General features: G+C 37.5%; 1 protein-coding gene and 1 pseudogene across 1 annotated transcript; both read left to right on the forward strand.

The window, feature by feature from the left end:
• The first annotated feature begins 7,581 nt into the window (after positions 1 to 7,581).
• On the forward strand, positions 7,582 to 8,880 carry LOC148583059 (uncharacterized). Its single transcript, XM_088511523.1, has 3 exons — positions 7,582 to 7,812; positions 7,876 to 8,238; positions 8,473 to 8,880. The coding sequence occupies exons 1-3, from the start codon at positions 7,582 to 7,584 to the stop codon at positions 8,878 to 8,880; spliced, it is 1,002 nt and encodes a 333-aa protein (XP_088367649.1).
• Positions 8,881 to 9,871: 991 nt separating this feature from the next.
• Positions 9,872 to 39,368, forward strand: LOC148583060 (uncharacterized; annotated as a pseudogene).
• Positions 39,369 to 54,492: the final 15,124 nt, after the last annotated feature.

The raw sequence follows: 54,492 nt of genomic DNA on the forward strand, positions 1-54,492 counted from the left end.
GGAGTTTTAATATATTATCAATGAAAACTTGGGCGATACTCACTGCTGTGTAAGGATGGTTGATGGCTATGAAATGTGCATATTTTGATAGGTGATCCACAACGACAAAAATTATGCCCTTTGAAACCAGCAACCCTTCTATGAAATCCATAGAAATATCCTCCCATATTTTTTCAGGGATCGGGATGGGTTGTAAGAGGCCTCGTGGAGAAAAATGTTGTGCCAAATAGTGCCTAATTTAATATATAATAATTGGTATGTTTTAACTCTCAAGTGCACAAGATCAAAACAATAGTATAGTGTAGCAAGTACGAGATCGTTCCCACGGAGATTGTTGATTTCGCTTAGAATTGATTAAAATATCAACTTTGTCATGAAATTGATATTGATATATTGAAAGGAAATAAAGATAAATAAAAAAGGCAGGGCTTTGATATCCACCAATAATCATGCTCAAATAATATAACAGTATGCCAATGCTCTAATCATTGATGGAAAAGCAGAGAAGCCTTAGTGCCTTACAAACACCAAAAACCTAACTCCCCTTCTTTCTTTCGTTTTTTTTTTTTTTTTTTCATGGTTTTAAACACCAAACTAAATACAAGATTTTTCCATTGAATTAGGCCAAACCTAAACCTAACAACCTGTAAACATTAGAATTGAAAATTTTTGATGAAAAAAAAAAAAAAAAAAAAACTTGTAGCATTTTGAATTAGCTTTCCAACAACACCAATTTTGTCTTCATCAGATTTCGAAAACAAAAGTTATGATCATTTTACTCTTGCTGGGTCAATGTTGGAACTAACAATTTAAACTGTCAAGCTTCAGGCAGCTGCAATTTGAACTTGGAACCCCAAAAATGATTTTCTTTTTCAAAAATAAAATCCTAAGATAAAACTTAATTACATCAAATAATTTTGAGCACCGAATTAGCCAACCTAAAAACCTAACATTATTAACTTTCTAGAGTGTTTAAATAAATAGTTACAAGATAACACTCAAATTGATAAGAACTTCAATAATTATTAAACTCTAACCCTAATTTAAATAAACCTCATCTTTATTAAAATAAAATCTTAATCAACCACACTTCTAATCCTATCCTATTCATGACATTCCACCCTTTAGAGATTAGATGCACCTTGTCCCCAAGTTTCAAGCAAGACATATATGTTTTTACAAATTTCAACATATCCATTTCAACTATGCAAAGGCTTGTAGCTAGCCCACCTGACAGTGTTCCCCTTTTAATCCCACTCATCTCTAAAAAAAAAAAAAAAAAAAAAAAAAAAAAAAAAAAAAAACGCTGAGATTGGAGTTATAAATTTGTTTCCCAAGAATGTACATGTCAATTCCTCGAGGGAAATAGAGGGCCTGGATTTCAAGAACGATGAACAGGGGACGTGGAATAAAACAACGAACCATAGACAAAGAAGGGGGATTTTTTTCTCTTAGGTTTTTCCTCTAGTGAATAGGCTATAGTTTTTATAGGATATCAGGGGAACTAGACGCAGTCCATTCAAGTATAAATGTAACCCCTTTTTTTCTTGTAAGGATATGAGAAAATGATGCAAAAACAGCAGTTGAGTATTTTTTTCATTATTGTGATCCCTCCTTTGTGTCCTACTATTGGTTCGCCTAGAGCACGCCTTTATTTTAAGGGTGTTACGGTTAAGTGGCTGGCAAACTGTCTCAACATGAACCATATTTTGGAGAAAAAATTTGGGAAGTGTAGGATGCAGCATTTATCTTTCAAATATATAAATATTGGAGAAAGAATAAATAAATATTTAAATAAAATAGTGAAAGTAAATTCCTGGTATGCTAACATAAATACTTTGAAAAAGTGAATAACTAAAATAGGAAAATGTAATTTTTCTAGTTAAATTTCTTCTGAGCCAAATCCAAATGATTTAGCTACTTAATTTGTTAGAAAAGATAAAGATAAAAAATAAATAAAGAAAGAAAGAAAAAGGGTGAAGTGTAATTTTCTTTTAGTTTTAATTCAAAGTTCTATACTGTTAATTTTTTTTTTTCCTATGCGTCCAGTCCCTTTAATCAGCAAATTAATAAGTGGCGTAATTTAAGATTGGATAAAAGAGGCGTAAAATCTGTATTTTGGATATCTTAAATGAAGGGGTAATTTTGCTATTCAAAGGGTAACGTAGTTGTTTTGTTGCCCATTAGAGCATTCACAATAGAATAGTCAAATGTTACTTTTATCTACAATGGCTAATCAGATTTGTGAACAAACCCCTACATTGGATTAGCCCAAAAAAAAATGCAAAAGGGTATTTGATTGGAAGAGCCAAAAAAAAAAAAAAAAAAGCGTAGCAGCACTTTTAAAGGGAGCCATTTTATTTTTTATTGTTTCTCTCATTTGTTTTCTCTATTTTCCAAAACTTTTCCCACTTTTTCCCAATGTTCCCCAAAAAAAATTCCCAATAAAGAGTAAAAAACTAATATTTAAATGATATATATAAAAATATAGCTAATCGGATGTAGGGACCTTTAAAAATTCATTAGCTAAACTAGATAAAGTGAGTTTTGAGGAGCCATTTTGCATAAAAATTTGTAATTTGAACATGATTGGGACTCGGGAGTATATGCCGCACATGTGAAGCGTTTTCCGTATAATTTAACAACAAAGGGGTACATTGAAACTCAAATTTCAAATTAGGATCAATTGTTGAAATTGAAAGTTTAGGGAGGAATTGCAAATGGGATGATAGCCTATGCAATAATATGTAATCGCAAATTTTTTTGGACTTTCACTCGTTTTGAAAGTATTTCGAAGTTCAAAAAATCTCAATTAAAAGTATCGAATTTTCAGTTTTTTTCAATTACACAATTTTGTTATAATTTTTCACTAAATCTTGCCAAAATTTCAAAAATAGCCATTTTTGTTAAAAATAAAATAAAATAAAATAAAAAATTATGAAGATTCATGCGATTAAAGAAATGAATCCCGTTAAGACGTGAAGAGTAAAATGTTTTCTCTATATAAGGTTTTTCCTGTCACTGTTCACTTCAGACATTTTGGGAAATTTTTCTCTGAGTTGTCTCAAAAGTTTCTCTTCGAGCTATGTGTCTCAAGAGTTGGTTTTACAAGAGAAGACATGGTGAAAGCTTCGGGCTGTCCTTTTCTCTTGGTTGATTGATGTTTGTTCCACAATACACAATGGTTTCATTTGCTACAAAGTGAAAGAGTCTACCAAAGGGTCGGTAAGGAGATACACTCCATAATGATGGTTAGTTAGGTAACGAGCAAGGAGCTTATTGTTCTTACAGAGTCTAGAGATTCTCAAGGATTGTGAGTATCTTCTATTGTCTGTAATCTGAATCTTCATATAGTGATTTCCCGGGTTTGGCTACTCCAGAGTGGTTTTTACCTTTGATTGGTTCAAAGGGTTTTCCACTTCGTCAGCAACTCTTGGTGTTGTGTTTGTGATGTTTTTATTATTCCGTTGTGCATGTTTAAATTACTTGATTGCTTAAATCTGAATTGATAATTTGGTGATTAGAGGTAGAACACGATCTTCGTATTCTTTCAACTCCCTTAATCTTCTTGTAAGAATGTCTATACATCCACTTTTCCCATACAATATTTTTAGTCACTCATTAAACACATGAAGTTATTTACTTTGTTTGTTTAGATAGATAATAGGTTAAAATATCCTTGATGAACGTTTATATATAACAAAGTACTTTTCCAGCATCACTGTGTAACCAACATTTTGTTTGGCTTTTTAGAAAAGGGATGAACAGAAAGAAAACAAAACAAAGAGTCTGACATTTTTTCTGGTTCGAATCCCACTAGAGGAACTCAACTCCTAAAAATCCATATATTGCATAAGGCGAGTTCCTTTATGTTCTAAATAATTTATATGTCTTAGTAACCGACGTTTGATGAGATAACTATAACAATGATTCCTTAAGAAACATTGGTGATCTATGGAAACTATTATGCCCATCTATCTTCTGTCTATACAAGGAAAAAAACAAGTGATACTTATATAATTGGCATTGTTAAACTAAACTAAAGAGTGAGAAAACTTGAAAGGAATTCTGTATTTCTGTATGCTTAAACTATGTGCAATACGAGCCTATTTATAGTTGAATAAGCTCAATTACAAAAGTTAAGATTGGAAGGGTTAGCGGTCTAGGAATATCAATTTTTAGCTATTGACTCAGTATTCCTTGGTGGAGTTTTTGCACAAATCTGCAGTTTCTCCAGCACAAGTAATTGTTGATTTCTATTATACTATATTTGCTTTTTCATTGGTGAACTATTCGGCATTTTGCACAATGAATTTTTGTTTTTTTGTCAAATAACATCCACCATTGTCTAATTCTTTTATATTGTGAATCAATGAAAAGGGAAATGGGAGATAGGTTCATGCCTTCCATGTCACAAAATCAGAGATGATAAGCGCCGAATGTTGCACATTCAAGCCCCTTAATTTACATATGTTAATTCCTTAGCATTGTTATTTGTTTGATTTTGTTTTGTTTTTGAGTTTCAAGTTTCATTTGACAAACCTTTGGAAATTGGGCTTAAAAAGACAAAAAGCTGAGCATTCTAGAACTAGGATCGAGCGCAGCACTCCTGGGATTGAGCGCACCTGCGCTCGAGCGTCTGCGACCAAGGATCGAGCGCATACCTGCGCTCGCGCGCACACCAGCTAGGCCTGAGCGCACTGTGCTCGAGCACACCAAATCTTGGATCGAGCGCACACGAGTGTACAGTGCACGGCAAGAATTCCTCTCCAGCATGGACTTGGATTTCAATCTCACAATTGGACTGGGAGACTGACCTCCGATTTTATGAGGATTTCTAGGGTTTTAGGGTTTTTCAATTCCCTATAAATAGGGCTCTAAACATTGAAAACAAACACACCGCCTCTTAGAGCAAAATTCAGTAAAATAGTCTGTGAAGCTTTGGAGATCATGAACAACTAAACCCAATTGTGGGGTATTGATGTAGCCCTTTGCAAGCACAATGGTTTGATTGTATTTAATTTTTAATCTTTCAATTTATGCATGTGATTGTATAACTCTGAGGATTGCTACAATTGATTTATGTTCTTCATATTAAATGTAATTGTTCTTTAAATTCCAATTCAATATTAGTAAAATTCTTATCTTGTCTTAGAAATTATTTTACTATTATTGAACTCAAATCATTCTTATTTTATGTGATTATAAGAATGATGGTTATACAATGGTTCTTAATTGGCATGCATCAATAGGGTTAGATAGGCCATGCCTAGGGAAGACGGATCGTACTACACCCTAGTTTAGTGTAATTTAGGTAGACGGTCCGTGCCAACCGAAGATGGGTTATGCTATGCCTTTGATTGTATGAAATTATTTTTATATGCTTTATTGTTGAAATTATAACATGCATAGAATGAAGTGCTAGAATTAAATATGGTTAACCATTGATGTGCGGATTGTGGTGAAGTCAATACCCTACTCTCTCTCTCTCATACATTTACTTCCTTTATTTCCGTTTATTTTATGCACTTCAATTTCACACAAACAAATCATTCCCTTTTAATTAAGTTGATTTTAATCTTTTGAATTTTGATAATAAAACCCCTGTAGTCCTCGAGGTTCGACACCCTCTCTATAGCCGTATCCTACAAAGATTCGTTCTATTGCGAGTGGTTATTTTTATAATTGATATTTTTGGTCACAAAAATACCACATCAATTTTTGGCGCTGTTACCGGGGACTGCTTAACGGTTTTATTGTCAAAATTTAAGGATTACATTTAGCTTAATAATTTATTTTTCTGTTTTAAGTTGCTAATTTTAATTCTGTTGTGTGTTTGGTTTTTGTTTTTTAGAATTTGCAAATAGGTCCGTAGGCTACCTTCTCTGGACTGCGATCGAGCGCAGGCCGTGTGCGATCGAGCGCACGGACGCACTCCAGCAGGCATCAAGCCAGCAGCGCTCGAGCCCTCGCCTCTTGCGCTCTCACCCATCTGCGACAGTACGCTCGAGCGCACCTTGCTGTGCGATCGAGCGCACTTGCGACAACCTGCATCCAGACCCTGAGTGCATCTAAGGCCGTTTGTGAGCTTTGTTTATTTTCTGTTTTAGCTTAGTTTCTTTCTATTCTTTTTAAATTTCTATTTACTTTATGCTAGGTCGTCGTTCTTTGTCTTTTCCATTAATTTCTTGCGACCTTGAAATTGAACGCACCCTTCGACAAATTAGATCCCAAAAGAACTCTAATTTGCTACAAGAGCGTTCCACTGAGACCATAGGGGATGGTAACCATTTAGCATTGCAAGATAACTATCTCCCTACCACTTACACTACTCCCACATGTCTCCGGTTGCCGGAAATTACGGCAACCCATTATGAAATTAAGCCTAGCACTATACGAAGTTTACCTTCCTTCTTAGGGCTTAGCACTGAAAATCCTTATGAATTCCTCGGTGATTTCGAAGCAATATGTGAGACCACTAAAATGAATGGATTCACTGAGGATGCCCTAAGCATGCGTCTTTTTCCTTTCTCCCTCAAGGAAAAAGCCAAACATTGGTTCCAGTCCTTAACACCCAATTCTATCACTTTTTGGGCTCAATTGCAACAAGAATTTCTTAAGAAGTACTTTCCCATAGGCATGACCAATGATACTAGGAGAGCCATTACTACCTTCTCCCAGTATGTGGGAGAGGATTTCCATGAGACTTGGGATAGGTTGCAGAGCTTGCTTAGATCATGTCCATACCACGCTGTCCCGAAATGGCAGCTAGTGCCATGTTTTTATGATGGCCTGACCAAGTCCAATAGAAAAATGGTAGATGCATCATGTGGGGGGACATTCATGTTGAAAAGCGAAGATGAAGCATGGTCTATGTTTGAAAACTTGAGTAACAATTCTCTTCAGCAGGTTTCCGCCAGACGAAGGGCACCAGCACCTAAAGCACCCAAGACGGAGAGTTTGTATGAAGCCGGCCATTCCCCAAACATGGCCAACCAAGTAGTTGAGGCTATCACCAAGAAGTTAGATCAAGTTCTGTTGACTGCTGGCTTTGCTCCTAATACTGCTCACACACACACTGAAGCATGCTCATTCTGTTCCAGTCCTATGCATCATGTAAATAACTGCCCTGTTACTAGAAATTATACTGACATTTCTAATGAGCAGGTTAATGCAGCTTTCTCCAGATCGGGTAATGATCCGTACTCCAATACGTACAACCCCGGGTGGTGAAATCATCCAAATTTCTCATGGAAGAATTCAAGCAACTCATCCCCAGGGCCACATAATCAGTCTCAATCCAACAGGCAGCCCTACCAACCTCAGTCCACTTACCGGCCTCCACAGCAGCACTACCAAGCTCCTTCAGAGTCTAATTTTGAGGATCAGATAGTAAAAGCAGTGATTGAGCTGACCAGCGAGATCAAGCAGTCAATCAAATCTCAAGAGGAAATAGTCAACTCACATTCCCAATCCATTGCCAAGCTAGAAGCTCAAGTTGGACAACTTGCCAACACCATCAACAAAAGAGACGAAGGAAAGCTTCCAAGTCAGCCAGTGGTAAACCCTAAGGGGCACTACATGGTCGATGAGGGGACTTCATACCATCAGCAAGTTCAAGCCATCACCACCTTGAGAAGCAGCAAAATAGTTGACAATCATGTGGAGGAGAAGAAGGATGAACACACGGAGGTTGCACAGAATTTGCAGAATGATAAAAGCAAGCAAGTAAGCAATGAGGCTTCATCATCAGCAGCATCCACTCCAGAGATCCCATATGAGCCACCAGCCTCCTTCCCAGAACGTCTCAAGGCACCTTCCCACTTTGGGAAACAAGGAGAGAAAATACAAGGAATGATGGAGATGTTCAAACAGGTAAAGATCAATCTTCCCCTTCTTGATGCCATTGCACAAGTGCCTGCCTATGCCAAGTTCCTTAAAGACCTGTGTCCTCAAAAGCGGAAGACCAGAAACCACATCCCCAAGAAAGTTCTTCTGACTGAGCAAGTAAATTCCCAGATTAAGCACAACACTCCTCCGAAGTTCAAGGACCCTGGGGCTCCTACAATTTCATGCATCATCGGAAAAAGAGAGATTGATAAGGCACTCTTAGATCTAGGAGCTGGAGTGAATTTACTTCCCTATTCAGTATATCAGCAGCTGGGCCTAGGGGAGCTAAAGCCCACCACAGTAATTCTACAACTAGCTGATCAGTCAATTAAGAAGCCTAGAGGGATTGTAGAGGATGTGATCATCCAGGTGGATAAATTTTTCTTCCCAGTTGACTTTATAGTGCTCGATACCGAGCCTGTGCTCAATCCTGAGAAGCTGGTTCCTGTCATCCTTGGGCGTCCATTCTTAGCCACAGCAAATGCATGCATCAACTGTCAAACTGGAGTCATGGAGATCTCATTTGGCAATATGAAGGTTCGGTTGAATATCTTTACTGCATTTCAGCATGCTCTTGATCAGAATGAGTGTTTCTTTTTGGACAGCATTGAAGAATATATAGAAGACTCACTACCCAGTCTCCTGACAAAGGATCCAATGGAAGCTTGCCTGAATTATTTCGACTTTGAAGAATTCAACACCGACCAGTATATTCAAGAGGTCCATGAATTGCTAGAAACAGCCGCTAGTGCAGATTTCCATCCATGGAGAGTAGTAAAGGAGCCCCTATTGGTGACATCAAGCACTCCTCCTGTTCCATCCCTACTGTCTCCACCGAAGCTTGAGTTGAAGCCCCTGCCAGCAAAGCTCAAATCTGCATTTCTGGGGTCTAACAACACCCTGCCGGTCATCATTGCTTCCGACTTACAAAAAGACCAAGAAGATAGTCTGCTCGCAGTGTTAAAGGAGTATAAAGAGGCTATTAGTTAGACAGTGGCAGATTTGAAAGGCATTGACCCCTCTATCTGTATGCACCGGATCCATTTGGAAGAAGATACTCGACCCTCCCGAGAAGCATAGCGCCGGTTGAATCCCAACATGAAGGAGGGAGTAATGAAAGAGGTAGTCAAGTTACTTGATGCAGGCATCATCTACCCCATCTCAGATAGCAAATGGGTGAGCCCCACTCAAGTGGTTCCAAAGAAATCAGGTATCACCGTTTGTTGAGAATTCTACTGGCGAATTGGTTCCACAGCGCACAACCACGGGATGGCGTGTCTGCATTGACTACCGGAAGCTCAATTCTCATACCCGAAAGGATCACTTCCCGCTCCCATTCATTGATCAAATTTTGGAGCGTCTTGTTGGCCATAGCTACTATTGCTTCTTAGATGGCTATTTCGGGTATAATCTGGTGGCAGTTGATCCCCAAGACCAAGAGAAGACGACGTTCACATGTCCATTCCGCACCTTTGCTTACCGACGCATGCCATTCGGCTTATGCAATGCACTTGCCACATTCCAGAGATGTATGATGTCTATCTTCTCCAACATAGTGAAAAAAAATTTGGAGGTATTTATGGATGACTTTTCTGTTTTTGGATCTTCTTTTGATAAATGTCTCTATAATCTGTCACTTGTGCTTCAATGTTGCAAAGAAACTAACCTGATTTTGAGCTTGGAGAATAGCCACTTCATGGTCCAGGAAGGTATAGTTTTGGGCCATATAGTGTCCAAACGAGGTATTGAGGTCGACCGGGCCAAAGTTGAGCTGATTGAAAATTTACCACCACCCACTTCAGTGAAGCAGATCCGTTCTTTCCTAGGGCACGCTGGCTTCTATCGTCGTTTCATCAAAGATTTCAGCAAAATCTCAAGGCCTTTATGAAACTTGCTTGCTAAGGACGCCCCTTTTCACTTTGATGAAGCATGTCACCAGGCATTCCAACAACTCCGGTCCCTATTATCCTCTGCTCCCATCATGCAGCCGCCTGACTGTTCATTGCCCTTTGAGATCATGTGTGATGCATCTGACTATGTTGTGGGTGCAGTTTTGGGACAACGGGTAGGCAAGCTTCCTCATGTCATTTATTATGCTAGCAAGACGTTGATAGATGCTCAAGTCAATTACACAACCACTGAGAAAGAACTGCTAGCTGTGGTATGTGCTTTGGATAAATTCCGCTCATATCTTCTAGGATCAAAGGTAATAATTTTTTCTGATCATGCTGCTCTACGACATCTGCTGGCCAAGAAGGAAACAAAGCCGCGGTTAATCCGCTGGATACTACTTTTGTAAGAATTTGACATCGAGATTCAGGACAAGAAGGGCACTAAAAATGTTGTTGCTGACCATTTGTCATGGATTTTATTTGAGACACCCCAGCCGGTTCCCATTCATGATTCTTTCCCAGATGAGCAACTACTGGAAATTACTCCGAGAAATCCGCCGTGGTATGCCGACATTGTCAATTATCTAGCTACAGGTCAGATTCCTTCTCATTGGTCTAAGCAAGATAAGGACCGCTTCTTCAAGCAAGTTCGATTCTATTATTGGGAAGATCCAGAGTTGTTCAAGTATTGTGCTGATCAGATCATCCGACGTTGTGTCCTTGAGAGTGAATTTTCCAGCATTTTTACCTTTTGTCATTCTCTAGCTTGTGGGGGACACTTCAGTGCCAAGAAGACAGCAGCCAAGGTTCTGCAATGCGGATTCACATGGCCCACCATGTTCAAAGATGCCTATAACTTCTGCCGAGCTTGTGAGAGATGTCAGCGCCTAGGAGCTATGTCTCGGAGGGAAATGATGCCATTCAGCCACATCCTTATTGTCGAGATTTTTGATGTCTGGAGTATCGACTTCATGGGACCCTTCCCACCATCTTGTGGATATGAGTATATTTGGTAGGAGTGGATTATGTCTCTAAGTCGGTCAAAGCTATTGCCACAAAGACCAATGATCACAAGTTTGTAGTGAAGTTCCTCCAAGCCAACATTTTTAGCAGATTTGGTACTCCTCGAGCTATCATCAGTGATGGAAGTAGACACTTTTGCAACCGTTTTTTCAAGGCATTGCTTCTCAAGTACTCTGTCACACATAAGGTAGCCACTCCCTACCATCCTCAAACAAGTGCCCAAGTGGAAGTGTCTAACCGGGAAATTAAGCATATTCTAGAGAAGACGGTTAGGCCAGACCGAAAGGATTGGTCCTTGCGCCTCAATGATGCATTATGGGCCTACCGCACAGCGTACAAAACTCCCATTGGAATGTCTGCTTATAGGCTAGTTTATGGCAAGGCGTGTCACCTCCCTGTGGAATTAGAATACAAGGCTATGTGGGCCATCAAGCAGTTCAATTTCGACATACAAGCTGCCGGTCCCCACCGGAAACTTCAGTTGACAAAGTTGGAGGAGCTGTGGCGAGATGCCTATGATAGTGCATGCCTTTATAAGGAGCGGACTAAGGCTTTTCATGACAAACATATCTTGCCCAAGACGTTTATTCGAGACCAGAAAGTATGGCACTTCAATTCCAGACTCCGGCTTTTCCTTGGCAAGCTTCGCTCCCGATGGGACGGCCCCTTCATAATCACCGTGGTGTCGCCCCATGGCGCTGTCGAGTTGTGGGACCCAAAGAATGGCACTTTGTTCAAGGTCAACGGTCAAAGATTGAAGCCCTGCATCTAGCATTTCGAGCCAGGTATAGTCGTGGAATCCGTCGATTTGACGGATCCCGTCTATTTTTTGGATTAGGGCACTGACACCCTGGGCTCGAGCTTTCCCACCATGCGCTCGATCCCAGAACACGGGCCTGCGCTTGAGCCCACCCTGCGTGGGATCGAGCGCAGATGCTCTGCACTCAACACACACGTGCACGAATGCGCTCGAGCGTACCTTCAGGAGCGCTCGAGCGTACCCCCGCCTTTCCACCCTATCCTCTGCGCAGGTGCGATCGAGCGCACGCTAGTGCTGCTCGAGCGCACTCGTTCAGAGTTTGCACGTGACCCTTTAGGTCACGACCCCCTCTTTCTCCCCCATTTTTCCCCACTCCCCAGCGCCGCACCCCTTCTTTCCCCCACACCACCGAATCCAACCAAGCACCCACCTCACCACCATCAGCCACCACCTCACCACGGCCGTACTCTCTACGGCCGCCGCACAACCACACGCCACCACCCCACAGGCCTTTCCCCGCATTTTTTCCCCCTCCCCAGCCACTTTTCTCCCTCACCGTTCCCACTCTCCCCAAACCCCACCGTCCCCATTTTTCGTTCAATTTTTTGTAGAAATCCGCAGTCCGTGGGTCCACGGACTGCTCTATGTTGGTTTTTCTTTGTTTTGCAGGGGGTTGGGCAGCCCAGTAAGGTGGTTCTCCATCTCCTCCCTTTTGGAGTGCCCACAAAGTGCTCGACGAATTGCCTCAACCAAGCATCATCATGATTCGGGCCACTGCTTCCATATCCCGCTCTTCCCCTGCTCAGGAGACCACCCTCGAAGCCCCCTCCCAGCCATTACCACGCCGTGGGAAGCAACGGAAGCTGATCTTGGAGACTTCTTTTGCCGTCGACACCGTCTTCCACTGTCTCCAAGCAACCAAGTGGGCGGTCAAAGAATGCCGACGACGCGGTCTCACCGCCTTATTCCAGCCCGTCAGCCCCGTTGCTTATGAAGGGCTGGTTCGAGAATTTTACGGCAACGTTACTTTTTATTGTACTCGGCCGGGCGTCCTCTCTTCATCAGTGGCGGGCATAGACGTGAAGCTGACCGCCGAAGACATTGCTTCTGCCTTGCAGTGTTCTCATGAGTGCCTGTCCGACATTTTGGCTCGGGATGGCTCACCTTGGTACTCAGACCTGTCGGCCGACCTCACACTGCAGTACATTGTGGACGATATGTGCCGCGGCCGCTACACTGATGACCTCCGCAACTCTACAAGCAAGGTCCTGCTACCTTCACGCCTGTGGTTCATGGACTTCATCCTACAGCGGAATGTGTGCCCCTTTGGACACAAGACTCAGAGGTCGGCTTCATGTGGACTTCCATTCCCTTCTCTCCTCACCCAGATCTTTCAGACTCAAGGCATAGAGGGTACCCCCACTGATGGACCTATTTCCACACATCCTCAGAGTGGCCTGATCCAGTGGAATCAGAGTTATTCCCACATGCCGAGACGACGTCAGGTGCCTACAGCAGCTGAGGTCGTTAGGGATGCTGATGGGCCTGTACACAATGAGCCACCTCCAGCTGAGCCGGTCGACAACACAGGAGCAGCGGCGACCGTTACTATGACCATCTCCCAATATGAGTCCCTACATAAAGAATTGCAAGACCTCCGCTCTGAGCTTACGACCCAGAGAGGGGAGGACAGGCGCCAGGCAGATGAACGATTTGAAGCCCAGCAAGAACTGCTGCGCGCCATTGTAGCCCGGTTGCTACCTGCTCTAGGGGCATCTTCTCCTGCGCCACAGTGACAGGTTTGGTGTTTCTTTTTCCCCTTGCACTGTTTTACTATTATTTTTCACACACTGAGGACATTGTGCATTTTAAGTTGGGGGGTGTGGGCATATACATGATAGTTCTGAGCATGCAATTGATTTTCCTGTTGTGGTTTGAAATTCATTGATGGGCTTAATATGACGAACACATGATCACTTGATTAAGGAATTAAAACTGGGTTACTCTCCTTGGTAGCATGAAATATTACTTGTTTCAATCTGATTTTCACAAGCACACTAGCATATAGTCTGTGGGATATAAAATCTGGAATCAAGAATGTTTGGTTTTAATATTCGGAATGTAATTGGGCAACTTATTGGGAAAACGACTTTGGCATAAAATTCAATTAAAAAAAATGACCATTTTAAACTTTCCACCAAGTAACTGGACCTCTTGCCTCATTAAGCAGTGAGTGTTCGCGTCAAAAAGTGAGAAGTTTGGATTGGTTGATAAAAAAATAAATAATAGCTTAGCTTTGTAGCCTTTTTGGCTCGAGTTAGTAAGTCCTTAGGGGTGTCTTTACACCTAATGCCCTAAAACCAACTGGTTTGGGAGTCATTGGCTTAATGCTCGATACATGGGTCAATTAGAAAGCTTAAGGGAGCTAAGTGATAAAGTGATAAAAAAAAAAAAAAAAAAAAAAAAGAGAAATTTTTGCCTTGGTTGCTTATCCAATAGGAAGTCTAAGGAATTGTGAGTATTAATCCATGCATGATTGAGATTAGTTTTAAAATCCCTTGACTATTTGTTGAGTTCACATACACTAGTTGAATCTTGTGATATCTCAAAACTGGCATGATTGAAGTTAAGTTGTGATTGCCTGAAATTGTGAAGATAGTGTTTGTTTTATTAAGCCTGTTTATGACTGAGAACCATGATGGTCATGATATTGCATTTTTTGAAGAACTACATGGGTATAAAATGTTTGTGGGTATCATTCCTTGAAAACCCTCATGAGACTTCACTCGTCCTCTAGGGAACTCCCAGGGGTTTAAAAGGCTTGTTGGATATGCTAAATGCAACCGTACATCCCACGAAAGCTGGATTTATCTTTTTGTTTTTCAATTTATTTTCTGTTTTATATTGCTAAGGGACTAGCAATATGTAAGTTGGGGGGTGTGATAAGCGCCAAATGTTACACATTCAAGCCCCTTAATTTACATATGTTAATTCCTTAGCATTGTTATTTGTTTGATTTTGTTTTGTTTTTGAGTTTCAGGTTTCATTTGACAAACCTTTGGAAATTGGGCTTAAAAGGACAAAAAGCTAAGCATTCTGGAACTAGGATCGAGCGCAGCACTCCTGGGATCGAGCGCCTGCGACCAAGGATCGAGCGCATACCTGCGCTCGCGCGCACACCAGCTAGGCTCGAGCGCACCAAATCTTGGATCGAGCGCACACGAGCGTACAGTGCACGGCAAGAATTCCTCTCCAGCATGGACTTGGATTTCAATCTCCCACTTGGACTGGGAGACTGACCTCCGATTTTATGAGGATTTATAGGGTTTTAGGGTTTTCCAATTCCCTATAAATAGGGCTCTAAACATTGTAAACAGACATACCGCCTCTTAGAGCAAAATTCAGTAAAATAGTCCGTGAAGCTTAGGAGATCATGAGCAGCTAAACCCAATTGTGGGGGATTGATGTAGCCCTTTCCAAGCACAATGGTTTGATTGTATTTAATTTTTTGTCTTTCAATTTATGCATGTGATTGTATAACTCTGAGGATTACTACAATTGATTTCTGTTCTTCATATTAAATGCAATTGTTCTTTAAATTCCAATTCAATATTAGTAAAATTCTTATCTTGTCTTAGAAATTATTTTACTATTATTGAACTCAAATCATTCTTATTTTCTGTGATTATAAGGATGATAGTTATACAATGGTTTTTAATTGGCATGCAATCAATAGGGTTAGATAGGTCATGCCTAAGGAAGACGGATCGTACTACACCCTAGTTTAGTCTAATTTATGTAGATGGTCTGTGCCAACCGAAGATGGGTTATGCTATTCCGTTGATTGTATGAAATTATTTTTATATGCTTTGTTGTTGAAATTATAACATGCATAGAATGAAGTGCTAGAATGAAATATGGTTAACCATTGATGTGCGGATTGTGGTGAAGTCAATACCCTACTCTCTCTCTCATACATTTACTTCCTTTATTTCTGTTTATTTTATGCACTTCAATTTCACACAAACAAATCATTCTCTTTTAATTAAGTTGATTTTAATCTTTTGAATTTTGATAATAAAACCCCTGCAGTCCTTGAGGTTCGACACCCTCTCTATAGCGGTATCCTACAAAGATTTGTTCTATTGCGAGTGGTTATTTTTATAATTGATATTTTTGGTCACAAAAATACCACATCAAGAAACAAGATACCTCAATGAACAAAAGAATTACTGGATAGGAAAATTCAATTTTTAGGCATGTCAAATACTTTCCAACTATACACATTAGTAAATATGAATTACTATTTGATAAGTGCTGAATGTTGCATATTCAAGCCCCTTAACTTGCATATGTTAATTCCTTAACATTGTTATTTATTTAATTTTATGTTGTTTTAGTGTTTTCAGGTGTTTCATAAAGATACAATAAATACTATTGATTTTGGGCTTAAAGCACACTTTGAGAAGACCTAGAAGATGTGGTTAAGCTTAACCAGTCATAATAGAGGACCCATATTGTGTGGTTAAGTTTATCAAATCAAGGAAATGATTAAATCCAAATTTCTGTAATTGGAGTTAAAATCAAATTGGATTAAATTTTAGATTCTGCACATGTGTTAGTGTTTTGACCATAACTTTCAGTTCAAGTATCAGATTAAGTTGAAACTAGTGGCATTCAAAATCTAACTCAAAATAATACAATTCATTGTGAAATGCCATTTTCCTAATTCGGACGTTTTCTATGCCAAAATTGTCTCGTAATATAAGAACGCAAATCTAGACGAATCCTATTCCGATTTGTACAAAGATTGCTTCCTAATTTGACTAGGAGATTGAAGTACGATTTTCCTGGGATTCCTAAGGCTTCTAGGGGTTGTTTTACACCCTACAAATAAGCCTCTAAAAGAGAGGTGTGCTTAGTTTTAGACAGAAAATATCTTCTTGGAGGCTTGAAGAGTTGAAAAGAAGAAGTACATGGCAGGAGGCCATCCCAACACTACCATGAGCGGCTAAATTCGTAATAGGGCGTTGATGTAGCCCTTTCCAAGTAAAAATGGTTTAATTGTATTTTAATTTGGGATTTTATATATGCATGATGGTTGTATAACTGTAAGAATTGATCTTAATGTTTATATTCAATCATTATGAAATTCTTCTCTTGTCTTAGAGAAAGTCTTTTATATTGATTGAACTCAATCCTTTATATTTTCTGTGATTATGTGAATGATTGTTATACAATGGTTTTAACTGACACATGATCAAGAGGGTTAGATAGGCCATGCCTGGGGAAGACGGATTGTACTACATCCTAGCTTAGTGTAATTTAGGTAGACAATCCATACTAGCCGAAGATGGGTTATACTATTCCCTTGACTGTGTGTAACTTATCAAGGAATTAAATAATCCATATCTAGGGAAGACCGATCGTACCGCATCTTAGTGGTTAAGTGGACAGTCCGTGCCAACCAAAAATTGATTATACTTATTCCTTAATGATGGTAATTTCTTGACGGCTCGAGTAAGACAAGCCCTATTTCATGCATTATATGAATTTCCCTTATTAATTTGTGATTGACCATTGTTATGCAGTTAATGGTGAAATCAACCTTATATTCTATCTCTCATTACTTTTTCTCTTTACTTTTATGTATTTAGTTATAACCAAAACAAAACCAAACAATCTTCTTTTACATTGAGTTATATTTAATCTTGAAAAGCTCGATAACAACACACCGCAGTCCTTGAGGTTCGACACCCTCTATATAGTCGTATCCCACAAGGATTCATTCTATTGCGAGTGGTTCTTTCTATTATTGATTATTTTTGGACACAAAAAGACTGCATCACTATTAGACAAAAAATTATGTACATTTAACTTAGGGAGGAATGATTTGTAAAGTTTCCTCATTAAAAGCAGGCTTCACCATCTCCAACCAAGTCCATTTAGCATATCTAATAAGATTTTGGAGCTCCTTCACATGGCTAGTTATATTCTTGAGTATTCTCAAGAATAAGTTAAAAAATTTTGTGAGTGCAAGTTGAGAGCCCGCACCCTCGATTATTCTTAGTCATTGGTGAGAAGCCTTGAAGGTGTCATAATCCATGAAGCTACACACGATTTTCTTGAGGAGCAAGAAGAAGCCAAGGAGTGATCGTACAACTAAGTAGGTGCTCTTACTTTTGTTGTTTAAATTAAAATAGCATTGTTCTTTTTTAAATTCGATCTTAGCTTGGGATTTTTTTATTTTTCGTTGTGCATTTGTCATTTATGCAATACTCCCAACACTGCCAACTGATTATGTCGTATATGGTTTCTAGTTGAGAGAGATTGTGCATTGCATTGCATGCTTGATGGATGTTGATGTTCGCATTACCGTTCTTATCCTCATTCTCATCCTCATCATCATCTTTACTATTGTCCTGATAAGCGCCGAATATTGCACATTCAAGCCCTTTAAACTCGCATATGTTAAATCTTTAGCATTGTTATTTGTTTGATTCTTTTTTCTAGGGTTTTAAATGCAAGATGCAATAAACTCCATCAAAAATTGGGCTTAAAGGACAATTTGGATGCATTCTGAAGACTTAGGATCGAGTGCAGCAGCACTTGCGCTTGAGTGCACCTGCGCTTGAGCGCCAAAGCACTTGGGCTCGAGCTTACATGCGCTCGACCACACATTCCCCTGGGCTCGAGCGCACACAGCAGAAGTCCTTTTCCACCTTGGATTGGGTTTTTTGTCTCCTACTTGGGCTAGAAGACTGACCTACGATTTTCCTAGGGTTTCTAGGGATTTTAGAGTTCTCCTACTCCTTATAAATAGACCTCTAACCATTGAAGAAAAAGATACTGATACATAGAGCAAAAATTCAGTAAATTCTTCAAGGAGGATTGAAGAGTTGAAGAGAAATATATCATGGCAGGTGGCCAACTTAGCAGAGTCATGAGTGGCTAAACCCCTCACGGGGTATTGATGTAACCCTATCCAAGCACAATGGTTTGATTGCATCTTAATTTAGAGATTTTCAGTTTATACACGTTGGTTGTATAATCTAGAGGATTGCTATTATTTTGTATTGTTCTTCATGTTTAAATGCAATTGTTGTTAATTTCAAAATCAACATTGGTAAAATTCTTATCTTGTCTTAGAAAGTCTTTTACTTTTATTGAACTCAAATCATTCTTATTTTCTATGATTATAGGGATGATGATTATACAACGGTTTTAATTGACATATGATCAAGAGGGTTAGATAGGCCATGCTTAGGAAAGATGGATCGTACTACACCCTAGTTTAGTGTAATTTAGGTAGATGGTCCGTGCCAACCAAAGATGGGTTATACTAATCACTTGATTGTATGTATCCTATTAAGGAATTAGATAAAGGGAAGACGAGTTGTACCGCATCTTAGTGATTAGGTGAACGGTCCATGTCAACCGAAGATGGATTATACTTGTTCCTTAATATGGTAGTTTCTTGTTTATTTTATCATGCATAGAATGAATTTCTTTTATTAAATATGGCTAACCATTGATGAGCGGATAGCGGTGAAGTCAATACCCTACACTCTCTCTCTCTCTCTCTCTCTCTCTCTCTCTCTCTTATATTTCAATTCTCTTTTGCGTTTATTTTGCACTTTAGTCAAAAACCCAAATCAACAAATCTTTTCTTAAGTTATTTTCAATCTTGCAAAACTTGATAACAATTCCTACGCAGTCCTTGAGGTTTGACACCCTCAATATAGCCCTATCTTACAAGAATTCGTACTATTGCGAGTGGTATTTTATTATTGATATTATTTTGCATTAAAAAGACCACATCACTCGGCACATTAGTTGTATTTATCATTGTAAAGATTATCAATGTTTAATGTAACAAAGTAACAAAGTATTGGTAATTCATCAACCACATAAACCATCAAATGATGTAGGAAATGAAGAACAACACAATCATAACCAAGAGACAAATATTTTATGTAGTTTGATGTTAAAGTTTACATGCATAGGCAATCAAGTAAGGGAGTAATTGACCAGTCATAATAGAATTTACAATAAGATCGCGTGGTTTAACTACTTACCTCTCTAAAAAAATGATCTATTTGGATATGGCTATCCTATTTGGGCTAGCTAGTAACCTAAATATCCGACCCCTTTAGCATATAACACATGCTTAAAGCCCATTTAATATAAGAGACCCACTACATGGCCATAATTATATGGCTCTTAACTTGCCACATCGAAAGCATCAAAGGTCATCATAAAAAGGGACACTCCCTCCAAACATAAAGGTTCAAGTATTTTACGCCTCGCACTCTCTCATTCCCTTCAATTCTCTCTTTGCGACTCTCCTCTCTCCCTCTCTCTCCATTATAGTTCTCTCTCTCTCTCTCTCTCTCTCTCTCTCTCTCTCATAGATGACTAACTTAATCATTAGAGTGTTCTTCATCCCTGATATGATCTTAATTATTTGATATTGTCCAATGTCATGTTAGAGTCCAATAATGAGTATATCTTTGTAGATTTTATAGTCTAATAAATATTTAGATTCTTTCCTTGTTAGAGCCGTCCAAGTCTTATCAATAGTATATTGTTTCTCTATTTAATGGGGAACTATCAATAACAAAGGAAGAGTTGAATATTATTTGAGAATACAGTTTACTGTGTTTTGGAGGTTAAGGCTCTCTCGAAGTAGCAATTGAAGGTCACGGCTCTCTCAAAGTAGCTAATTTATCATTTCTTATGTTTTGTTACTAGTTGGTTCGCATCAAGTGGTATCAAAGCCAAGTTTGATTGTTTTCTATAGTAATCATCAATCCATGACTATGCTACAACAATGTGATGATAGGTCATTAAGCTTCAGCAACAGCTGTGCACTACCTGTGAGAAGACAAGTGATATCTATCACCAATTTTTCCTAAAAACCCTACCATCGTCGATACTTAAAACTTCATCACCACAACCAGTCACATTCCCACAACCATCTCCACCATGAAAATACTCAAATCCGTAAGAAAACTCATCCGAAAATACCAAACAAACCTCAATGGCCAAGCAACAAAAAAAAAAGAACCATGTCTTTGTTCATCCAAGCCCCTAGTCACGACACCCAAATTGCAAGACAACAAACAATGCCATAGACAAAAACCATAGCTTCAGCCGATAAGCAACAAAATTCCACCCATGTTGCTAGTCCACCACCCCGAGAACACTACGCTGGCAATCCAAGAATTTCTCTCTGCACCACATCCCAGAAGTTCTAGACTCTATGTTTCTTCTTTACTACGGTGCAAGTGAGATAAAGCAACAATGAGCCTTTGTGTTGCTTAGAAAGAGGAAAAAAATTGTGGCTGCAAACCCAAAGAAAGTGCTGCAAGTTTCGGTCGACACCTTCTTGCATGGTTGTGAAAAGAGGAAAAAAATTGTTGCAAGATCATGTAATCCCAACAACGCAACAACTACAAGAAATAGTGTTTGACATGCAACAAGAAAAGGTTGAGACCTTCGTTATTGTGTTATTTTCTTTAGTATTTATTTTTGTTAATTGGTTTTCATCATCCAGAAGTTTAGTTTTGAATTTTTTATTGGGGACAAGAAAATTGTTAGGGGAGGGGAATGATATGGTCATAATTATTTGATATTATTTGATATTGTTTAGTGTCGTGTTAGAGCCCAATAAAGAGTATATCTTTGTAGATTTTATAGTCCAATAAATGGTTAGATTATCTTCTTATTAGAGTCATCCAAGTCAAGACCAATTTGGTCTATTATGTAATCAATAGTGTATTGTTTCTCTACTTAAAGGATAACTATCAATAACAAGTGAAGAGTTGAATATGTTTGAGAATACAGTTTACTGTGTTTTGGAGGTCAAGGCTCACTCGAAGTAGCCATTGGAGATCACGACTATCTCAAAATAGCTAATTTATCCTTTCCTATGTTTTGTTACTAGTTGGTTTGCATCAATCCCTTGAAAAACCGTTGGATTTTGGTGATTACTTTCTCTATTTTGCAAGAACTCCATCCTTGGTCAGAGGAGCTCGACCCCAAATCCAATCGTCCAAAAATTGTTCTACTAGTGTACAACCAACCTCCCCAACTCTTACAATTAGACACCCTCATAATGTATTTACACACAAACACACAAAGAAGGAACTTCAAGTACCTTTGATCAAAACCTTGTGTGAGGTAGTGTAAAAAGAAAAACCATTGTAAAGAAAACCATTCCCTCTATATTTTCTCTTCTGTCTCTTTCGAGTATATAAAACCATATGAAACATGATTTATTTTCTTTGCTTCTCGTTCTTTCTTTGGGTATTATTCCAAAGATAATTTGAAATGAGCCACTAGTGGCGTTTTCATTGGCTTGGACTTATTCGTGCCAAATCCAAGAACCTTCTTAATGAACCATTTTTGTAATTGTGATAAAGCTCCATTTTCCTATCCCTTTGAATTTTCATCCCAAGGATATATGTTCTTGACTCGAGATCTTTCATCTTAAACGACTTGCTTGATTATGGCTTAAGCTCTTGAATTTTGGTCTTACTTTACCTACAAGCAACATGTCATCAAGATACAACACCAACATCAAATAAGTGCTATAATCAAAGAACTTCATGTAAACAAGATGATTAAATTGGCTTAACCACTTACCATTATCTATTATGAATGAATCCAATTTTCTATATCATTGCCTTGATGCAAACTTCAACTTCAATTGAATTTACACACTTGGTTCTCCTTGCTTTGTCCAATGACCCTTGAGTTTGCTTCATATACACCTCTGCCTCTTGGCGCATCACAATAAGAATTTTCCCACAAAACAAAAAATTAAGGGTGGGCAAAAACCCGCCCAACCCGCAAACCCGCCCCGATCCACTCCGCCCGCATAGATTTTAGGTGTTTTTTTGCTGGTACAGGTTGGATTTCTTCCAGCCCGTGTGGGGCGGGGCGGGTTACGGGTATAGAAATTTTTTTACTGTGGGTACCCGCCCTGCCTTGCTGGAGTATAAATAAAAAACATCCTAACCCTAATAATTTCTTCCCCTCTCTCTCTCATTTGCTCTCTCCCTCTCTTTTCGTCTCTTTCTCTCGTCTCCATACAGAATCAGAGCTCTCTTTGGTGTGTTGGGTGAAGCTGCGAAGGTACTTGTTTTCGTCTCTCTTTGTTCTACTCTCTCTCTCTCTCGTCGGCTCTCTCTCTCTCTGAGACTACAAGATCATGCCTTTGTGTCGCTACGATCGTTTGAAGAAGACAATTGCCATCGCCGCTGACATCACCCCCAAGCAAATTTTGTGGCACCGGTATGCCCTCTTGAGAGGAAAAGACTAAAGAGGGTAATTTATTTGAGATTTTTTGTTTATGTTTTTTCTCTTTTGCCGCGTGCTTTATTTGGTAGTGGAGGAAGTAAAGTTTTGAGTTAGGAAAGTGGGTGGTGTTTCACAGTTTCAGAGGAGAGTGAAGAAAGTTCTCGTAGTTGGGGAAGAGTAGGGAGGAGGCCTACAAACAAGCCTGCAAATAGGCCTACAAACAAACCCGCATAATCTGCCTCGCCCCGCAATACCCAAACCTGGGCGGATAGGTTTCACTTTTCCTGGGTAGCGAGTTGGATTTTCCAAACCCGTAGGGTGCGGGGGGGTAGGGGAAAGGCGGATATCCACCCGCCCTGACCTGCGCCCACCCCTACATAAAATAAAGATAAAGTTCATGTTTGGTAGTCTCACCACCCAAAGAAAGAGGATTCACACTTGAAAGAGAGAAATTTCATTTCAAATAAGAGCATCTCACTTAGGGTCATAGCTAGAAAAATATATGGGATAACTTCACTTTACCCCCCCCCCCCCTGAAATGACGCATATTTTGCAAACACTCCTCTAATGTTTAAAAACTCTCACTTTGGTGTATCAAACTTTCGTTTCGTTCCAAATACACCTTTCCGTTAGGATTTTCCGTTAAATCCTAATGGAGGGGTGTGAAATTCCTAAAATGCCCGCACTTTTTATTAAAAAATAATTTTTTTTTTTAAAAAAAAATCATAACCCGTGGGTTCATTGGTGGATCTAACCCACCTGCCTTGTGACCCACGGGTCATATATATTATTATTATATATATTAAAAATAAAGTGACCATCGGGGTGACCCATCGTTGTGGGTCACCAAGTGACCCATCGTTGTTGGGTCAATTTTTAATTTTTAATTTTATATAAAAACGATAATAATAATTTTTTTTTTATTTATAAATAAGGGTAAACTTGGAAGTTTTAAAAATGTTAGGGGTATAAAGGTCTTTTTACTCATTCTACCGTTTGATTTAACTCCAATATCTAATGGAGGGGGGTATTTGAAACGAGAAAAAATTTTGATACACCAAAGTGAAAGTTTTTAAACATTAGAGGGGTGTTTGAAAAAGACGCATTATTTCAGGGGGTAAAGTGAAGTTACACCAAAATATATATATGAACAGTTTTGGCATGTTCAACTAGTTTAATAAACAAACCTATTTGTCCCGATGGATAGTTCAATTGGCTGGAGACCACACACCTCATGAAGCAGAGGTCAAGATCGAATATCATTTTCTCTTTTTCTTCCTCTTATGTGAACACACACACACACACACAGATATATATATATATATATATATATATATATATATATATATATATATATATATATATATATATAAAGCCAATCTATGTATATGCGTAAACAATCAAACTAATCCGAATTCAACTCGAACATGTTCATGAGTAACTGTCCTAGCTTACACCCCCTATTGATCACACTCATGGGCCATCGGCCATGGGCCACCTACTACACCATAACCCTACTGAACAAATTTCCAAATTTCTCACCTTGTCCAAACTCCTGCTCAAAACCTTAAACCCAGTCAATCTTTCTCAGAGCTTCATATGCAACAATGGTTGTTTCGTCATCGAAGAACAAACCTTTGAAAACCCCAAAAGACATAGACACTCGAAGATCCGACGTTGCCTTCTTCGCTTCCTCTCTTGGCCTCTCCTTTTCTCTCCCATCTTCGTACTACTCTAGTTTCAACTATTCCAATTTTCACAAAGTAGGTTGTCTCAAACTCCCACAAAACCCGACAAGCAAAAGACCCAAAACACCGACAACACTATTGAAAAATGCATGCCTAAGGGATTTGAAAAAACCAAAGTCCAAGCGGAACCAGAAGCCAAGGACCCTAAATTTCAATTCCAATGATAGAAATATGAATACCCAAAAGCCAAAGGACCAAAGCTTGAAAAATAATGAGAAAGCCAAGCCTAAACCACCTTTATTTTGTTGATATTATTTCATGAAATTAAAATTTTGAATTTCAAATAAATGACTGATCTCATATTATCATGTTTTGATCGGTTACCACTACTGCTTCAATATCTCCTATTATTATGTTAAGTAAGATCATGTTTTATCAAGTTACAACTGCTTTCCAAATGTTAGATTTAAAATATCTGTAACCGTTATTTCAATTGAGAAAAAACTACTGCTGAGATAATATGGAATTATATAGATATATTTATTTTTCCAGCAGTTTTATTAAGTACAAATATTTTATTTCTCTCTCTTCTTCTCTTCTTAAAATTACGGTTGTTACAAAATTTTTGGGTTCTGGATTGTGTTCAGAATTTGCAATCTGCACACATCATCAGGAAGTGTTGTATCTAGAAGATAAGATTGCTATGATTCCATTTTGCAAAACTTCTAGTACAATTGGGAGGCAATATTTATTTAAGAGATAATCACAATCGCCTTACTGTCCAGATTTCAATTACTTCCCATTCTGTTTATGTTCTACGTTTATTTTTCCTGCAATTTGTTGTGCCAAATACCCACCTAAATTAATAGGCGAGTACTCGGTACGTTTTACTCGCAAATGCACAAGATCAAAACGATAGTATAATATGCAAATATGAGATCTTCCCATGAGGATTTGTGATTTTGCTTAAAATTGATTTTTCAAATAAAATATCTTTGAATTGTCACGAATTGAAAGATTAACAAGAAAATAAGAATAACGACAGGGTTAGGGACATCCACCGCTAATCAGATTAATTAAGATAAACAATATGCCAATCATACAGGTATATTTAATGCTTGCCAACCTAAGGGCATGGTCTACTCCTTAAGCTATTGATCTCCCTAAGCAACGAATTAGGCATGGTATCTACTCTAATTCTTTTCTTTCTCAAAGGTTTTAGCATGGTATCTACTAAGTTGTTATTTGGAAAAGCATGGATCTATGGAAATCGACAAAAACATGAAGCCTAGGGCATCGTATCTACTCCTGGTTCTCCATGTTGATTACCCCAAAAACCCATGATGAGATTCTTTTGTCACTTTATTAAGCTCAAGACTCAGCCATTCAAATTGACTTAAATAACACATCCAAAGGCATGCATATGATGATCAAGCACATTAATATGAGGAATTCAATTAACCAAAAAATAATCAATTTAAATATATCAAAATATGATTGTCACAAAGACGCCAATATTGAAATCCTAAAAAGACATGATTAGGGCTTCAATCTAGCCCCTAATTAAAATACTAACTACATAATAAAGTAAATTGGGGAAGAGAAGAAAAACCCAAAACTCTTCTTGATCTAGCCTTCAGTTCTTTATCCCAAGCTTATGTCTGATTCTCCTTCTTCTCCCCCTCTATTTGGAGGAATAGAGGGTCTATTTATAGGGTTGGGAATGACCTTGGACGTTCATAAGCATCCAATCAACTCATAAATCGAGTTGGAATTGGATTTAGAGTTCGAAATCATGTCAAAATCGTGTGGAAGCATGTCTTCAGTTTCCCAGAGCTCGAGTGCGCTCGATCGCAGGAGGGTGTGCTTGATCGCATGCCTGTGATCAATCCTTGGCTTGGGCGCTCGAGCACTGATGCAATCGATCCTACTGCGTATGCGATCGATCTTATGGCTTCCAGCTTTTTTCCAAAATGTCTTTTAAGTTTGTAACTTACCGGAAACACTTTCTTTTCTTCAAAACCCTCAAAACTACGAGAAAATTCAAAAAAAAAAAAAAAAAAAAAAAAAAAAAGTAAAACATCAAATAATAACAAAAGTAAAAGGTTAACATTTGTGAATTAAGGGGCTAGAATATGAAATATTCAGCACTTATCACAATTCTCACATCTTTATTTCCAACAATTCTTAAATAAATATTATGCATTCTTTCAGTGGCACTTCCAACTATGAATTCTGCTATTACTTCTCTGAATGTGATGCCACAAGATCTTTCCAAATTGATAGTTTTCTATGTGTACTTGTCATCGCGGAGAGGAGTTTAAAGGTCTTGGAGTCCAATAAGGAACCCAAGTTCCAGAGCAGTGTCCATCTAGGAACTTTGTTCCTCGTTAGTCTTTTATTTCCTAGTTAGTCATTTATTCTAATTCCTAATTGAATTAGAACTCATTCTATTTTATCGCAAAGTCAGTCCTAGTTGATAACAAGAACGATAGTAGAAGTCAAGTGTATTTCTTACTCTTCTATTTAATCAACCTTAATGTTCTCCTATAAAAGGAAGATCAATAAAGAGAAGTATGTTTTGGGTATTCAATCTATTATACAGTTTACTATATTGGAGGTTCTGAGTCCCTCAAACGAGCCCTTATCTTTCCTTGGATTCGGTACTAGCTGATCCTCATCAAGTGGTATCAAAGATGGGGTTCCTCTTGCTAATAGAGCGAGAATCATCATAGGACGCTCATACAATAACAGTTCGGCTTACCAGGATTTCTTCCTAGAATCTCGGCTAGTGACACGTTCGGTAACCAAGAAAAATAAGAACAATACAACGGAGGACAGAATGGTAATTATGGAGTGATCTGTGAAATCATTGACAAATGGGCAGCATGAAATCTAGGAGGAGCTTAGAGCATGGAGGACTAATCTTTTTGATCTTATATCAATTCAAGGGAAGACACGGCAGGATGATGGAGACAATGCGAATGGGAAAAAAGAAGATGAAGGGGAAAACTCCCACACTTGGGAGGGCAACCCACCCACACACATAGACACATCAAGCTAGATTTTCCGAAATTCAATGGAGACGAAAACCCCACCACTTGAGTCTGTAGAGCAAAGCAATTCTTTCGGTTCCAAGAAACTTCTAAAGAAGAGAGAACAACATTAGCTTCCTTTCATCTAGAAGGTGAAGCCCAACTATGGTTTCAAATCCTACTACGTGAAGGATGAGATATTCGATGGGCAGAATTCACAGAAGGATTATTTACGCGTTTCGGACCAAATCAGTTCTACAACCCTTTTGGAGAACTCACGAAGCTTCAACAAGAGGGAAATGTTAAGGAGAGAATCAAGCAAAATTTGAGTCTCTTCTCTCAAAGATAGGGACTTTATCATAGAGTCAGCAAGTTAGTTGCTTCATAAGTGGGTTAAAAGAAGGAATCAAAGCCGCCACCATGGCCGGCAAACCCACCACACTCACGTCAACCATTGGGCTAGCCTGACTGTACGAATCCTGCAATATTGTAATAAGGAAAAACTCCTTACCAGAAGCACGGAGACAGCCGTTGGGTAACCGCACAGTTGTAGCTCCACCAACCATGCCTATCAAACGGTTGACACTGGCAGAGTTAAAGGAGCATCAAGAAAAGGGACTATGCTATAAGTGCAACGATAAATATGGCCCGGGATATAGGTGTAAAAAGCTATTCATGATCGAAGCCTATTGGGGGGAAGACGGAGATGGAGATATGAAGATGGACGAAGATGACAGAGAGACGGGGGACCAACCTTTGGTTTCCCTACACGCCATCACAAGGAATGATGCTCCGGGAACTATGAAGGTATATGGGGTGATTAATAAAAATATTTCATTGGTACTAATTGATTCCGGTAGTACACATAATTTCATGAGCCTTGCCTTAGCCCATATGTTGGGAATTCATATTCCAGAAAAAAAAGGTGGAATGGACGTGATAGTAGCATCCGGAGAGAACATTAGCAGCCCAGGAAAATGTGTCCAAGTCCTAGTGGTGATGCAAGGGTGGAATTTTTGCACTGATTTTTATATTCTACCATTGAAAGGGTATGGCCTAGTCCTCATTACCCAATGGCTATGTATATTGGGTCCAATCTGGTGGGATTTTAATGAAATTCATATGGGAAGGACAAGAGGTGATGCTGCATGGGTCAAACACTTGGGATAAACGTAAAGAAGAGATGCTCCTCGTGCAAATAGTCCAGTCCAAAACTAAAAGCAATATAGTATAAGACATGGAAAAAGGGACCAAAGAAGACATGCATCAAATTTTAGAAGAGTGGACACTGGTCATTGCTGAACCTAAAGAGTTACCGCTCCCAAGGACCCATGATCACAGAATTCTATTATTACAAGGTGCTGGCCCAGTATGTGTAAAACCTTACTGATAAGCGCCAAAATATTCATATTTTCAGCCCTTATCTTACATGTTTTAATCCTTTGGTTTTGGTTAATTAGGTCATTTTACTTCCTTTTTGTGTTTTTGATGTTTTTACAGGCTTTTGGAAGAAAGTGAAGTAAAACTGGGTAATTTAGGCTCGAAAAGAGAATCTGAGAAAATTGGAGCTCCCTGGTACTGCGATCAATCGCAAGGTACCTGCGATCGAGCCCAATACCAGAGGAGATGCTGCACGAGCTAGGCCAAGAGCGATCGAGCACAGGCAAAAGAGCCATTGATCGCAGACGTGTGATCGAGCGCACACGGGTTGCGATTGAGTGCACCCGTGCACAGGAGGCATTCCAAGTGGCGGCTGCAATGTCCCTATTTCCTTATTAGGGTTTTTCAAACTCCAAATTGTAATAGGACTAAAACCCTGCGAAAACCCTAGGGTTTACTACTTTTCCAAGGACTTCTAAAGCCTATAAATAGACTCCTAAACCTTTAGAATAGGGAGGCTTGGAGAAGGAAGAAGAATAGAAGCTCTCAAGTCAAATCTCGGGTTTATTCTTTCTTTTCTTTTATTTTATTTTATGAAGATGTTTAACATCAACTCTATGTGTAGCTAATTTATTTAGTAGGGCTAGATTGAAGCCCTAGTTATGTTAAATTAATATTTCAATATTGGCGCCATGTGATGATCATGTTGTTCTATTTAACATGATTAATACCTTCTTGCATGAATTCCTCATATGTGTATGCCTGATCAACATGTGTATGTAGTATGGACTTGTTAGTTAGATCAATTTGGATGGCCGAGTCCTGGGTTTAACTTAAGTAACAAAAGAATCCACACCGCGATTCTTGGGTTAATCAACATAGGGAACTAGGAGTATGTATCCATGCCCTAGGCCTTGTGTGTTTGTCGATTTCCATAGAACATATGCTTTTCTAAAGAACAACTTAGTATAGACATGCTAAATCCTTTAGGAAAGAAAAGAATTAGAGCATGGACCAAGTGGCTAATTCGTTGCTTAGGGAAATCAATAGCTTAAGGCGTTAGAGTTAAACCTTTAGGTTGGCAAACATTAAATATGCATAACTTGATCAAAGCATTGGCATATTGTTATATTAATTGAGCATAATTAGTGGTGGATATCAAAGCCCTACCCTTTATTATCATCTTATCAATAATCAATCTTAGTTTACTTTTGCTTAAGGAATTTATTTTTAAATATAAATTCAGCAATCCTCGTGGGAATGATCCTGTACTTGCACCATATACTACTCGGTTGACCTTGTGCACTTGCAGGTAAAACGTACAATTATTTTCCTATTAACTTAGGCATATTTTTGCACAACAAGTTTTTGATTTAGGTATATTTTTACCTAAATATACCTAAATCAAAAACTGAGATTGAAGAATAGGTAAAAATATACCTATATTTTTACCTAAATATATTTTTACCTATTAATTTACCTATTGATTTAGGTATATTTAGGTAAAAATATACCTAAATTATTTACCTATTACTCCAGGAAAAATTGGGATGGTTACGCCATCCTGGATTGTAAGTATTGGAGTATGGGTTGTTTTTGTGGGGGAAGTTGTTCTGTCCCACAAAGTTTACCTCTTCTTGTTCTGTAAAAGGACACTTCTCAGTGGTGTGATCTAGATGGGAACAAATAGCACATACTTGGAATTGTGTGTCCTGTTGCAGAGGTGAAGTTTTCTGGACAGTCATGGCCTTGACAAGCATATCCAATTTCTTTTCTACTGCAGCCAACTGATGAGTTGGTCCTCCACTGAGATTCACTTCATACATGCCCTTGCTCTTAATTCCTCTCCTTCCTCTTGAACAGAATTGCTGTGCAAAAATAGGTAAACAAAATGGAGAAGGTAAATGCACCACCCTTTCCTCAAAGGCTAGTCAAACCAAAGAAAGAAGAGCAACTCAGGGATATCTTTGAAACTTTGAGGAAAGTAGAATTCAACATTCCTTTATTAGATGCAATTAAACAAATTCCTTCATATGCCAAATTTTTAAAGGACTGTTGCACTAACAAAAGGAAGTTTAAGGAGTATGAGACAGTGGCCTTAACAGAAGAGGTAAGTGCAATCTTGTTAAGGAAATTACCACCGAAGCTAACAGATCCAGGTAGCTTTACCATTCCCTGTAGGATAGGAGACCATTCCTTTGAAAAGGCGCTACTGGATCTAGGAGCAGGGGTGAATTTGCTGCCTTACACTGTATATGAAAAGCTGGGATTGGGGGAGCTCCAACCAACCTCTATCACCTTGCAATTGGCAGACAGAAGCATCAAACGACCAAGAGGTATACTAGAGGATGTGTTGGTAAAGGTAGGAACATTTATTTCACTTGCTGATTTTATTGTATTAGATGTGGAAGAATCCCCTATGCCATCACCATAGGGGTGAAAAAGGGTATTGTGAGTAAGAAGGTAAATGGTGAGACAATCGAATTCAAAATATTCGATGCATTGAAAGTACCTCAAGAAGATTTGGAATGTTTTGATGTGTGTGTAATCCAAAATGTTAGTGAGACAGTTTTGCAGGACTATCATAAAGATCCATTGGAAGCTACCCTTTCCCAGAGTCTCACAAGGCAGGATATTGAGTCAGAACTGGAAGAGATCACCAGTGATGTTATGGAAACAGTGCATCACCTTGAGGCCTCTCCTAAATACTCAGGCAAGTATACTCATCCCTTTGAAATTCTTGAGCCCACTAACACCTCTCTTGTTCCCTCTATTGTACAGGCACCCAGGCTGGATTTGAAGCAATTACCAGAGCACTTAAAATATGCATACTTGGGAGAAAACATGACACTACCAGTCATCATTGCTGCAAATCTGAGTTGTGGGGAAGAAGAAAAGCTGTTGAGAATTCTGAGAGAACATAAAACCGCCTTGGGATGGACCATTGCTAACATCAAAGGAATAAGTCCAGCTAAGTGCATGCACCAAATCTTCCTTGAAGACGAAACAAAGCCAACCAGGGATGCACAAAGAAGACTCAACCCACACATGAAGGAGGTAGTCAAGGCAGAGGTATTAAAACTACTAGATGTGGGCATCATCTATCCCATCTCAGACAGCAAATGGGTCAGCCCAGTTCAAGTAGTGCCAAAAAAAAGTGGGATCACAGTGGTGAAAAATGATGATGATGAAGAATTGATACCAACAAGAGTAACCACTGGGTGGAGGGTATGCATGGATTACAGAAGACTAAACAAGGTAACAAGAAAAGACCACTTTCCATTACCGTTCATCGACCAAATGCTAGAGAGATTAGCTGGCCATAGCCACTACTGTTTTTTGGATGGATATAGTGGTTATAATCAGATTGCAATAGCACCAGAGGATCAGGAGAAGACCACCTTCACGTGTCCTTTTGGCACATTCGCCTATAGAAGGATGACATTTGGTTTATGTAAGCCCAGCTACATTCCAGAGATGCATGATGAGTATCTTTTCAGACATGGTAGAGAAAACCATTGAGGTCTTTATGGATGACTTTAGTGTTTTTGGGTCTAGTTTTGATGAATGTCTACACCATTTGAAAAACGTTCTAAAGCGGTGTGAAGAATGCAACCTAGTGCTCAATTGGGAAAAATGCCACTTCATGGTTCAACAAGGCATTGTATTGGGTCATGCTCTTTCAAGCAAGGGCATAGAAGTGGATAAGGCCAAGATAGAAATCATCTCTAAACTTCCCCCACCTCTGACAGTCAAGGGGGTAAGGAGTTTTCTTGGACATGCTGGATTCTATAGAAGGTTTATCAAGGATTTCTCCAAGATCTCTAGACCCCTCTGTGCATTGCTTGGGAAGGAAGCCAAGTTTGACTGGACCAAAGAATGCATGACGGCCTTCAACACGCTAAAAATGCTGCTCACTTCTGCACCAATTATGAGAGCACCTGATTGGAGCTTACCCTTTGAGCTCATGTGTGACGCCAGTGACTTTTCCGTGGGAGCCGTTTTGGGTCAAAGGATCAATAAGGTACCTCATGCCATTTATTATGCCTCTAGAACATTAAATGATGCCCAGCTGAATTATTCTACTACTGAGAAAGAATTATTAGCTATCATATTTGCTTTGGAGAAGTTCAGGTCATACCTAATTGGTTCTAAGATTATTGTATTCACTGATCATGCTGCATTGAGATATTTGTTTACCAAGAAAGATGCCAAACCAAGACTGATCAGGTGGGTATTACTACTACAAGAATTTGACCTTGAGATTAGAGATAAGAAGGGCAGTGAAAATGTGGTGGCAGATCACTTATCCAGATTACTCCATGAGGAGGAAGGAGATGAGCTCCCACTAAATGAAAATTTCCCACATGAGCAGTTGTTCGTAGTTGATATCCAACTCCCATGGTATGCAGATATAGTGAATTACATCACTGCCAAGGTCTTTCCCCCAGATATGTCTAGCCAAGAAAGGAAGAGATTGATATCGACATCTCGACAATACCATTGGGATGACCCCTATTTATTCAAATTCTGCCCTGATCAAATCATTAAAAGATGTGTCCCAGAAGATGAGCACTTGAGTATTTTGCTGCACTGTCACCAATTTGCTTGTGGTGGACACTTTGGGGCAAAAAGAGCAGCGCTTAAGGTATTACAGTCTGGTTTTTATTGGCCCAATATGTTTAAAGACGCTTTCTTGTTTTGCAGCTCTTGTGATAAATGTCAACGGACAGGTAACATCTCTTCTAGAAATCAAATGCCATTACAAAATATTCAGGTTGTAGAACTCTTCGATGTGTGGGGTATTGACTTCATGGGACCATTCCCTCATTCATTTGGCTATTCATATATTCTTGTGGGAGTGGATTATGTGTCTAAATGGGTCAAGGCTGTCCCCTCAAGGACTAATGATCACAAACTGGTTGTGAAGTTTTTGCAGGAAAACATTTTTGCTAGATTTGGAACACCCAGGGCAATCATTAGTGACGGGGGAAGTCACTTTAACAACTATGCTTTCACTTCTGTGATGAAGAAATATGGCATCACTCATAAGGTTGGCACTCCATATCATCCTCAACCACTGGCCAAGTAGAGATCAGAAACAGAGAAATCAAAGGCATCCTTGAAAGGACAGTCAACCCCAATAGGAAGGATTGGTCACTACGCTTGAACGATGTACTATGGGCTTACAAGACTGCTCACAAGACACCTATCGGTATGTCTCCATATCGATTGGTTTTTGGGAAAGCATGCCATCTACCAGTGGAATTGGAACACAAAGCATATTGGGCCATCAAGAAGTTTAACTTCGATATGAAGCAAGCTGGCGACACAAGGAAGCTCCAACTAAATGAATTGGAGGAATTAAGGCGTGATGCATATGAGAATGCCAAACTCTACAAGGACAGAACCAAAGCATTCCATGACAAACAACTGATCAGGAAGGAGTTTCAAGAAGGACAGAAGGTTTTGATCTATAATTCAAGATTGAAACTCTTCCCTGGAAAGCTTAAATCAAGATGGTCTGGGCCCTGCATTGTTAGCCAAGTATTACCTTATGGAGCCTTGGAAATTCACGACCCTCAAACCGACCGATCATTCAAGGTCAATGGACACAAAGTCAAGCCATATCTTGAAGTAAATTTAGTACCAAGAGATGAAGATTTGGCACTCCACTCCATCCAAAATGGAGCATCCACTTCTGGACAACACTGAGAGAGGACCACAGTCTGGCTGAAGACGTAAAACTTAGTGCTCATGGGAGGCACCCCATAGCATATCCTTTTATTTTGTTGTTTGAGTTATATTTTGTTGTGTTTTCATTTGTGTTTAGTATTTTAGGTGTTTTTGGTATTTTGTCATTTCTTTTCCATTATGTTACTGTGATCGATCGCACCACACATGCGATCGAGCGCAGGTCTCCATCTGTGAGACTGCCACACTCTAATAGTGCAATCAAATGCACAATATGTGCGATCGAGCGCACCTGGCAGCATCTCCTAGTTATTTTTGTTTTCATTCATTTTAGTGTTGATGCTTTTCACTTGTTTGTGTGTTTGATTATTTTGCAGGGGCAAGTGTGCTTCAATTCAAGTTTGGGGTTGTGCTACGAGCCATGCTTTCCACGACTATGTCCACCATCTCCCGGGTACATTCTTTCCTTAATTTAGACACATTGGGGACAATGTGTCATTTAAGTTTGGGGGTATGGGCACACATGTTCACACACACTATGTCCCAATTTCATGTTGGTTGTTTTGTGTGTTGTTTGAAAAAAAAAATAATAATAATAATATAAATAAAATATAAATAAAAAATAAAAAATAAAAAAATATTTATGCATGTTCTTGTTGCTCAAAAAAATTTAGGTTGATCTAGAAAGAATTGTGGCTTGAATTCATCAGTGAGCTTAAAATTTTGAACACATGATCAGATGAGTGAATCTGTTAGTTTGGTTACTTGCTTAGGCCAGTTGAAAAATCACATGTTTGATCTAATCACACAGGCACATTAGCACATAATTTGTGATGTATGACATGAAGTCTAATATGTGTGTTTCTGCATCTTCGAAGAAATTGGATGACTTATTAGATGACACCATGGCGTATACAATAAAAAAAAAAAAAAAAAAAAAAGGTGAAATAAATGATCATTGATGGCTTCTCACTGAGTAACTGGACCTCTTGTTTCAAATCACTGAGTGGTCACGTCAAAAGGTGAAAAATTTGGATTTGATCATTGTCATGGTTAGTTGGTTTTGTAGCCTTTTTGACTCGAGTAGTAGGTCCTTAGGGGTGTCTCTACACCTAATGCCCTAAAACCCCCTGGTTTGGGAGCCACTGACTTAACACTCACTACAAGGGTCAATTAGAAAGCTTAAGAGAACCAACATTGCACAACCTGACCAAAAAAAAAAAAAAGAGAGAAGAAATATGCCTTATGTCATTCTAATAGGAATTTCAGTAAATTTTGAGATTTGGAAACATTTACATATTGGAAAGATTTGGAAGCCTCATAATTTTGTGCTAATTCACTTTACCACTGTTTTCAAACTTGTGATATTTTAGCATGTCCTTTGTAAGTAATTGCACTTTGAGATTCCAATTCATTATGAAGATGGAGTTCATCTTTTTATGCTTGCTAATGAATAAAAATCATGATCTTGAAGTGATGCTTTAATTCTTGGGATGACATGAACTGTGCATGATGTTTGTGGGTAACATTTCTGGAAAACCCTCACGAGACTTCACTCGTCCACTAGAGAATTCCTAGTGGTTTAAAAGGCTTGTTGCATACGCTAAATGCAATCGTACATCCCACGAAAGATGGATTTATCTATTGTTTTTTGTTTTTCCATTCCTGTTTTGTTTTGTACTGCTAAGGGACTAGCAATATGCAAGTTTGGGGGTGTGATAAGCGCTAAAATATTCATATTTTCAGCCCTTATCTTACATGTTTTAATCCTTTGGTTTTGGTTAATTAGGTCATTTTACTTCCTTTTTGTGTTTTTGATGTTTTTACAATCTTTTGGAAGAAAGTGAAGTAAAACTGGGTGATTTGGGCTCAAAAAGAGAATATGGGAAAATTGGAGCTTCCTGGTATTGCGATTAATCGCGGGTACCTACGATCGAGCGCAATACCAGAGGAGATGCTGCACAAGATAGGCCAGGAGCGATCTAGCGCAAGCAAAAGAGCCATCGATCGCAGATGTGCGATCGAGCGCACACGGGCTACGATCGAGCGCACCCGTGCGCAGGAGGCATTCCAAGTGGCGGCTGCAATGTCCCAATTTCCATATTAGGGTTTTTCAAAGTCCAAATTGTAATAGGACTAAAACCCTGTGAAAACCCTAAGGTTTACTACTTTTCCAAGGACTTCTAAAGCCTATAAATAGACTCTTAAGCCTTTAGAATAGGGAGGCTTGGAGAAGGGAGAAGAATAGGAGCTCTCAAGTCAAATCTCGGATTTATTCTTTCTTTTCTTTTATTTTATTTTATGAAGATGTTTAACATCAACTCTATGTGTAGCTAATTTATTTAGTAGGGCTAGATTGAAGCCCTAATTATGTTAAATTAATATTTCAATATTGGCGCCTTGTGATGATCATGTTGTGCTATTTAACTTGATTAATACCTGCTTGCATGAATTCCTCATATGTGTATGCCTGATCAACATGTGCATGTGGTATGGACTTGTTAGTTAGATCAATTTGGATGGCCGAGTCCTGGGTTTAACTTAAGTAACAAAAGAATCCACACCGCAATTCTTGGGTTAATCAACATAGGGAACTAGGAGTATGTATCCATGCCCTAGGCCTTGTGTGTTTGTCGATTTCCATAGAACATATGCTTTTCTAAAGAACAACTTAGTATAGACATGCTAAATCCTTTAGGAAAGAAAAGAATTAGAGCATGGACCAAGTGGCTAATTCGTTGCTTAGGGAAATCAATAGCTTAAGGCGTTAGAGTTTAACCCTTAGGTTGGCAAACATTAAATTTGCATAACTTGATCAAAGCATTGGCATATTGTTATATTAATTGAGCATAATTAATGGTGGATATCAAAGCCCTACCCTTTATTATCATCTCATCAATAATCAATCTTAGTTTACTTTTGCTTAAGGAATTTATTTTTAAATATAAATTCAGCAATCCTCGTGGGAATGATCCTGTACTTGCACCATATACTACTCTGTTGACCTAGTGCACTTGCAGGTAAAACGTACAATTATTTACCTATTAATTTAGGTATATTTTTGCACAACAAGTTTTTGTGGGTATATTTAGGTAAAAATATACCTAAATTATTTACCAACTACTCCAGGAAAAATTGGGATGGTTACGCCATCCTGGATTGTAGGTATTGGTAAAAATATACCAAGTCCTATTAATTTAGGTATATTTTTACCAATACCCGTTTGATCAAAAAACGGAGATTGAAGAATAGGTGTAGGACATGCTGAACAGGGGAGTAATTCGTCCCTCAGACAGCACGTATTCATCACCTGTTTTGTTAGTCAAAAAAGGAGACAACATATGGAGAATGTGTGTTGACTACTGAGAACTTAATAAAATCACCATTAAAGACAAGTTCCCAATACCGGTCATAGATGAGCGCCTAGATGAATTACATGGGGCCAAATTTTTTACAAAACTGGACTTGTGTTCCGGGTATCATTAGGTGCAGGTAGAAGAAGAAGATATTGCCAAAACGGCATTCCTCACTCATCATGGGCACTATGAATTCCTTGTCATGCCTTTTGGATTAACAAACGCGCCCTCCACATTTCAAGCTCTTTTGAATGAGGTATTTAGCGATTTCCTTCGCAAATATGTGTTAGTCTTTTTTGACGATATACTGATTTATAGTATAAACTGGGCACAACATTTGGAACATGTGAAAACTGTGTTAGGAATAATAGCCCAGCACCAACTATACTTTAGATGAAGTAAGTGCATATTCGGGCAACTAGAGATTCAATACTTAGGGCACGTCATATCTTCCAAGGGCATGGGCGTGGACCCAGAGAACGTAGTAGCAATGAGGAAGTCGCCCAAACCAGAAAATATCAAGGCCATGCGGGGTTCTTAGGCCTCACAGGGTATTACCGACGTTTTATTTAGGATTATGGCAAGATTGCAGCCAGGCACCAGTCCTCGCCTTACCTGACTTTACCAAGGAGTTTGTGGTAGAGTGTGATGCATTCAGAGTGGGAATAGGAGCTGTCTTACATCAAGGTAGACCTATCACATTTCTCAGCCAAGCGTTGCAGGGACAACAACTCCCTTTGTCTACATACGAAAAGGAGATTTTGGCTTTAGTTTTGGTGGTGCAAAAATGGCGCCCCTATCTCCTTGGAAGGCATTTTGTGGTGAGATCAGACCAATGCAGTTTGAAGTATTTGTGGTCCCAAAAAATTTCCACAACAGCCCAGCAAAAATGGTTATACAAACTAATGGGCTTCGATTTCTCAATCGAGTACACGAAAGGGAAGGAAAACATTGTTGCAGATGCCCTATCCAGGAGGGATGAACAGCACGGTCATACAAGGCTACCTCTAGTAACGGAAGAAGACAAGCAAAACAAAGGGACCCTGGTGGCCATATCATGCCCCCTCACCCCGAAGTGGTTAGATGTCATCAAAGATGAAGTAAACATTACTGGAAAACTGCAAGAGCTAGTCAAGAAGATTGAGGATGGGGAGGCCTTAGCGCCATGGCAGTACAAGGGGGGAGTGTTGTTCTACAAAGATTGGTTGTATCTTCCTGAAAAATCCTCTCTATACTTACCATCATGGAGCAAATTCATGGAGGGTTTCATGAAGGGTACCACAAAACCTTTCAACGAATCCGAGCTAACTTTTATTGGGGGAGAGCCAACGCCACAAGGTTGAGAGATTTTTGATAAATGCCAAAATATTCATAGTTTAGCCCTTAATTTATATTTGTTAATTCCTTAGTTTTGTTAGTTTGTGCAATTTTCTTTCATTTTTGTATTTTCTTTATTTTATAGGTCATGGAAGAAAAGAAAGTGTTACCGGAAAAGTTCCAAGCTTAAAGGGCAAATTGGGAAGAACTAGAAGATATGGTTAAGCTTAACCAATCATAATAGATGACCTATAAGATGTAGTTAAGTTTAATCAAATAAATGAAAGGATTAAATCAAAATTTCTCAAATTGGAGTCAAAATCGGATTGGATTCAAATTTGAATTCTGCTCATGTCTCGGTATTTTTACCATAACTTTTAGCTCAAATATCCGAGTAAGGTGATTGCAGCGGCATTGGAAATCTAACTCAAAATAATACAAATCATTGTGAAATATCATTTTCCTAATTCGGACGTGCGCTATGCCAAAATAGTCCCGCAAGATAAGAACGCAAATCTGGATAAATCCTATTCCGATTTGGACTTAAGTTGTCTTTATCCTAATTGGACTAGGAGGCTGGACTCCGAATTTCCTTGGATTACTAGGGCTTCTAGGACTCTCCTAAGAGTATTCCCAGTAGCTTCCTCATCATTTTTCCTACATTTAAGGATCTGTTAACTGCTTAAATATTCATATTTTTAGCCCTTAACTTACATGTTTTAATCATTTAGTTTTAGTTAATTTCTGTCATTTTAGCGCTTTTACATGTTTTCCTTGATTTTGTAGGTCATTGGATGAAAAAGAAGAAATCTTAGAAGTTTTGGACTTAAAAGAGCTATTTTGGGAAATTGGAAGGCTCTGGTAGTGCGATCAATCGCAGGGGAGCTGCGATCGAGCGCACTACAGGTGAGGACCACAACGCGCAAGGCACCCGCCGTGATCGAGCGCCAACACAAAGAGGATTGATCATAGACCTATGATCGATCGTACACAGGCTGCGATTGAGCGCACCCGTGCGTGATGGGCAAGTCAGCCGCTAGCCTTGTTATGGAAAGTGCAACTTTTAGGGTTTTGTAACTTTGTGTGAACTAGGGTTCAAACCCTCCGATTTTTAGGGTTTCTAGAGTATTCCTAAGGCCTATAAATAGACCCTTAAGCCTCTAGAATAGATACAATTTTCAAGGAGAAGAATTGGAGCTCTTCAAGTTCAAGTTTCGGGTTTATTCTTTTCCTTTCTTTTTATTTTATGAAGATGTTTAACATCAAACTTATGTGTAACTAATTTATTTAGTGGGGCTAGATTGAAGCCCTAGTTATGTTTAGTTAATATTCAATATTGGCACCTTTATGATGATCATGTTATGATATTTAACTTGATTAATTCCTGCTTTCATGAATTCCTCATATGTGTGTGCCTGATCAACATATACATGTGATATGAACTAGTTAGTTAAACCAATTTGGATGACCGAGTCCTGGGTTTAATAAGAGTAACAAAAGAAATCCACACCGGGTTCTTGGGTTAATCAACATGGGGAACCGGGAGTATACACCCATGCCCTAGGCCTCATGTATTTGTCGATTTCCACAGAATTATGCTTTCTTAAAGAATAACTTAGTATATGCCCATGCTAAATCCTTTAAGAAATAAAAGAGTTAAAGTATACACCCATGCCTAACTCGTTGCTTAGGAAAATCTATAACTTAAGGAGTATACACCCATGCTCTTAGGTTGACAAACATTAGATATACATAACATGATCAAAACATTGACATATTGATATATTAGCTAAATATAATTAGTGTTGGATATCAAAGTCCTACCTTGTTATTATCAACTCAAATCCAATCTTTGTTTTATTTTACTTTTGGAATTTATTTTAGACAAAATTTAGCAATCCTCGTGGGAATGACCCCGTACTTGCACTCTATACTACTATGTTGACCTCGTGCACTTGCGGGTAAAACATACAATTATTTGCCTATTAATTTAGGTAGATATTTGTAATAACAGGATCCAAACTACTTTTTGCTTTCTTATGTCAAAATACACCCCAATAGCTTCCCTTAATCATTCCCTATATCATTAAAATATTTGTTTTTTTTTTAATTATATTATATATATGAGAGGAGAGAGGAGAGAGGAGAGGCTAGAGAAGAGAGAGAAACGTTTGTTATTTTATTTTATTTTAATAATCATAAGGATTGCAATAGTGGAACCTTATTCTTTGGGTTCCACTGTGGGATTTTTTTGCGATTTTTTGGACATATTCACTACACATAGGAAACAGACTCCCTTATAGGGAGTCTGCTGGGAATGCTCTAAGCCCTATAAATAGACCTCTAAACCTCACAATGTAATACACAATTTAGGAGACAACTCTTGGGGAGAGGACTTGAGGCTACTTTAATGATTCGTTTTTGGTTCTTTCTTTCCCTTTTTTTTTTTTAGTTTTATTTTAATTATGTGTAACTAATACTTTAGTAGGGCTAGATTGAAGCTCTAATTATGTTTATTTAACCTTTCAATATTGGCACCTTTGTGATAATCATATTGTGATGTTTAACTTGATTAATTCCTGTTTTATTGAATTCCTCATATGTGTGTGATTGGTCATTATATGCATGTGGTATGAGTTAGTTAATTAAATTAATTTGGATGATCGAGTCCTAGGTTTAATAGAGTAACAAAAGAACCTCACCATGGGTTCTTGGGTTAATCAACATGGGAAATTGGGAGTAGACACCCATGCCCTAGGCCTCAAGTGTTTGTCGATTCTCACAAATTTATGCTTTCTTAAAGAACAACTTAGTAGACACCCATGCTAAATCCTTTAAGAAATAAAAGAATTACAGTAGACACTCATGCCTAATTCGTTGCTTAGGGAGATCAATAGCTTAAAGAGTAGACACACATACCCTTAGGTTGGCAAACATGAGGTATTCATAATATCCTTCTTCCCTAGACTTCTTCCCTCTTTTCTTTTTCCTTCTGCCCGCGCAACTTCACCTGCAGATCCTCCGCCATTTTTTTTCTCCATCGATCAACCCAGCCGGTCACCTCTGCAGCATTTCTCTCACCCGCATCCTCTCAGTTAGCCCGACCGTTCTCTCTCTTTTTCACGTGGTGGTTCTCTCTCTCGCCGGCGCACGTCACCGCCGCAGCTCCCTCCGGCGACCACGACCTCAAGCTCTGAAGGCCCTCTCACGCGTTTTTCGACTCGAAAATCAGGTATATATATATATATATATATATATATATACCAATTTATTTATTTGTTTATTTATTAGATAATTAAATAAATTATATAAATATGTAATTTACTGTGTATATTATTATATATTGTTGATGTAGTTATATTAGCAAATTATTTTAACATGTTAGCTAATTAATTTATTTGCTTAAGATATATGTTTTGTATATGGTGAGAATATTGTTTGATGTATTTGCATGCATGCACAATTACGTACCCTAATAGTTTGAAATTAGGTTTTTTTTGGGGAATTTTGCATTTAGATTTATACCAATGCATAAATGTTATAATAAATGAAAAAAAAAAAAAAAAAAAAAAAAAACTAACATTTAACCTAGCTAGCTATATCTAATTTATCTAGGGTCCCCATATATAAAAAATTAATTTAGGTCTTACAAATTTAGATTATGTAAATGTCATAAAAAACCAAAAGAAAAACATTTCAACAATTTAAGATAGCCACATACATTTTATCTAGGGTCCCATGTATAACAAATATATTTAAATTTGGACCTTAATTGGGTGCGTTATGTGTTTCACAGGTTGACATGAGTACCAGGGGGAGGAGTAGACGACGGGGGACCTAGACGAGCCGGGGTATAGACCATTACTTCCTGAGCATGGGGAAGGGTCTCAGCAGGTTCCATATGGCACGGATGCCTCATATGATCTTGGTACTCTAGTGCCTACGATGAGCGAGATGGGGATATGTGCTCACCGCGAGGTAGAGCGGTTGTTCCCCCCCGAGTTGAACAGTAGTATCCCATACAGTGAGCCATCGCATCCGAATGACAGCGAGACACAATACTATGGGGAGGACGTGGATGTTGGCTCAGGTGACTTGGAGCCCGATGATCCTCTAGAAGTGTTGGACGTTCGCCAACTACGGACAATAGGTAAGTATATATGCTTTAAATACCAATATTGAATACGCATAAAATTTATGTAGTTACTATTGAATACCAAATAATTAACATTTGCAATTATTAATGAGTTCGGCATTGGGCGAGACGGGGAGACCCAAATTCAGGTGGTAACCATCCCACCATCGAACAAGACGTGAGATGTCCCGCCCGGGCAAAAGGTCGTGTGCGAGTACAATAGGGTGTGGCAGCCCGTAGGATTTGGCGCGATGAAATTCCGACGGTCGATCGGCAACATCATAAGGACCGGGAACTACGTAAGACTACGGGATGAATGGGTGGATGTACCTCCCCGTACGAAGGAGGATGTATGGGACACCTTGATGGTATGGTTAAACTATTTCTTCTATTTTCGCACGTGTATTTCAATATTTTAAATGTTGTTAATGCCTGAATTATACGCCTAATTTTTTGAACATGTGCAGAATGAGTTTTACATCCTGCATGAGTACAATCTGGTGGCGATTAAAAGGGACGCGTTCAAAGACATGGGCTCGAAGCTGAAGTGTTGGAGACACTCTGTAAAACGAGGGTTAAAAATCGTGCCAGGCGATACTCCAGACACAGTGAAGGCGAGAATGGGTGAGGATGCCGTTAGGACAAACGACGCCGAGGACTTGAATGTCTTGTTGCCTAAATGGTGCGACCCAAAAAATCAGGTTGGTCACGAGTGTAGTTGAATTAATTGTAATTGTATAGTTTTATTAATTGTAATTGTGTTAGGCCTGACATTTTAAGGATGATATTCATGTAGAAGTGTGCTGCTTACATGAAGACATTGCGAGCAAAAAATAACACACCACACTGCACCGGGTCGATGAGCTTCGCTAGAGTGACACATCAAGAGGTATTTGTCTTATTTACCCAATATATATATATATATAATTGGTTGTTTAGGTCTTTGTTTTTTTTTTTTTTTTTTTTTTTGAGTGAATTTTTTTTTCTATGCAATTATTATCTTCGGGCACTACTTCCACTCGAGCTAAAAATTACATCACGACACACACAAAGAAGGATGGTAGCTATCCAAATGAAGTGGTCAGGGAGAGATGCGTAAGTATTCACTGATATATATTTTGATAAATTATCTATGACATACACTTAATTCCTTATATGAGATACTAACTTGTTTTTTAATGTACATGAGAGGATGAAGGAATTGTTGCCCACTGACCTGGCATTGACACAGACCGTGACTGAAGGGATGGTACAGTGGACACCTAATGACGCGTATGCTCAGGCGCACGGAAATAAGCTTGAGTATGTTGGCAGGGTACGACAGGTGGGTCCGAATGTGCTGCCGGTGTGAGGCAGCATACATTCGTTCTATACACCGTCCCAGGCACGGTCTCAGAATTTCTAGAGCTCCTCTTTCTTACATATGAAGGATAGAATTAGAGAACTGGAAGAGGAGCGAGCAGAACAAAGACGTGAGATGGATGAGATGGCCAAGCAGATTGAAGAACAAAAAGCTCAGATGATAGAGAAAGATACCACATTTGATGCCCGTTTCCGCCAGCTTGAGGCCATGTTCGCGTCGACCTCTGGATCTGCACCCCACAAAGGTAATGATATATTTTGAGTTATTTTTGTAACAGTTGTTAAATGTTAGAAACCCTTACTTTTCACAAAAGTCTCAGTTAGCAACGCTTTGTTACAGGGGTCCATTTTAGAACTAACATATATTTCCATCACTGTATAGATTAATTTTGAAGTTTTGTATTGATTATTATTGGTTCACCACTCATTTGCAGGTAATGCAGATTAAGCGTTACGGGATGACTATGTTGATCAGTTGGGCTGAGCACGTCATTTATCATCAATGTTTGTTAAGTTCTCTATATATATTTTGTTTATTGGTTTGTTGTATATAGTTAGATCAAACTATATGTTTGTTGAGACTAATTGGAACTTATTTCTAGCAAATAGTACATAAGTGTTAGATTGTATATTTGTTTTGCCTTGTGTTGGAACGTGTTGGAAATTGTATATATCTATTTTGTTATGTCTTGTGTTGAAACGTAGTATGTATGTTGGAATTTTGTTTAATGAAGTTGTGTTGGAATTTCAAACGTATTCAATGTATTGGAAATTGGAAATTGGATATATATTATATATTGAATATATATTCGATATATATTGGATATATGTATTGGATATATATTGGATATGTATTGGATTTTGGATTGGATTATGTATTGGATTGGATATTGGATTAGATTGGATATTGGATTGTATTGGATATTGGATTGGATTGGATTGAATTGGATTGGATATGATATTGGATTGGATTGAATATGATATTGGATTGTATTGTATTGAATATTAATTGTATTGGATTGGATATGATATTAGATTGTATTGGATAGGATATTAATTGTATTGGATTGGATTAGATTGGATAGGATTGGATATGATATTGGATTGTATTGTATTGGATATTAATTGTATTGGATTGGATTGGATATTGGATATTGTAATTGTAATTGTATTTGAATATATATATAAGGTTAATTGTAATTATATTTGTATTTGGATAAATGTAGTATTTATTTAATTGAAAAAAAAAAAAAAAAAAAAAAAAAAAAAAAAAAAAAAAAACCTTTTTGACGTGTCAAATGGTCAAAAAATATGGTCAAATTTTTTGACATGCTAACTTGCCACGTCAAAATATTTTTGACGTGCTGAAATTTAGCACGTCAAAAACTTTTGACGTGGCGATATTCTCACGTGAAAAAATATTTTTTTGACGTGCTGACTTCGAGCACGTCAAAAAATTTTGACGTGGCACTGTAGACACATCAAAAATCAGGAATTTTTTACGCCCCCCGTTTTAACCGGTGAGGAACGTCAAAATGCCCACGTCAAAAACTCCTAGTTAAAAATTTCCAGCATTTTTGTAGTGAGAATACACCTCTATATGAAAAAAAGTATAACTTATTTATAGTGATATTCTTTGTTAGAAAGATATCACATAATCTTTGTTAAAAACTTGATAAAATTTTGGGGAAAGTCCACATAACCCCCTCAAACTACCACTCAATTGACAATGTCCCCCCCAAACTTTCAATTGTGACAATGTCCCCCCCAAACTACCAAAAATTATCAATATTCCCCCAATGACGAAATTACCCTTAGTAAAATTTAAAAAAAAAAAAAAAAAAAAAAAAAAAAAAAAACTTCAAGAAAAAACCTAAAACTAACAAAAAAAAAAAAAAATTCCAAACGTTGGCCAATTTTATTTTATTTTTTTAAATCAATTTTATAAGAAAAAAATTGAAAAAAAAATTTTGATATAAAAATTGAAAATTTTCGTTTTTTTTTTTTAATTTTCTTTTTATTTTTGTTTTATAATTTTATTTAAATAAAAATTTACGTTTAAAAATAAAATAAAATTTTCATTTAATAAAATGAAATTTTTTTAAAAACTAAATAAAAAAATAGTTTTTTTTTTAAATAAAAATTTCCGTTTTAAAAAAAAATTAAAAATTTTTGTTTAAAAAAAATTGTTTTTTTTAAATATTATTTTAAATTAAAATTTTTTGTTTAAAAAAAAAAAAAATCAATTTTTTTTTGAATTTATAGGGGTATTTTTGTCTTATTGAGAAATCTATAGGGGCATTTTTGTCTTATTGCTAGTCTTGGGGGGGATATTGACAATATTTTGGTAGTTTGGAGGGGACATTGTCACAATTGAAAGTTTGGGGGGACATTGTCAATTGAGTGGTAGTTTGAGGGGGGGTATGGGAACTTTGCCCTAAAATTTTAATACCAAACGGTCATAACATTAAAGGTTAAAACCATCAAGTTGACCAATGGTAATAAATCTTAGAAAACCATTTAGTCATAAAAAATTGTTAATGTCCAACGGTTATAACTGATATTTTCTCAAATCTCATGTCTTAATAACAGACATTAATGCTTAGAAAAATAATAATAGCTGTTAATAATTATAAAAATATCAATGCATGTTAATGACCAAATGGTCAAAACAAGATTTAATGATTTGTAAACAATATTAATGGCCAAATGGTTACAAATCAAAATTGTTAAAGCTGATTTTTATTTCCCATAAAAAACTCATCAAGATAATATTAAATGATAAAACGTTTTCAAATGATTGAAAAATGAATATTTGTAACACACATTATAGCAATCCCCCACATGTTACAAACACTAGAATAAAATGAGATTAAAAGTATGCATCGATGTGGTATCCGAAGATTTTAACCGCACCTAGGATATAAATAAGGTGGAACTTAATGAATCGTGGTAAAGCTAAACTCTTTTAACCAAATTCACAAGTTGACCAAACTTAGCACCCACATAACTTCCAAAAAAAAAATCAAATCAAAAAATCGGGTTGTTCTATAGCGTGTTGGCGGCTTGATATAGGCCATGCGCTCCTGGGTTTCATGAGTGCTCTAGAGACTTGCGAAAGTCTCATAGGAGGCGGCACCACCTGCACACTTACATAGGTGGCGTCTATCAAGAATGTGAGCAGAGAATATCTCATCCCAACAATTAAGGAATATAGACCCATTAAGAATTTTAAACTCATCCTTACTCGCTCTACATCTTTTGTTATTATACCATAAAATTGCTTTTATGAGCGCTCTAGAGATCTACCCAAGTCTCATAGGAGATAGCATCTCCACACTCATATAGGCGGTATCCATCAGGATTGTGTGCAAGGAACACCCCATCCCAAGAGGTAGGGACTATGGACCCATTAAGAGCTTTAAGCTCACCCTTAATCACTTTACATCTTGTACTGTCTTACACCATAGGGATGGACTCATCACTAATCTTCTCAACAAGATAGTTAATAAACATAAATTGACAGTACCATACCGTGATCACATGTGACTTCATTTCCTATTAAACCTCATTCATGGGATCTCCAATCACAGAGGTTGGGTATCAATCACAGTGTCATAATTTGGGTATCAGTCCTATCCCCTCGATGCTTCTCTCACTAGCCTTCTTGCTAGTGGCTTGGTCAAAGAATCAGCAGAATTCTTTTATGACCTCACAAAGTCCAAGGACATTACACCAGTCTCAATAAGCTACCTCACAATATTGTGCATTTCTCATTAGAAATTCTTTGCTCTTTGCTCGAGCTTGTCAATCACAATGAAAACACAAGTGGAACTGAATTAGCATATAAAAGCAAATTAATTTATGGGGAAAATTCACTTTACCCCCTTGAAGTTTCAGGGGTTTTTCAATTCGAACTCCGATGTTTAAAAGTTGGCAATGTACCCCCCTAATGTTTCAAAAATTTTCAATTCAGACCCTCCATTACTAATTTTTGTCTAATTGGACGAAAATCATCCCACGTGCGTCTCACATGGGATTTTGATGCCCTCTATTCCAATTTTGCTCTTATTAAAACCTATGAAATTACGTAATTACCCTCATTAAAACCTATGAATTTGAGGGTAATTACGTAATTCCATAGGTTTTAATGAGAGCAAAATTAGAATAGAGGGCATCAAAATCCTACGTGAGACGCACATGAGATGATTTCCGTTCAATTAGACGGAAATTAGTAACGGAGGGTCTGAATTGAAAATTTTTGAAACATTAGGGGGGTACATTGCCAATTTTTAAACATTGGGGTTCGAATTGAAAAACTCCTGAAACTTCAGGGGGTAAAATGAATTTAACCCTTAATTTATTAATAGGCTCATCGGCTATTTATCTTCTGTTCCTGCCTTCTACAAGGCAACTAATTCTAACTTCATAATAAACCTTGCTATGCAAGTCTACTTTAAGGACTTTCAAGAGATAGCTCTTCCAGCCAAAGTAAACACATAACAGCAATTAGTAGGCTTTGCTCATCTGAATAAAAAATGTAGTTAGTATCACAATATCCTTTCAATATAGCAGGATAATCACAATATGATAAACCAAAATGAATTGTGCCCATTAAGAATCTCAACAATTTAGAGATAGCATCACAATGCTTAATACCATGATTATGAGTCTATCTACTCAATTTGCTAACAACATATGCAATAGTAAGGCATGTACAATTTGTCAAAACATCAAACTACCAATGATGTGTGCATATTTTTCTTGCAGAAATACAATCACCATGATTCTTAACCAAGTATATTTTCGAATCATATGGTGTAGACATAGGTGGATAATCAAAGTGCTCAAATCTTTTAAGCATCTTTTCAACATAATATGTTTGAGATAAAATAATGCAACCATTATCTCTAAAAACCTTAGTGTCTAACATGACATTAGCTTTACCAATATCTTACATATCAAAATTAGATGCAAGTAATCCTTTAGCTTCATGCATGATATCAATGCTAGTTCAAAATTAAGCAAGTCATCAATATATAGATATAAACAAACAATGACACATTCATTATTGTAAGACTTGTTATGCATTTACTTGCACCATTAAACAAATATAAATTAGACAACATCACCTTGTTAAATTTTTCATGCCACTGTTTAGGAACTTGCTTTAACCTATACAAGAATTTCACAATTTCATACACTTTATATTCTTGATCGAGGATTACTAGTCCTTCGTGCTGCTCCATAGAGATCTCTTCATCATTTAGAAAAGCAACGTTGACATCCATTTGATGTACAAAAAATTTATAAATATAAGAAATGGCAAATAACATTCCAATAGATGCAATTTTAGTAACCGGAAAATAAGTATCAAATAATCAACATTTTGCATTTACTTGTAGCTTTTAGCTACCAAGTCTACCATGTACTGATCTATTGTATCATCCGATTTAAGCTTCTTCTTAAACACCTATATATAACCAATTGATTTGGTCTTAGGAAATAGCTTAACGAGTTTCCAAGCATGGTTAGACATAATTTATTTCAATTCATTATTTATAGCTTCTAACAAAAAAATGCATCAAATACGCTTCATCATAATATGTTAGATCATCATCAACAATATAAGCTATAAAATCATTACCGAGATTCCTTCCGTTCTTGCTCCATTACTTTATCTCAATTGTTACACATCATCAACAATTTATTAGAAGCAACAGAAAAGTCATGAAATAATTTTTTCCTTATTTTTCAAAGGAAACACATGCTCAAGAAAAATAACATTTTTAGATTCAATAATAGTATTGTGATTTAAAACATCACTCTTGATGATAAGGAATCTATAGCATGAACTATTACATGCAAAACCAATAAAATCACAATTATAGGTTTATAGGTTTTAAAATCAAGTTTCTATCTTTTAGGCTTGTGTAACATAATATTTGCCAAATACTCCAACACTTCGAGGTACTCCAAACAATGCTTATGAATGCAACAAACAAAATAATGGCTTCCCCCCACACTTTGGTGAATAGCCCAAAATTGACAATCATAGCATTCATCATTTATTCAAATGTTCTAATTTTGGCTACTCCTTTATATTCTAGTTTCTTTTCATTTTCTTGACGTATCTGAGATTTATATGAATAAATATATCATATCAAATATTAATGGAATAAACCAAATAGTCACAAGAAATTAAATTTCTAATAATAGCACACAAGTGCTTTAAGAACTGACTTTTATGAGCCAATCCTTCTCTAAGTATGATATGTCATTTACTCTTATTTCTTTTCTGTCAATTGACAGTTCTAACGCTATTTAAAAAATATATATATATACTAATCACCACTTGCGATTTTCAACATGATCCTTATATATTATATATATAGGGATTGCATATTTCAAGTTCTATTGAGATTTTTTAAAGAAAATCTTTTCACCTAAAGTCCCAATAAATATGCAAATTATCAAGCTCAATTATATAATAATCAACTATTATTGACTCGCTGTCATAAATATGTCATTGGTATAAATTTTACGATATGATAAATTTATCAAATATCAAATGAGCCTCAATAAAAACATTAATAATCACATATATTTTATTCTGAACCATCTTGTTAGAGAAATTTGAAAGCTGAATGATATACATGAAGATTTACTAATCTAGCATGCCATTGCTAATGTAAATGCTAGATGTTATTTCAATTTTGAAATAAAATAATCAACAAATGATCATCACTTATCAAATTACAATATTCATGCAATATAAATTTCAATTCAACCAAGGAGCACCTTCATCACTTGATTTTTCTTTTAATAAATTGTATATTATGTCTTGAAAAAATAAGACCTATGAATCAGAGTTTAAAACTCATAGCAGAACCAACAACTTTGCTTCAAGATCTTCCAAAATAGGCTGTCACCACCACATACCAACTGGGTGTCGTGAGAACCGATAGACTCAATACGCGCACCACATCTCTTTTTCCTATCATGTGCTCACTTGCAAGAATCTTTAGCAAAGTGGTATTTTCTGCATACAATTAGCAATACCTATATATTTTCTCCATCAGAACATTACTAACCACTCACTTTTGTTATTATTAATCTACATGGAAATTCTCCAATAAGCTTAGCACAACACAACATAAAATGCTAAGTTCTAAAAAATCATAGAAGGCTTAACTTTTTATTGTAACATTTGTGACCCAACAATAAAAAAATATTTGACAACCAAATTAAATTAACACAATTTGAGGTCAAATAATCAAAAAAATATTCTAGTCAAAATATTGTCGCTTACAATACGTACACATGAAATTCAGCTCATCTTTTGATAAATAATCAATTATCATATGTTTTTTTATAACAAAATATTTCCACTCAATATTTGATTTCATCTTTCTCATATGCGAATTGCATACCACAAACTCTTATAGTATTTGACTTCTCATAAGTTTATATACTATTGTTATAATATTTTTAATAAAAATATTTGTGAAACCATCATAATCAACCTTTAAGATTGTTGAAAATAATTTTGGATGGTGCACAAATTCTCATTGATATAAAATAATACAAATCTGAAAATTAACAATAAAGTATATAAATTACAAGAGATATAAAGTAGAGTATGGAAAGATTTCACAATGTTATAGAATCACGAAGAGCGTTATCCTTAAAGGTTGATTCGTGCCTCCCGGAGTATATTACTCGATGCGATCGAATCTTTTAACATGTAACCTCTCAAGATTAGACTATAATGTCTACCTTCGTTAAGGACACACTTCCAATAACAAATACTAGTAGAACAACCCTTTAATCCTCTTGGTGAAAAACCACGTAGAGAAATACAAAGAATAAAAGACACTAGGTGAACCTTCAACTAGTTCATGTGGCTGATTTATTGGGATAGGATAGAAATCTATGCACTAGTTTTTTATGGGAAAAATAGAATACACCTTATATGAAAAAGTAAAACTTATTTATAGTGATATTCTTTGTTAGAAAGATATCACATAATTTTTGTTAAAAACTTGATAAGCTTTTAATACCAAACGGTCATAAGATGAAAGGTTAAAACGATCAAGTTGACTTGGAGGAGAGTTCCCTTGTTAAGTGCCAAAATATTCATATTTTAACCCTTAACTAATATTTGTTAATTCCTTAGTTTTGTTAGTTTGTGCTATTTTATTTCCTTTTTGTATTTTCTTCGTTTTATTGGTTTTTGGAAGAAAAATGAAGCATTTCTGGAAGTATAGGGCTTAAAGAGGAAATTTGGGAAAAGCTAGAGGTTCTGATAGTGCGATCGATCGCAGGGGACCTGCACTTGAACACACTACCAGAGAGGTCCAGACGAGCAAGCAAGACGTAAGATCAAGCGCACACGGGCCGCAAACGAGAGTACCTGTGCGCTGGAGAATTTCAGATGCGGCACCATACTTCTTTTGCTTTTCATATTAGGGTTTTTCTAGTCCTAGCTGTACTAGGACTTAATCCTACGAGTTTACTAGGGTTTCTAGGATTTCTATAGTATTCTTAAGCCTATAAATAGACCTCTAAGCCTCATAGTTATATATACAACTCTTGGGGAGAGGAATTTGAGGCTATTTCAAGGAGTCGTTTTTGGTTCTTTCTTTCCCTTTTCTTTTTAGTTTTATTTTAATTATGTGTAACTAAACTACTTAGCAGGTCTAGATTGAAGCCCTAATTATGTTTATTTAATATTTCAAAATTGGTGTCTTTGTTATAATTATATTGTGATACGTAACTTGATTAATTCCTATTTTATTGAATTCCTCATATGTGTGTGACTGACCATTATATGATGTGGTATGGATTAGTTATTTAAGTCAATTTGGATGATCGAGTCCTGGGCTTAATAGGGTAAGGTTTCTTGGGTTAATCAACATGGGAAAACCGGGAGTAGACACCCATGTCCTAGATTCCATGTGTTTGTCGATTTCCACAGATTTATGCTTTCTTAAAGAACAACTTAGTAGACACCCACGCTAAAGCCTTTAAAAAAGAAAAGAGTTAGAGTATACACCCGTGCCTAATTCGTTGCTTAGGAAATCTATAGCTTAAGGAGTATACACCCATGTCCTTAGATTGGCAAATATTAGATATTCATAATATGATTAGATCACTGGCATATTGTTATATTATTTGAGCATGATTAGTGGTGGATATCAAAGCTGCACCTTTTATTTATCTTTATTTCCTTTCATATATCAATATCAATTTCTTGACAAATTTGATATTTAATCAATTCTAAGCAAAATCAACAATCTTCATGTGAATGATCTCGTACTTGCTGCATTATATTATCATTTGATCTTGTGCACTTGCGAGTAAAACGTACCAATTATTATCTATTAATTTAGGTAGTATTTGGCACAACATCCCCCCCTCTTCCTCCTCCTCCCCCCCCCCCCCCCCCCCCCGGTACTCTCCTCCCTGCCTATGCAGTTTTTTTCCGTTTGTTCCATCTTTGCTTAGAGCTTTTTTCTCTTTGGTGCCCCATAGCACAATGGCCGTCGTGACTTCACCTTGCCATTTCCACCACGCTACCGATCTCCACCGCATCTCTCCATTGCCCTTTTTTTGCTTTGCCGGCAGCCTCCTCCTCTCCTTGCTTCAAT

The sequence above is a fragment of the Corylus avellana genome, chromosome 11 (genome assembly GCF_965113065.1).
Source record: "Corylus avellana chromosome 11, dhCorAvel1.hap1.2, whole genome shotgun sequence".
Taxonomy (NCBI): domain Eukaryota; kingdom Viridiplantae; phylum Streptophyta; class Magnoliopsida; order Fagales; family Betulaceae; genus Corylus; species Corylus avellana.

What these genes read in the sequence shown, in the direction of transcription:
- LOC148583059 (XM_088511523.1), top strand. Translation starts at nt 7,582, where the DNA reads ATGGTCGATGAGGGGACTTCATACCATCAGCAAGTTCAAGCCATCACC. An exon ending in CCTTCCCAGAACGTCTCAAG is followed by an intron (nt 7,813 to 7,875) that starts GCACCTTCCCAC and finishes ATGTTCAAACAG; the next exon opens with GTAAAGATCAATCTTCCCCT. An exon ending in TTAAGAAGCCTAGAGGGATT is followed by an intron (nt 8,239 to 8,472) that starts GTAGAGGATGTG and finishes GCTCTTGATCAG; the next exon opens with AATGAGTGTTTCTTTTTGGA.